We start from the raw sequence: 69,277 nt of genomic DNA, 5'->3' as shown, positions 1-69,277 counted from the left end.
CTGACTCGCAAAGACCTATAACAGTGATTGACGTTGGTCATGGTGTTCCTAGAAGTGACCTAAACAGGAAGCCTACTAAATTCTTACTTGATCCGTATAAGCAGAAAAGTTCTAGGTCAAGGGAACAAAATTCTAACCAGAATCATAAAAACAGAGTCCTAACCCCTCAGTCAATTCCCAGACTTGAGTCACTTTACATACCCAGAGCCCTTTGAATGAAGAAGAGATTGGGTCTTCTTGAGGAAGGACCCCAGTACACTGCCAGGACACTGTTAATCTTTATCCTAGCCTTCCCCAAAAGGTCTTTTACCAGGGTTACTGTGCATTGGGGAAAAGGAAATAATCAGACTTTTCAGGAACACTGTCTCTGAACTGACACTAATTCCAGGAGACCCAAAATGTCACTCTGGTCCACCAATCAGAGTAGGGGCTTCCGGAGATCATAAGATGATCAATCAGGTCTTTCTCACAGTGGGCTAGTGAGTCCCTGAACCCACCCGAGGGGTATTTTCCCAGTTCTGCAATGCATTATTGAAATATACTCTGCAGCTGCCAGAATACCGACATTAGTTCCCTGACTTGTGGAGTGAGGGCTATTATGGTGAGAAAGGCCAAGTGGAAGCCACTAGAACTGCCTCTACCTAGGAAGATAGTAAAGCAAAAGCAATGTCACATTCCTGAAGGGATTACACAGAGTACTACCATCCTTAAGTTCTTGAAAGATGCAGCAGTGGTGATTTCCACCACATCACAATTCAACTCACCTATCTGGCCTGTGCAGAGGACAGATGGATCTTGGAGGATGAGAGTGGATTATCGTAAGCTTAACCAGGTGGTGACTCCAATTGCCAGATGTGGTTTCATTGCTTGACCAAATTAACACACCCCTTGGTACCTGATATGCAGCGATTGATCTGGGAAGTGCCTTTTTCTCCATCCTTGCCAATAAGGACCACCAGAAGCAGTTTGCTTTTAGCTGGCAAAGCCAGCAATGCACCTTCACGGTTGTACCTCAGGGGTATATCACCTCTGCAGCCCTATGACATCATTTAGTTCACAGGGATCTCGATCACCTTTTGTTGAAAAAGCCAGTCTCATGCTCACAATATTTCATCCCCCACTCAGCAACATAAGAATGGACCTTGGGGTTGGAACACTTTCTTACCAAGAGGTAAAGTGCCTACACAGCCTGTGCCCATTGTGTGGGAATCTCTCTCTCTCTTTCATGCTCAATGTGTACTCCTTTGTTCTATGCAATGCATAGAACATTGCATAGAGCAAATGCATCAGTGGTCCTCAGGCATGCCCCCAGCTATTTCATATTCTATGGGGGAGGGGGAGGGATCCTTTTAGTTGGCACCAGAGGGGGTGCATGTAGGCCAATCGCCCAGCATCTGCTTCCAGGAGGGACCCACTGGCCTTCAGGGGCCAACACCCACTATTGAAGTTGATCTTGTTCTGTCTCTTCTCTATGTGAGTAAAGCACTCTTCCGTCCAGTGCTTGACTACATTGTTTTCCTTGGCAACTCTGATACCAAGCTGCAGTGGGCAGAAGCATTTAGACTTCTATTCCTGGTGGCCAGACAGCACTCTGATGACCTTAGCTCTTCCTCCATGTAGCTGGAGTCCTTCCTTGACACTGGTCATCAACATATGATGTTCTGCTTGACACCTTTCTGATCCACAAGATGTCAAACTTGCCCATTACATTGGTGACATTATGTAGATTGGACCTAGTGAGCAAGTAATAGCAACTACTGCAGACATTGGTTTTCATTGGTGAAACATATGTGTGTCAGAGGATGGGAAATAAATCTGGCTAAAGTTCGAGGCCTTCCCAGCTCAGGGAAATTTCAAGGGTCCAATGGTGTGGGGCACATCAAGATATCCCTTCTATAGTGAAGGATCAGTTGGGGCATCTGGCCCCTTCCACAACCAAAAGAGAGGCACAACACCTTATCGGGCCTCTTTGGATTTTGGAGGCAACATATTCCTCATTTGGGTGTGTTACTCTGGCCCATTCACCAAATGACCTGAAAAGCTGCCAACTTTGAGCGGGGCCAGAACAAAAGAAGGCTCTGCAACAGGTCAAGCTGCTGTGCAAGCTGCTCTGCTGCGGGGGCCACACAATCCAGTAGATCCAATGGTGCTTGAAGTGGCAGTGGCATACAGGGATGCTGTTTGGAGCCTTTGGGAACGCCAATAGGTGAATCGCTGCACAGGCCCTAAGGGCTTTGGAACAAAGTCCTGCAGTCCTCCACAGATAACTACTCCTCTTTTGAGAAACAGCTCTTGGCCTGCTACTGGGTCTTAGCAGAGACTGAATGCTCCGAATGGACCACCAAATTACTATGTGACCTGAGCTGCCCGTCAAGCCATAAAGTTGGGTGTGCAAAGCTGCACTCCATCATCAAATTAAAGTGGTATATAAGAGATCAGGCCTGACTAGTCCCTGAAGGCACAAGTAAGTTACATGAAGAAATGGTTCAAATTCTCATGGCCTCCCACAAACTTCTCTTCCAGCCTGCAGCCATGGCCTCAGGGGAAGTTCCCTATGATCAGGTAATGGAAGAAGAGAAGACTCAGGCCTGGTTTGCAGTTGGTTCTGCACAATACACAGGCACCACCCACAAGAGAACAGCTGCAATACTACTGACCCTTTTGGGGACATCCTGAAGGACACTGTGAAGGGGAATGGTCCCAGGGGGCAGAACATCGAGCAGTGCACCTGGTTGTTCACTTTGTTTGAAAGAAGAAATGACCAGACATGTGATTATATTGATATATTAGCTCCTGGGCTGTGGCCAATGGCTTGGCTGAATTGTCAGGGATTTGGAAGGAACATGATTGGAAAATTTGTGACACGGAAATTTGGGGAAGAGGTATATGATAAAACTCTCTGAATGGGCAAAAAATGTGAAGATATTTGTGTTCCGAGAAAAAACTCACAAAGAGTGACCTCAGCAGAGGAGGATCTTAATAATCAAGTGGATAGGATGACCTGTTATGTGAATACTGTCAATCTTTTTTCCCAGCCACCCTTGTCATTGCACAATGGGCCCATGAACAAAGCAGCCATTTTGGCCAGGACAGAGGTTATACATGGACTCAGCTACATGAGCGTTCACTCACCAAGGCCAACCTGGCTAAGGCAATCACTGAGGGCTCAATCTGGCAGCAGCAGAGACTGACACTGGGCCCCCTGCATGGTACCATCCCCCTGGGTGAACAAGTTGATTATACTGGACCACTTCCATCCTGGAAAGGGCAGTGTCTTGTTCTTAATGGAATAGATATTTACTCTGGATACACATTTGTCTTCTCTGAATGCAAGTCTTCTGCCCAAATTACCATCTGTGGATTTACGAATGCCTTATCCACTATCGTGGTATTCCACAGAGCATGGCTTCTGATCATGGAAATTAGTTCTCAGCAAATGAAGTGTGGCAATGGGCCCAGGCTCATGGAATTCACTGGTCTTACCATGTTTTCTGCCATCCTGAAGCAGCTGGTTTGATAGAATGGTGGAATGGCCTTTTGAAGACTTGGTTACAGTACCAGCAATAGTGGCAATCCAGGCAGGACTACTAATGGCCCAGACCTTTCAGGAATGAGAGTTTGGGTCACCCCACCAGGTAAAGAACCATGACCAGCTGAGGTGCTTGCTGAAGGCAAAAAGAATGCAGAATGAATAGTAGAAGAAGGTAGTTATAAATTTCCAGTACAGCAAGATGACCAGTTACAGAAATGTAATTTCTGTAATTACAGGACTGTAATAGTTATATTTCCTTCTTGTCTTGTTATGAATATGTTTGTGTGTGTATAAAAATAAAATATCTTTGTTTTTCCCCTCTTTATTCCTTATCATGTAACATAAAATGTATTGACTTTATTTTATAATATTTAAGTACTATGACCTGGTTATTGTCTTTATTTGGAGATTAGGTATGGTTTAAGAAGACGTGTATTGATGAGCGGTGGACTTGTGATGGTAAATTTTATGTGCCAGCTTGACTGAGCCACAGCATGTCCAGATATTTGGTCAAACGTTATTCTGGGTATGTCTGTGAGGGTATTTCTTGATGAGATTAGCATTTTAATCAGTAGACTGAGTAAAGCAGATTGCTCTCCCTTATGTGGGTGGGTCTTATCCAATCAGCTGAAGGCCTGAACAGAATAAAAGGGCTGAGTAAGATGGAACTCCTCCTGCCTGACTGCTTGAGTTGGGACATTGGTCGTTTCTGGCCTTTGGACTCAGACTGAAACATCAGATGGATGGAAATATATATATATATATATTTTTTTTTGGAAATATATATTTTTATGTTGTAACTATTTATATTTGATATTTATATTTTAAATATTATATATTTAAAATATTGGTTCTGTTTCTCTGGAGGACTCTGATACAGGCATTATATCTCACATTTAAAACAACTTTATTGGGGTTTCCCTGGTGGTGCAGTGGTTGAGAATCCGCCTGCCAATGCAGGACACACAGGTTTGAGCCCTGGTCTGGGAAGATCCCACATGCCAGGGAGCAGCTGGCCCCGTGAGCCACAATTACTGAGCCTGTGCGTCTGGAGCCTGTGCTCCGCAACAAGGGAGGCCGCGATAGTGAGAGGCCCACGCACCGCGATGAGGAGTGGCCCCCACTTGCCACAACTGGAGAAAGCCCTCGCACAGAAACGAAGACCCAACACAGCCATAAATAAATAAATAAAAAATAAAAAAAATAAAAAAATAAAACAACTTTATTGAGGCACATTTTGCATATCATAATTTGCCCTTTTCAAGTATATAATGCAATGATTTTTTCAACCCAAATTCATCAAGTTGTCCAAAATAAATCAGTTTCAGAACATTTTCATCAACCCAATATGATCTCTCATGTGCATTTAATGTTAATCTCCGTCCCCCCCTCCAAGCAATTTGTAGTTTACTTTGCATCTTTATAGCTTTGCCTTTTCTGGGTAGTTCACATAAATGGAAACTTACAATATGTGGCCTCTTGCATCCGCCTACTTTGAGCATGTTTCTGCGGTTTATCCACATTGTAGCATGCATGCATAGTCTGTTCCTTTTTTATTGTTGAATAGTATTCCACTGTGTGGAAAGAGCATATTTTGTCTACCACTCACTTGTTTTGGGACATTTCGGTTGTTTCCAATTGGGCTATTATGAATAATGCTGCTAAGAATATTCCTGTGCAAGTCTTTATGTGGATACACTCTCATTTCTCTTAGATTGATGTCTGAAAGTGAAATTGCTGGTTCACACTGTAAATTTATGTTTAACATTTTAAGAAACTGCCAAACTGTTTTCCAAAGTGGCTGTACCATTTTGCATCCCCACCACCAGTGTATGAGGGTTCCTGTTTCTCCATATATCTCCAAAATTTGTTATTACTTGTAATTTAAAATATGCATTATGTGAAAAATAATCCAAAAAAGAGTTTTAACTGGTCATTGAGGAAGCTAGGGATTTTGAGAAGTAAAAGACCCTCTCTCAAAAACTGACTGCGGTCCTCCAACGGGCAGAGGGCGCTCCGAGCCAAGACCTCTTCTCCTATCCGTTACAGCGCCATCTTAGCGAGATCCCCGTTGCTAGGAGACGGAGATGCGTCTTTTGGTTTGGGAGCCTTGCCTCACCACTATCCCAGGCTATCTCTTGCCTGAGGTCTGAGATCTAAGGTCCAACTACCCTCCAGGGGCAGTTCCAGAAGTCACCTTTCTGGGGACATTTTCCTCCTACCCCCTCTAGCGCTGGCCCTGGCAGGCGGAGGATCCTCGCCCAGATCCAGCTATGTCTAAGAAAGGGAAAAAGGCCAAGATGCCCCTGTCTGATGAGGAGCAGCTGCTTCTGTTTCAGCAGAAGTTGCTGGCAGAGGAGGAGATGGCCAAGAAGAAAGAGAGGCTCCTGAACCAGTTCTTGCAGGTGATGGATTTTTGCATTAACTCTCTGCCCAACCCCACACACCCCCTGCACTTGTCCTGTTGCCTTGACCCTGTCATTGTGGTAGCCTCATTTTCATGCTAGCCTCCGCTCCTCTGGAAATCTTAAGACCCAGATATACTTAGATTTCAAGCAATATTTTCTGGGGGAAGGGGCAGTTCTCTGTGAAGCATGGAGGGAGGAAGGTGGTGTAGAGCTTGACAATCACTCCTGAGCCCCAGAACTGGGACAGTAGGTGCTATCAGCTGTCTGAGCTGTCTGAAATTGTGATATTCTCCCTCGAGGTGGGTCATTACAAACAATATCCTGCTCTGATGCTTCCACCCAGAAGGAAATTCACCCTAGCCCTCCCTAAAATGCCATTGGGCTGCTCCTGTCTTACTTCAGACCCTCCCAAAACAAGCACAGGAACTCCTGAATGTTAGCCATCAGGAGCTTTGGTCCCTCAGAAAAGAAAAAGCGTGATCCTGTTTGTTGTACTGTATCAGGGCTTTTAACCCTGACCTCTGGGAGGGGGTGGTTATTTATTCCTTCCCACAGGACAAGCTGGCCAAGGAGGAGCACAACAGTGCTCTGAACCTTAATAAGATTAACACACAGTGGAGGACGGTCCTTCGGGAAGTCAAGACCAGAGAGCTTCATAAGGACATTGAGATCCTCAGCCAAACGTTTGAACGAGTGGTGGACTGCAAGGACAGTGTCATCAAGGCAAGCTCTCTTCCCAAAGAAACACTTGAATATGACTGTCTTGATCTCAATAGAATGGGCCTAGTGAAGTAATTAATCTTAAAGCCCTCCCAAGACACATGAAATGAAAACTAGAATATTGAGCCGTCATCCTTCTCCCTCTGTTAGAGGAGCAATCATTCTCCTTGGTCATCTACTGCCTCAAACCAGTACTATATTAGAGTTGTAAGGCACAGTAGACATCACCCAATGACTTGAACTTAGTCCTATACCTTCATTTCAATATAAGAAGACTCAGTTCCAGAGGCAGGAACCAGTTTGCTCAAGGTCACACAGCTAGTCAGTGAGAGAGCTGTGACTACACACGGATTTCTTGATCCCCACTCCAGTGCTTTATTCAACCAAATTCTGTTTGGCCTCTTTGATTCAACTTCAGTGGCCCTGGATGAGGTTGAGAAGATCTCCATTGGTAAGAGCAGTTCTGTGTCTCTAAGCAATTCAATCAGCCAACCTTATATTTTTGGGAAGTTCTTGAGTTGAGTATATACCATCTTTTCTTCTAAGGGATTTTTTCTCTTGAGTTCCAAATCCCTTATTCAGGATCCCTCGATATCTGTTCCTGGCTGTGTCACTGTCCTCAAAACTGAGCTCATGAGCTCCTCCTTCTCTAGCCAGACCCATTTCCCATCCTCCACCAGCTGATCTTCCTCATACTCTCTATTTGGGTGGCTGGTACCATTCACCAGATCACCCAACCCAGGAATCTGGGAATCATCCCAGCTTTTGCTTCCATTCCTAACTTCTGTTACTAAGTCTTGTATAAATCTTCTGCTTAAATATTTTTCAAAGTCACATCCTGCTCTTCTTCCCCACTGTCCTGCTGTAGGTGAGACGGGCATTATCTATTGCAATAGTCTTTTTATTTTTAAATTTAATTTTATTTATTTATTTGGGGCTGTGTTGGGTCTTCATTGCTGTGTGTGGGCTTTCTCTAGTTGTGGCGAGCGGGGGCTACTCTTTGTTGCGGTGCGCGGGCTTCTCACTGTGGTGGCTTCTCTTGTTGCGGAGCACGGACTCTGGGCACGAGGGCTTCGGTAGTTGTAGCGCGAGGGCTTCGGTAGTTGTAGCACACGGGCTCAGTAGTTGTGGCTCACAGGCTCTAGAGCGCAGGCTCAGTAGGTGTGGCGCACAGGCTTAGTTGCTCCGCGGCATGTGGGATCTTCCCAGACCAGGGCTCAAACCCGTGTCCCCTGCACTGGCAGGTGTATTCCTAACCACTGCGCCACCAGGGAAGTCCTCACCAGGATTATCTTTCTAAAGCAAATATCTGATCCTGTTACTCCACTGTGTAAATCTCCTTAGTGGCTCCCCTCTTCTACAGAAAAAATCGAAACTCCTTGGAAGGAACATCAAACATCAAAGCCCTTCATGATCTGGCCTCTACCTGTACCTTTCACATAGCCAGCCCTCTTTCCTGTGCCTTTGCACATGCCATTCCCTATCTCCCCAGTTTTCCTGGCAAACTCTCACTCCTCCTTCAAGAGTGATACAAATGACATCTCTGCTACGAAGCCCTCCTCAGTGCTCTTAGTCAGATGTAGGCACTAAGTCCTTTATATCCCATTGTCACTGGGAAATCATCAACCTCATAGCATTTTCCATGCTGTAATTTCTTTTCAGAATTTACGAAATCGGAATTTAATCTGAACTTTATACCTGGTTTTTTTTTGTTTTTTGTTTTTTCAGAATTTATTGTAATTTTCTACTTATATAACTTTTCCTACTGCAAGACTTCAAGCTCCTTTGGGGGCAGTGAGAATGTCTTTTCATCTCCGAATCTTCGGCATCCAGCACGGTGCTGGTACATAGCAGGTTTAGTAAACATTTCTTGAGTGACTGAATAGTCTTCCATTATCAGCACCTATTTCAGATCTTTTTCATGCCAAACATATAAGGTAAAAGCTAGCAATGTAGTAGTTTACAGTGAGTGGATCATGTGGGCATTTGGTAAATGCTTTTTTGCTTTATTCACTTAATTTGTTTTACTTTTTTGAATAGGTAGTTCACTCACAATATTCAAAATTCAAAAGATCAAAAAGTTATATAGAGAAAAGTTCCCTCCCACTGGTGCCTTTCAGCCACCCAATGCCCCTCCCAATGATTTTAGTTTCATGAGTAAACCTTTTTTTTTTTACACAAATGGTAGTATTACATAGTGTTCTGCCCCTTGCCTTTTTCACTTAATAATATATCCTGGGGATTATTCAACATTAGCCCATAAAGAGCTTCTCATTTTTCTTTAACAACTGCATAGTATACTGTATTGTAGTTTAACATGTTACTTTGTCCTCGGTATTTCCTGTGTCTTGGTAATTCGATCTAGAAGCTTGCAGGTGTTGTGTTCTTCTATTAGGAGGCACATTTGTGATGTTAGCCACTGTTGATTATCCATTAATTCATTGGGGGTTGCAAAATGCTGATTTTCTAATAGTATTCTTTTTTCATTTATTAGTTTGAATACTTCTATAAAGAGATACTATCATTTACCATTCAGTTACCCAGAGGTATACTTTATATAAGAAATGCTTATATACACTATAGTTTACATAAGAAATGCTCTTTCTCTTCCCTTTATAAACCAGTTAAAAAAAAAAAAGAATCGGTTGTCTGGCATCCTCTAATGGTAACTGATTTTTTTAAAGTATCCTGATAAACTCATAATCAAACATATTTGATATGTTTTGATCCATTGCAGTTCTTATCCATATTGATGCTCACACGGTCCCTTTTTTTTCTAGTGGACATGTTCTCGTTTTTTATTGCTACATCACAAACCACCCTAAATTAGCGACTACGACAACAATTTATTTCACTCTCTCTCGTGGTTCTGCAGGTTGACTTAGCTTACCAGGGAGGTAGGTTCTTGCCTGACATCTCTCGTACGGTTTTCAGTCAGATGTCATTTGGGGCTGCAGTCATCTGAAGGCTTGACCGAGCTGGATGTGTAAGAGGACTGGCAGTTGATTCTGACTATCCACTGGGAGCTCAGCTGGGCTGTCGACTGGAATGAATGCTTCCACATGGCCCCTTCACCAGCACTGGCTTCTCACATTCAAAAGTGGCAGAGCCAGAGCTCCCAGAGCCAAAGAAGTGGATTTAGGGACTAGGGGAAATAGGAACTAGCTAGCCGAATACATTTTTATTTTCTCACATAGATGCCACTCAGCCAAAATGGTAACTCTGTGTTTCCTACCCAGTCGTTAGTGAAGGACCTGTCAGAAGCTGAGGAGCAGTACGCCCACGCGCTGCGCAGCCACTTGCACAACATCGACCGGCTCTTGGCCCTGCAGAGATGCCGGCTCAGCCTCCTAGAGGAAAGTTACAACGTGGAGCTGGAGGCCCTAACCAAGGAGTTTGAGACAGAAAGGTATGGGGACCTAAGAGGAGATATGGGGGGGGCTGAGCCTAGGGGACTATCCAGAGCCTATGTCAAGATGCTGGCTGTAAGCAGCCACCCACTTTCAACTATCAAAATCCTACCCATCTACCTCTCTGGGAGACAGGGATGGGAAGGAGACTTTTCACTGCAACCTTTTGTACTTTTTGATTTTTGTATCATATGAATATATTACCTATTCACAAATCAAAATAATTTTATTCATTCTTTCTGACCCTGAAAAGAATAGAACCCGCCTTCCCTCTGTTCTTCTTCAGTACCTAAGAGTTTGTACCATTCATATAGTTTTATTATATACTGCTTTGCATTGTCATTATTGATCCCTATGCTTTATGCCGCAGAGCAGAGACAGTATCTTATCTCCTATAGGAAGACAATTATTGACCAACATGAAAAAGAGATTCACTACCTACAAGATGTCTTCATGGCCATGGAGCAGAACTGCATAGATTCTGAGTACGAAAGCAAGCTGGAGTTCCAGAGCATGTGGGACGATCTCAAAAACAAGGTACAGAGGGAGAGCAGAAGGGCAGGAACTGGGAGAAAGTGAGAGAAAATCGCTCAAGGCTAGTAGAGCTAGAAGAGATCCCTTTAACCAACATAGCCAATAAAATGCCTGTTGCCGCTGTAGGTACCCCTACTGCTTTTTGTAATTTTGTGAAAATTGGTGGGGAGGGAGAACCATTCTGAAATGTCAAGGAAGTGCATTTTAGAGCTAACGCACACCAAGGAGATCGTCTGGCTTCACCCCTGTGATTTGTAGATGAAGAAATTAAGGCCCAAAGAAGTGAAATGACCTGCCAAAGTCATGCTGCTGGTCTGTGGTAGAGCCAGGGGGAGAGTCTAGTTCTCCTGTCCCTTGGCCCCAAGAGCTTCCACCACCCTGGAGGCTGCAGACTTAGCCAACCTGCAGACCTGGATTTGGGGGGTGGGGCCCTTTGCTTCTTTTTGGCTGCGTTGGGTCTTCATTGCTGTGCGCAGGCTTTCTCTAGTTGCGGTGAGCAGGGGCTACTCTTCCTTGTGGTGCGTGGGCTTCTCATCACGTTGGCTTCTCTGGTTGCGGAGCATGGGCTCTAGGCATGCGGGCTTCAGTAGTTGTGGCATGCGGGCTCAGTAGTTGTGGCTTGTGGGCTCTAGAGCGCAGGCTCAGTAGTTGTGGCGCACGGGCGTAGTTGCTCCGCGGCATGTGGGATCCTCCCGGACCAGGGCTCGAACCCGTGTCCCCTGCATTGGCAGGTGGAGTCTTAACCACTGCACCACCAGGGAAGCCCCCGCTTTGTTTTTATTTTGCTTCATTAAAAATTTTTATAAGCTTTCTACATTTAAAAATTGGAAGATTTCACATAAAAATCAAAATTTTCAGCTTCCCTTGAAAAATGTAAAGATCTGGTAACACTGGGCCACATTCCAAATGGAGACATTCATGTGAAGCTGAGCAGCTGTGCTCCAACCCCCCCAAACACACATCAATGGAGCATTTCCTCTCTGGTTTGCCACAGGCCCCATCTAGCCCACAGCGCTTATTTATATCATCTGCCTGGTTTGTAGGCATTTTCACTGGCAACCTCTGCACCATGCTGTGCTACAAACAGTTCAAGAGGAGGAGGTTGCTGGTGGAAGTGAAAGGGTGCTAATAGGGTAATTCCAAGCACTGGCTATTTTGGGGCCACTTCCCAGAATTTAGAAGAGAAGCACTTTCTAAGACTGCAACATGAGCATATAGTAGAAGATCTGTGGAGAAGGTTCCAGGATGCACTCAAGAATTATACTGATGCCACAGAGGATCGAAAGATCGCCTTCGAGACTCTAAAGGTAAAGGACGAGAAGAGCTCCAAAGAGATTGAAGCACAGATGAAAAAAATACGGAGACTACAGGTTAGTGAAGCCCAACTGAAAGACTCACTGCTTTAACTGTTCCATTATCCCCTGTTCTTCTTTCCCCAGTTTCTACTGGGCCTCATCACTGGCTGGGGAAAGATGGTATGCTCTGGTATCAGTCCCCAGACAGTCCTTTTACCTGCTCACTGAAGACCCTCACCTAGTCAAGTGTTTCCTCTGACTTACCCTGTTCCTCTAGGATTCCATAATTATTTTAAAAGGCAAGATCATGGTGCACGGCCGCGAGAGTGAAGAACAGAACCAGGACATTCGTGATGACAAGGAGTTGGTCCTTGTACAACTGCGAAAACTTAAGGCCCAAAGGACTCAGGCCCGGGGGATATCACAGGAGAACTTAGTCAAACTCACCCTGGAAAGTAATGCCACCCTCAAGGCCCTGAGGAAGATTGTCGACAAGGTAACAAAGGGGAGAGGGCAGCCAGAACAAAACCAAGGAACACGGCTCCCTGCGAGGGGCTGGGGAGACATAGAGGGCTTCCCCCTGCTTCCTGCCTGAGTGCACACTTGGAATGCCTATTGTATTCCATGTTCCCTCTCCTCTCACATTTTAAGTGAAATTAGTTCATGATGAATGAATTTTAGAAGAGTATAAAATCCTTGGAATAGTGCTTGGCACATAGCTCTCTCTGTTGGATGTATTTATTACTTTTGTCTCCCATTTGGATGAGTAGCTCCCCTGGATTGAAGCGGGGGAACCAAATCCACTATTTCCCCTCCCCACCCCCTTTCCTAATGAAAGGTCTCTTCTTGCTTCCAATAGGGTGAAAAGGTCCTTAAACTTGCTGAAATATGTAGGAAATTTGAAACAGAGGAAGAAAAAGTGCTGCCTTTTTATTCGTCGGTATTGACTCCTGAGGAGCAGGAGGACATAGAGAAGATTGACCCAGAGGGGTTTAATGAGGAGCTTGGAAAGGTAAGCTTCCTACTGCCTGGAGGCCACCGCCCAAGGCTGGGGCTGCACTTGCTAACGGGTGCTACCACACCCCTTCTCCCTTTAATTCAATTCCCAGGTGATAGTGGACTACATAGGGATGGAGAATTTCTGGAAAAGGTACAACAAAGTGAAACTGGAGCAACTGAGCCTTCAACACAGACGTGCCCAGTTGTTAGAAATCAATGAGAAGCTGCGGGAGATGCTCAAGCAGTACTTGGATGGCATCTCAGTGAGTGATGAAGTGCTGAGCCAGCTCAGCCCACGCGTCATCGTCAATCATCGCAGCAACTTACCCCAGCCCCCATCCACGCCTACAGCCCAGCCAGGTGACCAAAAACCTCCAGCCACTTACAACATCATTGAAGCAGCCCATGTGATCTCCCACATCCTGTGATACAAGGAGAAAATCTCTTTTCAACCCCCAGAGAATGTTTTGAGAGACCTGAGAACTTTGCTATTAAAAATCTCCATGGAGTTTATGAGCTCCTTGTATCTTTGCCATGTTGGATAGAACAGTCTACTTGGAGGACACTAGGAATACAGCGGCCCTAGGGGGTAAAGAGAATAGCTAGGCAACTACCCAGAGGCTTACTTCTCAGTGATGGATTGCTCCTCAGTCAGGACACCATAGGAGCCAAAACACATAACTTCGGGACCCAGAGATCCTATGGTCCTTGGGGTAAGTTAGGACAGGAAGAGGAGGGCCAGGAGAAGAGATCCAAAGCCTCCAACCACTCCCATGCCAGGCAAGACCCAACTAAGAATGCCCTTTCTCCCCAGCCCTTTACCTTTTTCCCACTTACAAAGGTAGCAGCAGAAAGTATCGGGTGAAAAATGCAAAGGTTTTTAAAAATTATTGTTTATTTCTTTTTGTTCTTGTTTCGTTTCTCTTCCTTGAGCTTCTTTTTGGAGACTTTAGGTCTGCTGGCCTTTTTGTATAGGTGATACCCAATGAGGCCCAGGAGGGTTGGCACCATGGCCATGCCTACCAGAGGCAAAATGCCCTTCACCAGCTTTTGCCAGTAGTTGGCTCGGATCAGTGCAATGAGCTCCACGTCAAAATGCAGCTCTGCATCCGCTGGAGGCAGAGAGGAGGTGAAGGTTAGAATCCCTGTGCATGTTACCCAGGACTCAAATCTGAATGAAAGGGGGGAGGGCAGACCACAACCACAGCACCAACTGTAAAGCTGGCAAGATTTAAATGTGGGGCTGAGTTCTCTTACAAAGGCAGAAGCAGAGGAGGGTTATGAGCTATCTAGTTATAGTCACGTTTACCTCAAATATACAAGTGTGGCTTGTATTCACTGACAGGTCTTTGCCAGGATAGGAAAACTTTCTGTGAAAAGTACTTGTAAAGTCCATTTGTAAGTTAGAGACCTCTGTACTAACTGTATTCCATTTCTAAACAGCCATATATCTTTGCAGGGCTGAAATTAATTGGATTTAAACTAGACTTTTTAAAATTTCACCAACCAATAAGCACACCTCAATGTGATTGTTAAAAAAAAAAAATAGGTGTTTCAACGTAAGGGCTAGAGAGGAAGAAGGATGTGGTTTAAGAAGTAAGGAGTGGGGCTTCCCTGGTGGCGCAGTGGTTGAGAGTCCACCTGCCGATGCAGGGGACACGGGTTCGTGCCCCGGTCTGGGAAGATCCCACATGCTGCGGAGCGGCTGGGCCCGTGAGCCATGGCCGCTGAGCCTGCATGTCCAGCGCCTGTGCTCCGCAACGGGAGAGGCCACAACAGTGAGAGGCCCGCGTACCGCAAAAAAAAAAAGAAGTAAGGAGTGGAGGAATGGACAGGAATGAGTTGGGGGAGAAATGCAAACAAGCAGCACTGGAAATGAGGAGGTAACAGAACTTTGGGTAAAAGAATTTCTCTTTAGTCCCCTGACCCTCTCTATGGGTCTCTGTCTAAGCTGGAACTCAGATAAGAACTTTTATCCCAATACTCTGAAGTACAAGTCATTTTCGCTAATAGAACATTTCTTATAACCAAAAGCAAGAGATATGCATCTTGGGAAATCTGTCCAGTCTCAGGCCTTCAAAAATAGGTATCAGCAGTGACCTGTGAGGGCTTTTAAAGTTAGGGGGTAGGCTTGGCTTTTTTTTTTTTAACTTATTTATTTTTAATTTTTATTTATTTAATTTATCTTGGTTGCACCAGGTCTTAGTTGCAGCATGCATGTGGGATCTAGTTCCCTGACCAGGGATCAAACCCGAGTCCCCTGCATTGGAGGGAGGATTCTTAACCACTGCACCACCAGGGAAGTCCCAGGCTTGGGTTTTAAAAGTTGTTTTTTGTTTTATTTTGTTTTGAATTACTTGACTGTGATCATTTTTACTATCTCTTTCCTGGTGGAGGCTGAAAAGAACGGTGGAGATGTGGTGAGAAGCCATGCCAACTGCACAACCAACAGTTTGGAGTTGTAGGAAAAGGGCAGGAAAGAAGTCCAGAGTTCTCGGAGAGGTGGCACAGGCAGCAGACTCATGTGGCTCAAGCAGGTGTCTCCTCCCTAAAAAGTTGCTGTCTGCCAGAGGACAAGCCAGTGGCTTTAACAGGTTATATGTTCCTAGTCCCTGCTGGTGATCTGAGGAGGAAGAAGGTGGCCCTGCAGAAGGAAGCCTCAGCCACTCCGGTACCTTTCAGCAAACTGGGTTTAGACTTTCTCAATCTCCAGACAAAGTGCATAGCTCCTTGTATGTAGCTCTTAAAGACTGGGTTTTTTTTTTTGTTTTTGCTGCACAGTGCAGCATGTGGGATCTTAGTTCCCAAATCATGGATCCAACCTGCGCCCCCTGCATTGGAAGCATAGAGTCTTAACCACTGGACTGCCAGGGAAGTCCCCGGGCCTGGGTATTTTGATAGCCACAGAGAGAGGCCTAGTCAGATTACCTGGGATAGATGGTGGAAATCCCCGTTTTCCATAGGCCAAGTGAGAAGGAATGATTACCCTTCGCTTCTCTCTGAGGGAAGGAATGTTAGTCATAGCCAGAGGTGGGAAGAGGTGGACCAGCCACCTCAGTCCATCTGAAGCCCCACCAACAAAACCCTCTGGATATTCACACTCAAAACGTGAACTTTCCCATCTGAGCACCAAACAGGTTGACCAGCCAAGGCGTCCATCCCCCCTCATGTCTCAACTCCACCAACAAAATCCACAGCCAGAAAGCCTGAGACTTCATCCAAAGCCTCAGTGCCCAGTGACCTTGACCTGCCCAGTGTGAAGCCAAGGCCCATTCTCCTGCCTCCTCTAGGAGCAGGGATAGCAGAGCCATGCAGAGGGGGTACCCAAGCCCACCTGCCCAGATACTCACCCCACACACATGTCTAGAAGGCTCTGCTCCAGACCTTGAGGAAGAAGACACAACTGAATAGGAAACTACCTACATTCCCCAAATCCCAGGAGAGGAGGCTCAAAGGCTCCCCATGGACCCTCAGTTGAGCTCCCCACTGCTGGAATCTCTGGCTTCCAATGTGGTATGGGGCAAGAGGAGTTCTAGAAGCGGGGCTTGAACCTCAGGAGGTGGCTGGTACAGCCCTGGGGTCTTATTCCAGGGGACATTTCCACTGTAGCTTAGGAGTTGAAGAAGCTAAGCAAGGGCTTAGGTTGGGAAGAAGTGGAATGGGAGGTACGGCTCACATACCTGGTATCACCTGCTTTTGGCCAAGTTCTATAACCAGAGGATCTCTGGTCAGAGAAGTGTCAAAGATGCGTCCATCTACCAAGCTGCCCTGGGGGGGGGGGGAGGGTGTGGAAAGAGCTTCTAGAGCACACACCTAGTACCTCTGCCTCCCAGCAGGGCGCGCACACACCTGGGCCTCGGTCGGCAACCCCCTTGCGACTGCTGCCTAGCATTCCCCTCGGGGCAGAAAGGGCTGGCGCTTCTCGGAGATCCCTCCACCCTTCACTTCTCAGGGCCCGGGAGGAACTGGCGGAAAAGCAGGGAGGTAAAAAGGGTAGGGAAGAGGAGCGCCCCTCCCCCGGCCACGTGCTGGAGGACCCCCAGAGCCGGAGTGACTCGCGAACCGCTTGCCACGTGTCCGAGCTAAAGCTGACGTGTTGCTGCAGGGCGCCGCCCACCCAGGCCCCGCCCCGGCCCCCCAGGCCCCTCACCGAGTAGTGTATGTGAAGCGTGTCTCCAAAGGCAGCAGGCTCAGCACACGGTTCCGGGGGCTCCACCTATGATCGCGCTACAGGAGTCACGGAGGCTCCTCCGAAGATCCCGTTCTTGCCCTTAGACTCAGCACCCCCAATTCAGTCCCCGCACTGCCTCTCCTCCCCGCTCCCAGGTTCCTTGAGACCCCGGCATTCTCCTCACGAGGCCCGACCTCCACAGAGCCCGCCCGGGACTATCTCCTCCTCACCAGGGTCTCTACTTGGAGGGTCCGGACGGGACTTTCGGTTTCGAGCCCAGCCTCAGCCCGGCACACCGCCCCACTGAGCAGCAGCAGCAGCAGCAGACGGAGAGGGAAAAGTGAGGGGCGCAGGGTCATGACTGGATGGGGGCAGGGCACGGGACACCCAGGACAGGCTGTTGGGCGGCAGCGGCTAGGACCGCAGTTCCTTCGGCGCCCAGGCCAGACTGGACGGGACGGGGCGGGTCGCGACGCGCGCCAGCTCCTCCTCCCGCAGCCCTTCCTCCACCTTGTCCCCACCTCCTGGAGGGAGGAGGCCGCGGGAGCTCTCCCTGCCCTTTGAGATTCTGACCTGTCCGTTAGCCGTTCGGTCTCATAGCGAGGGGCTGGGCACATAATGGCACCCATTTACGATTACCTACTGTGTTCCAGACACTTGTCTGTAATCCTCAAAACCACCTTGAAAGGTAGGCATAATTGTTTCCATTTTAGATGAGGAACTGGGTGTTCAGGTTAAGTAAATTGCTCAAGGTCATCTAGCTAGGTGGTGACAGAGACAGGATTCAAACCCAGAACTACCCGAGTCCAGCCAGTTTGCGCTCTGGTCTTTCCTCTTAAAGATACACGTGTCCGGGCTTCCCTGGTGGCGCAGTGGTTGAGAGTCCGCCTGCCGATGCAGGGGACACGGGTTCGTGCCCCAGTCCGGGAAGATCCCACATGCCGCAGAGCGGCTGGGCCCGTGAGCCATGGCCGCTGAGCCTGCGCATCCGGAGACTGTGCTCAGCAACAGGAGAGGCCCGCGTACCACAAAAAAAAAAAAAAAAAAAAAAAAAAAAAGATATATGTGTCTCCACACCTATCCTGGCAGTGTCTGGCTGGCCCACCGCAACCCAGCAGCTGCCAAAGGTCGTATCCCTCTCTCATACCCAGCCCTTCAGCTTGATTTTCTGGAGGTCATATACCCAAAAGGAGGAAGGGTGTTGTCCCATCACCCTGTCCTTAAGGTAACTGAAAAGAGCACAGGCTATTTCACTGTAAGGATGGGGTGAATCCCTGATCTTTTCCTGACATTACCATTTCCTTTCTCCTTTCATCAACAAACTTGTCAAAAGGTCAGCTACATACACCCATTTTATGTTTGTGCAAGGACTTCCGTTTGTTTGTTTTTAGAAATTCTTTCTTTCTTTCTTTCTTTTGGCTGCATTGGGTCTTCGTTGCTGCGCGCGGACTTTCTCTAGTTGCGCCCAGCAGGGGCTGCTCTTCATTGCGGTGGCTTCTCTTGTGGGCTTCAGTAGTTGTGGCACATGGGCTCAGTAGCTGTGGCTTGCAGGCTCTAGAGCGCAGGCTCAGTAGTTGTGGTGCGTGGGCTTAGTTGCTCCGCAGCATGCGGGATCTTCCCGGGCCAGGGCTCGAACCCGTGTCCCCTGCATTGACAGGTGGATTCTTAACCACTGTGCCACCAAGGAAGTCCCAGGACTTCAGTTTTTAAAAGACTTTTTAAGTTATTTCAGGTGACCCTACCAATCCCCTTCTGCATGATTTAAGCCCTCACTGCCCACTCAGGCCTTGGGTATCTCTGGATTTTCCTCCCTCAAAAGTCATCAGTGAGCTCACAGTCACCATATTTTGGATCACTTCTTAGGCCTTGTCCTCTTAAGCATCTCTCTGGTCCATGATGCCATTGAGCTCTGACTGCCCTCCCAAGCTCTAGACACCACTGTGTACTGGGGATCTCCACCTGGATGTTTGACCAGCACCTCAAATCAACACACACAATACCATACTCATTCCTCTTTCTCCTTCCATCCCACCTGCAACAATCTAGACTTCACTCCCAGCCTCCTGTTTCTGTTCCTGGTTCTGCTATCAGCACTCTCTTTGATTCTCCTCTCACCCCCACATTCAACCAGTCTGCTTTGGATTTTCCCTCCACAGCTTCTCCGGCTCTTTCTTTCTATTCCCACAGCTACCACCCTAATTAAACCTTCATTATTTCTCTTTTGGGTTTTCTTTTTTTTTTTAAAAAAGCCCCCTCAGCAGGAGGAAATTTCTGGGGGTGATGGAATGCTCTATATCTTGATAGGGATGTGGGTTACATGGGTGTATGCCTGTCAGAACTTATCAAACTGTATAAGATCTGTGCATGGCACTTTATGCAAATTATTCCTCAAATTTTTTTAAAAGGAAAAAAATCAAACACAAACAGAACTGTATTTCCACGTCTCCCTTAACGTTGGATAAGGTCACGTGACTAAGTTCTGGCCTGTAAGACATAAACCAAAGTGTTTGAAATATTGTCCTGGACTTCCAGGGAGGCTGCTTAAAGGAAGTTAATTTAACTAAGCAGTGTGTCGCAGTGCTCCACCTCCTCCCCCGCAGTCTCCTTCCCTTCCTTCTTTCTGCTGCCTGGAATATAGATGAGATGAATTACACTCTAGCAGCCATATTAGACCATGAGGCGACCATGAAGATGTAAGTAGGAGAGTGAACAAAAAGAAGTCATCAGAGACTGATAACTGTAGAGCCACCATACCAGTCCTGATTGCCTACCACCAGACACCTTTTAACTGAGGTAGAAATGAACTTCTAGGGACTTCCCTGGCAGTCTAGTGGTTAAGACTCCGTGCTTCCACTGCAGGGGGCATGGGTTCGACCCCTGGTTGGGGAACTAAGATTCCACAGGCTGCACGGTGTGGCCAGAAAATTAAAAAGAAATGAACTTCTATCTTGTTAAAACAAGAAACAACAAAAGAGTAATAAGCCCCCCAGCCTCAGCCTCTCCCTACTCTAGCCCATTCTGTTCACTGTTGCTATCTGTTCAGCTTCAGTCATGTTACCTACCTACCCACTAAAAAGCCTGCATGGCTCCACATTGCCCAGTGAATTAAATTCAGACTACCTGATATGCCAATTGAAAGCTTGCATCATCTGGTCTTAACCTGCCTTTCCAAACCTGGCTTTGATTCCGTGAAAATGAAAGCCATTTAAAGACAGGAACCTCACATTTCTCATTTCTATACTCTCATTGCCTAGTATGATGTCTGACACATTCGATGCTTGATAAATGTTTATAAATTGAATCAAATCCCCTTCATGCTCAGGGCATCAGATGAACCTGCGTTGTGTGTTTCCACCTCTGTGTGCAGTTCATGCTCTTCCTTCACCTGTCAAGCTCCTTCCAGGCCAAGTTTGAAGATCACCTCCGCTGTTAAGTCCTGATCCCCTTAGCTAGAAATGACTTCTCTTATTTCTGAACTTCAGGCACACTTGGGGACTTTAATGTGTTTTCCCTCGTGTTGTGGTTATTTGTGTATTCCCACTCCTCCCTCCCCCTCTCCTCTAAAGAGCGAGCTCACTGATGGCAAGGACAAGGTATCTGGAGTCCCTTAGGTGCTAGCTGCACAACACCCTCCATATAACAGATTCCAGACAAATATGTTTCATTTTGAGTAAATATTATATACTATGCAGTACTGAGAAACCATTAAAAAGGAAAACCTAACTACACTAATATAGAAAACCTCTAAGACAAACATATATACCTTTAAGTTTAAAAAAAAAAAGGTAGAATAATAGATGTGATGAGCCCCTTTATATTTTAACCCCTCCCCAAATGTGTGTAGATACATATATTTAGAAAAGGAACTAGAGGATGCACACCAAATAGTTGAGGCTGGTAACCTTTGAGGACAGAGTGAGCAGAGGGGAACAAGTCCTACATGCTGCTCTGAACACTTCTGTATTGTTTGGATCTTTTGCACTAAAAATTATTTTGGTTACAAAGATAAATTCTGAAATTAAGACATTGCATGAAGGAACACGATACACAGCAACCCAAGGCAATGTGTGGGAGGTGTTGAGGGAGTTGTGCTAGCGGGGCTAAAGGAGCCAGGCCAGGAGAAAAACGTCCTTGTGCCTAGAGAGGCCATGGCAGCTCTGCATACCTTAAAGGAAAGTAGTGTTTCTAAACAAGGGAGAAAGGCTATAACGGCAGAGGGCCAGATATTTGGGGAAAATGAACCGACCAGTTTGGCTAAAGTAAGGGATTTAGCCAGAAGACCAGACAGAGGTAATTGGAGGGAGAAGAGAGAGCTGGTTGTGGAGAGCCTTGAATGGCAGTGGGAACCCACTGAAAGTTTCTGAGCAAAGGGGTGACCACACACACTGCACTGAGGCATCGGCTGACTGGAATGGTGCCACTGAGGTGGACGGCTACTGTCTTGTCCAGCTCTGAGGCTTTGTTTGGTAGGTAATCTGAATGGGAAGGGGTGAGAGAGGATGGTAGCAGAAAAGGGCAAAACTAAGACAACGTCACCCACAGAGGGCAGCAAAGCCCTCTTGGACCCGGAAGGGACCATGGAGGAAGGAGCTTTCTCCTTGGATCAAGTTAGGAGGAAGGAACCTGAAGGACAGAGAAAAGTGAGATGGTCCTGGGAAAGGCAGGGGAGCGGGCCCAACCCTGACTCAAGGCACAAGTTAATCAAAGGGCCATTCCTGGAGAGGTTTCCACCTTCAAAGGTATCTGTCAGCAAGTAGGAGAAACTACCACAGACCCCTGGCTTCCAAGACTCATGGGGCACCCATCATGTCCAGCTTGGTCAAGGGCAATGACGTTTATTCATTCATCAAGGTTGAGTGACTATCATGTGCCAGATAGTAAGCAAGGCACTACTTTTTAAATGGTTTTAATATGTTTGACAGATTGTTAATAAATAAAAAGCTTGTGAGTCAGCATATACAAATCTGGGTTCAAAATCGAACGGCATATTTTCAGGAGCATGCACATACCCTGGCTGACTAGAGCTTTTCTTTTTAGGTATGGTTATGCACTCATAACCAGGAGTGAAGCATTACCTCCCTCGCCCACCCTGCCCTTTGGCTGTTCTAGCCAGGGATGTCTCATCCCATCAATGCAAGATCTGGCATAGGCAAGAACAGATTCTCCATCTCCTGTTTATTACCTAAAGGCAGTATTCCTATATTCAGAACTCAGAAAAAAAGCTAGCATCCAAATCCCTGTGATTCACTGCCCCAAGCTAAGCCCTCCAACCCTTAAAAGGCCTTGTACTCGAGTCTGTCTTAGGACAGCTCTCAACAAGGCGTGGGCGGGAGTGCCAGGTGGCCAAGTTCATTCTCAAACCTCCTGCCTGGCCCAGACTCACTGTCCAGACCTCCTCAGAGACAGCTCTCAATGCACCTGGTTTGGAGGAAGGGTCGGGGCAGGAAGGGCGCATGGGCAGAACTGGTCAGCTCTGGGAACAGAGAGCCAGAGTTCTGGCTTGCGAGGCACCCTCTCTACTCCACCACATTCAGCTCAGAAGCCAGCTTTGCTCCTAAGCTAGAGAGAGCCCAGATACTCTCTTCTGCAGCTCATGGCCATAGTGACACAAACAAGGAGACACTTACCTTCAAGGCTTGATGGTGAACAGTCCTGGCCCAGGTTCCTCACTTCCAGACCTCCAACCACTGCCTTCAGCAGCATTGCGCCCTTTACCACAGTCAAGGCTCAGATTTCCTCAGGCCTAACCCTCTCTTCCCTTTGCTCAGGAACTCAGGGTCATCCTTACCCATCCCAGTAATCAGTAATCAGGGCCAGGAAACCTAATTTGAATGAAAAACCTGCAGAGGAAAAAAGGCACCTGGATCCTATGACTCCCCAGTGACCAGCCTGATACTCTAACCTCCAGTTACCAGGCTAGAAGGTAGAAAACTGGACTTTGACCCTTGTACCTCCACACCCTCCTGAACTGGGAAAGAGACTATTCTCGGTAGTATAACTGCCTGCACAAAGACACCACTCCCTGCTGCAAGCAGCAAGGGGATATCCCCCCTACACACTTACTCCCCGACTCTCACTACCCATGTGGTACTCTACGCTTATCCCAAGGATTCCAGAGTATCTCAGAAATAGATTCCCTGGTCTCTCCCTCAGTACTGTGGTTTGACTCCATCCTTAGCACATGTCTGGAAACACAGAAGGTACAAAATAAATACCTGTCAGTTTTCTGCTTTGACCAGTCTAGGTACTTGAAACTGGAAATGATGCGGTGACTCCCCAAAACCTTCAGACCTTGTACCTCTAGTCTGAAAAAGTCATACATACTCACACTCATTCTCCCTGTCACTGCCTCCATCCCACCTGGACCAATCCAAGTACTTCCAATGGCTTTCTCCAGGCTCATTTTAGAAGCCCCCTTGCCCAGAGTATCCTGAAGTGGATCCTAGGCCCAGATCCTCTGCCAAGCCATGAATGAAGAGCTATTCGTTTTCTGGGAAGACAAGGTCGCTGTTTGTCCTAAGAGCTGGATGCTAAACATTTACCTTCCAGGTTAAGTCTCCCTTTCATCTCCCCATGTCCCCCCCAACCCCAAAAGATGGAAGGTTTAAGCAAAAGCCACAAGAGAGCTCCCTCCACCTCCTTCCTGGCATCCTAGACCGCCTACTGAGGGACAAGGGACTAGGTCATCCTCTTCCCCAAGTTGTCAGGGGTCAAAAGACCCCCACTGGCCTGCCATCCAGCTAAAGTCATCTCCATTATCATTATCTTACGCGAGGTTGTAGCTCTAGAAGTTATCTATTTATTAGTATACAAATAACATGCTTGGGAAAGTGCTCCTAACTTATCAGTCACCTCAGTCACCAAGCAGGACTTTTGAGGAGCCTAGAAGCAGGAAAGCATCATCTGATTTTGAGCGGTAAGTGGGTAGTGTTCAAAGCTTAAGAGGTTAATAAAGTGATGTCTGGTTGGAGCAGTTGAAGGGTTTCATGAGGGAAGAAGCACTGGTCCTTGAGGGTGATGACTTATTTTAGTAGCAAGAGAGGGGCTGAACAGGAGAACTACCAGGGGAGGCAGCAGGGAGGTAACGGAATACAAATGATGTGCTTCACACTGGTGCTTGGGGCTCTCAGACCTATTATATGCCTAACTCCTGTTCCTTTCCCGTATCATCAGGTTGGGAAGACCCCTGTCCTCAAAGCTTAAGAAAGTGGTAAGAGTCGGGAAGGCCTGCCGGGCTCATCCAGACCTCAACCCCCCACCCCAAGAAAGGGTAGCACCACCCCTTTCTTTGCCTGAGTAATAGCAGGAGAGGAACACAGTAGTGGTGGGAGTGGGATGGGAGGATAGAGGCTTGTCTTTTGCCTAAAAACATTATCTCTGGATGAGGCTTGGCTTCCTGACAATGGGGAACCACACACCTAAAGCAGAGGTGACACAGGGCCATCGGCTGTAAGGAGGATCAAGTTCATTACACTACCCAGACCTCTACCCTTCACGCTTACTCACTGCCAAAATCCAGAACTAGACGGGTGAGCAGACTCCAATCTACGGATGAGGGGACCCTGTTCCAACTAGAAGCACCTGATGTGCAGGCCTGAGGAGATCTGAGAGTGGAGGCAGTGTGAGGCACTCCGAATTCAGGGCCCTCTAGCTAATGAAGTCCCTAATGTCTACTAAAAGGTGATAAATATGGCTAAGTTCAGGGTTAAACCCTTTACAACTAGAAAGGCAAAGTCACGAAGCCCTCACACTCTGGGGCCCAATTCATTTAAGCTCCCTTTTGGGGTATGATGGGAAATAGTAAGCAGTGTGGAGATGAACCTAAGTTCCTCTATAACCTCACTCTCCCCAGTCAAGGGTACACTTTATCCCGCTGCTGAGAGAAAGAGCAGTCTGGAGAGCGGGACCAGAAGCAGAACTACCCTCACCATTAAACACTGTCCCATGGCTGCTGCACATCAAGGATGAAGGTCTGCTCCAGAGCTGCATAAAACAAGTTTAATTTCCAACCAGGGTCACAGTCATCGCGTATCCCACATTTTGAGCAAGGAGAGAGAAGGTGAGTTATTAAACATATACAGTCTACATTCCAGAGGAGGAAAAAAGAAGAGAAAAACCAGTTCAGAACTGCAGTTACCACTGTAACACCACAAACTTTTAGGGCAGAAATTTAGGGGAAATCCCCAGGGAGAAGAAAGGCTGGAACAAAGGAAAGCAAAAAATTAAACCTACTGGAGGAGAGTGGGGGAGGGAGTGGGCAGAAATGGAATGAAACACCCAATCCCAAGAGGGCTTTTAGGTGAATGGGAATGTAGAAAGGGCCACCCCTGCCAAAGAAAGGCCTAGCAGCCTGGGATACTACCAAGATCACTTACTGCCCCCTGCTGGACAGATCCTCAAGCAGCACTTACGTAACCTCTAACGCTGCTTCCTAACACCCTCAGCCCCACTAGTCCCTGAAGCACCCCAAACCAAGGTGGGGGTGGGTCTAAAATGAGAAAAACCCATTTGGGACTGGCATCTACCTAGGCAGGGTCAGAGAGGGCGTGAGGCAGGAGAAGAGGCAAAGTCCTCACCAACCACAAAGGGACAGAGTGAAGAATCCAGAGTAGGAAAGAACCAAGGAAAGGGGAGACAAATAGGCAACAGCAGTGACTAAGTTGAGAAGGCAAAGGAAAGGGTTCAGGGAGGGAGAGGCAACAGGAGCAGGAGCAAAAAAATCTGACAAAATAGAGACAGAGGCAAAGAAAAAGTGTGGAGGGAAGCATCTGTGGGGTCAGGGGAATGAGCGCATGTTAAAAGGAGACAGAAGCTCCAGCACCCCCCTCCCCCCACCAAACACACATACACTCGCATACACACAAAGGCCTAGAGAGCAAGAGACCTGCATACACCCGCTGCACCTTGGGTAAGTAACACATCGCGAAGGAGCTGGCACTGAGGAAGACACCCCTGGAACCTCTCTTTCACAGTTCAGTCTGGGGTGGGGTGGGGGGTATTGATCCTCCTGCTGTAGACAAAGGTGACAGGAAGCCTAGTCCCATGGGGTGGGGCTTGGGACAGCCCTTCTGGGAAGGGGTCCCCCAGCCACGCTGTGGAGGCCCTGGGCCCTGATGTTAGCAGAAAGGTTACGGGCGGCTGTCTTGGAGCTCAGGGCGCAGCCAGCACACACAGGAGCCCACAGAAAAGCCACGGCTTCACAGAAACCGCAGAAGTCAGGACCCAGGCCAGGATCTCAGGGACAAGCGCCTCCTGTAGACAGAGACATAGTAGCAGCAGCTTCTGAACAACTACATAATAATGAAGGGAGGACTCTGAAGACCGCCGCATCCCACCAGCACCAACAACCACTTCAGAGTCCTATTCCCTCCATTCCAATGCCCAGACCCATTTATGGGAAGTGGGTGAAGAGGGCAGGGAAAAGCTGTTGGGATGGAGAGGGGGGACCGCAGGATGGTCTGAGGGTCTGGAAACAAAATTTTCACCCTTCAGCACATCCTGGGCTAGAGAGAACTGGAGAACAGGGGGATTGATACTGAGGTCTGCTATGTCACCCCCACTCCCCACTCCTCATTAAACCAGCCAGCCAGCTCTGGTCAGACCAGCAGAACTACCAGGGTGAGGAAGCTTCTGACAAAGGACAGGTGAACCACCCAGCCCCAAGATCAGAAGATGGGGGGATAGGAAGGCAGGAATAGGATTGATCTGTGTATCACCTTCTCCTAATAACAAAAGAGGATGAAGATGGAAAACCTGAGCCCCTCTCCCCAGTGCCCTGGGTCCCAAATACACCCCATGGTCTTGCTACCTATCCCCACCTCCCACCTAAAGCTCCTGAGGAACGGATTTAAGGATGAGGGGGAGTATCAGTTGAACACTCTGAGCTGGTAAGAGTGAGTGGGTTCCTCTCTCCTTCCCACTAAAAGGCAGGGCAGAATGGCATCTCCTTGGGAACAGTCATCTAGAGATAAATGCCACCCTCCTGCCCTAAGTGGGGTGGAGAGAGGGATAAAGGAAGATGGTGGCAGAAAGTCCATCATCTGTCCTATCAACCAGGAAAACACCTACCTGCAGAGGAGAGGAACCAGTGCAGGACTGGGGCAGCCTTCCCTCCCCCTCCTTCCCTTTATCTCACCAACATGGGAGGGGAAGATGATAGGTGAGAGTGGGCAGTGTCCTGGCTCCAAGCCCTGAGCTGCACTCCACCCTCCACCCGCTCCTTGGCCCCCATATATATCTCTCTATACAGGTATATACACGCGCACACATGCACGCACACGAAGAGAGGCCCGTGCAATTTCCATGTAGAACAGGGGGAGAGCGGCAAAGGAAAGGAAGACGGGGAGCAGGAGAGGGGCCTATGCGGAGAGAGATGCCAAGAGCACACCAACCGGAGCCAAACGAAGCAAACTGGAGAGAATACCCCATCTCACCTCCCAACCCCAGAGCTTGCGGGGGGGGGGGGGCACCCCATGAAACCATAACAACCTTGTTTTTGTTTTAAATCCGGTAAATTGGAATGATTCATCATTAGGACAGCAACTGGGGACTGGTCATGGATGGGGGAGGGAAGGGGAGGCAAGGCTCTTGTTGGGCATGCGGACATGATACCCAGGGCCCTGGCCACACTGGCAACAGGAAGGAAAGGGCAGGGCTGGGGCAGGCAGACAGTGGGGGTAGGTGGGGTGGTCGGATAGGGCTGTCTGGCTCTCACTTCTTGTTTTTGAGCTGATTGGCCAGCCAGTCCAGGCCTTCGTACAGCCCGTCCCCGCTGGTGGCACAGGTGGCCTGAATGTACCAGTTGCGGTGACGCAGGGAATGCAGGCCCAACTTGTCTGTGATCTCAGCAGCGTTCATAGCATTAGGCAAATCCTGGAGCACAAGGGAGACACACAAAAAGGAGCTTCAGGATCTTTCGAAGGCTTCTAGAGCAACCATCTACCAAAGACTTGTAGACTAGCACCCTCTCCTCCTCCTTCAGTGTAGGAACCCAGAGCAAGATCCTAAAGAACTACTTTGGATTTAATCATCCTAGAACTCCGGATCCAAGGCACTAAAGGTCATTCCACTGAGGAGTTGGAAACCAAATATGAGTAGGCAGGGAAGTGGAGAAGTGATTCAGAGTGGGTGTACAATCAGGTCTGTCTGACCATAAGAGTGAGGGCAGTTCCACTAAAGTAGACAATAGGTAAGATAAAAGAGGGACAGGAGGTAAAGGATCTACCACACCAGTCCCTCTGGACAGAAATGTTGCTAATTAAAGCTGGGATGGGGTGGGGACAAGAAGAGCATAAAGAAGCCAACTAATCATATTTCCCACACTTCCAAACTTGAGAGCATAGTCATGGGGCTTCCCACACAATGGGCCCCAAGACCCCATGATTTCCACGGCCAGGCTGCCCTCTCTCAAACCCAGGGGTAGGGAGATGTCACACCTGTTTGTTTGCAAAGACAAGGAGCACAGCATCCCGGAGCTCATCCTCTGCCAGCATCCTCATCAGCTCCTCCCGGGCCTCATTTACTCGCTCCCGATCATTGCTGTCGACCACAAATATCAACCCTGGGGAGGCAGAACATGGGCTGCACAGAGACGACAGATCAACTCCCCTCCCCCACCACCAAAAGAAAACACCCTCCTTATACCCTCCAAATATCTGCTCCCTTTTCTCCTTGTCTCCCACCCCTAGGAACTGAAGCAGGGCAAAAGTTGGTTACCGATAACCAAGAACAATAGCTATACTCTCTGCTCACACCTAACCAACCCATGCCAGTCCACGGGCAATTCACATGCCTTACCTTGGGTGTTCTGGAAGTAGTGTCTCCAGAGAGGCCGAATCTTGTCCTGGCCACCCACATCCCAAACTGTGAAGCTGATGTTCTTGTACTCCACTGTCTCCACGTTGAACCCTTTGGCAAAAACAGACAATGGTCACTTGGCCTCAAACACCAGGCCTGCAAACGATGCCCCAGTGGGTTGTTTGTTTCCCCCAGCCATGGCCATGTCCTAGCAAGGGAAAGAAAGCTAAGGCTTCCTCAGACCTGGTGTTCCTTGACTTAGTAGTGTAAAGGCCAAAAAGGAAACCTAAGAGAAGTGGAAGAGGACGAAGAGGGCCAGTCAGGAAGTTCACAATCACCTGGGTGAGACAACCTTCCCCATTCTTTCTCTCAGTTTTTGACTCTCCCTCCTGCAAAAGAAATGACTCAGCCCCACTCCTGTACCTTGGCCACCAGAGTCTGCCTCAGCTAAGAAGTGGGGCCTGTGAGGCAGAGTGAAGAACAAGAAGTGAGCTATAGTCCTGGAGCCCCAAATACAGAACCAGCTGCTGAGGATGATCTGGAGCCACCTTTACAAGGCAAATGTTCTCTCTCCCGCAGACAGGTCTTAACCGGGATCAGGGCCACCAAGGATCTAAACTGAAGCAATTCCAGGCCTCTGGCAGGAACATCAAAGCCCTTCACCTGCTTTTCAAACAACAGAGAACAAACCAGCTCAGTGCCTGAGGGCCACTGTCGGGTGCCAGGCTGAAGTTCCCGCATTAGAGAGGGTCAGGGTAGATAGGCAAACAGCAGCCCCAGCACCTGCTAGTAAGCTAAATAACCATTCTTCCCTGAACCCCACAAACTGCAAGGACTTGCCTGGTGGCCAGATGGGGGATCTAGGAATAGGCCCCCTGTCTGGCTCAGCGGTTGGCATGAAAGCCTACATCCAAGCTGTGCCCTTACCAATGGTGGGGATGGTGGTGACGATCTCGCCCAGTTTTAGCTTGTACAGGATGGTGGTCTTTCCTGCGGCATCCAGGCCCACCATCAGGATGCGCATCTCCTTCTTCCCAATCAGGCTCTTGAGAAGGTTTCCAAAGATATTACCCATGATCACAGCAGCCGCTTTCTGAGGACAGCAGGGCGCAGTGAGGGCAGTGGCAGTCTGGTTTTGGCTTGGTCCCTGGTATGGAGGACTTGATCCTAGGCAAAGAAATGCAAACTTATTACCACCATCTGCTTGTCAGGATTTCACATTAATGGCACTGGCTAAAGTCATGGCTGGAGTTCTTTCATGACAAACTGAGAGCCTGAGGATACTAAGAAGATCAAGGCCCACTCAGACACATCCTGAGCCTTTGGGAGCAGAGATAAAGCAGTGAACATTCAGGACCCCTGTTTCTGCCAGTAATCTACCCATGTGACTTTGGATGAGTTATTTCACCTGTCCTTATCTGCACCTGTAAACGGAGGGGGTTGAACTAGATGATTTCTAAAGTCTCTTCAGTCCTGACATTCTACTCTATACCCCAAGGCATTGGGAGACCATTAATGCCTCTCCCTCCCCCAACCTTACCCTGAGACTTCTGGAAAGGGTGGGAGAGGACGGAGTGGAATGAGGAGTGGCTCTTCGTGACTCCTAACAAGGTTCAGGCTTGCCAGGTTCCCAAGGTTTATGTTCTCAGCTCTGATCAAGACACTGCTTCTTCCCTTCCTATATTTCTGCACCTTCCTTCTACACACCAAAATTAATGAGGAAGAAATAAGAAAGCAGCACTCCTAAAAGAGGCTGATCTTTTCCACTCTGTGAAATGCCAGCTGCTAACGCCATACCCTGTTCATACAACAGTGCGCTGAGAGCTGGGAGATGGGGTAGCGAGAGGCTGCCCCTCATTCCTCAGCCACGTAGGTCCTAGGCTCGCCGTGGCCCGTCCCAGGACAGCTGCTCCACGTGGCCACCTGCAATGAGGCAGTCAGCTCATCCTCTGCTTCTGCTCTAACCCCCTTCAGTCTATTCTCCACAGAGCAGCCAGACTGATTTTAAAGCCAAAACCAGGTCATGTTGCTCCTCTATTCAAAACGCTCTCTGGGCTTCATAGCTCCTTTTCAGTAAAACCCAAAGCCATACCATGGCCTATAAAGTCCGGCACAATCTGCATTCCCGTTTCTCTCATCAGATCTCCTACTCTCCCCTGTGCATACTCCACGTCAGTTCCCCAATACTTTCCTGCCTCAAAGCTTTTGTCCTTGCCATTCACTCTGCCTGGAATGCTCCTCTCCCAGACAACCGTCAGGGAGCACTCCCTCACTTCCTTCAGGCATCTGTTCGACCGTCACTTTACCAAAGAGGCCTTCCATAACCACCTATAACACACACACACCACTCTCTACACCATTTATTCCACTTTATTTTTCTTCATAGCATTTATCACCATCTGACACGTTACATATTGGTTTCCTGCTGTACTGTTTTTCTCCTCCTACTGTAATGTCAGCTCCTTATCTATTTTGTTCCCTGCTGTGTTCCCTACCTTCACTAGTACCTGGCACACAGTAGTTGAATAACTGAACTAACTCCCAGGTCTCTCCTGACCTGACTAGCAGTTCACTCAGGTTAGACATTTCTGCCTGCTACGTAATAGGGAAAAATGAAGGGAACAGTTAGAACACTACAAAACTACAAAATGCCTATCTGCCCACCCCATCCACTGCCCCCGACAGACAGAATCAGAGTCATTCATTCCCTCTCTTCTTCCCTCCCTTCTCTATGGCTCAGGACAGCCACAGAAATGAATCTTTGAAACAACAATGAAACGGGGGTTCAGAATCACCCGTGCCAGCCAGTTCTCTGAGCCTGCGGGAGACATGCATCAGCGGGCAGCTTATTCAGCATTCACCATATGCCAGCTGCTGGCATTCTCTACAGAGTCTAGGAACCAGAGATAAACACACGCACACCCCGAACCCAGCAGGCGAAAGAACAGGTCAAGACAGAGTGCACCCAAACCCAAGAATGTGAAGGGTGGATGGGGAGGAATCCTATTTACAAGCTAAAGCATGGCGGGGTTTGGTGGGAGTTCAGTTGTTTTTTCAGAAATGATTTCAGGTTTTTTTGTTAGTTTCCTACTCTCCTCAGTTTGCAGTGAACTCCAGACTAGTACAAAGGAGCCAGATCAACAGCTCCTGGAGACCAAAGTACTAGTTTGTCCAAAAAACAGAAACAATGAGTGCTTATGGAGTGTTTCGTCTTCAAAGACCTCCCCAGACAGCCACTAATGAGCCAGGCGTGGTGCTCCGGGTAGGTTCCGCAGATGAGCCCTGCCCCTGACCCAGAGCGCTCGCACCCCAGGGGGAGGGCCTGGCTCAACTTTGGCCTCAACTTCAGTCAAGTCACCCAATAGCCATCCTCCCTGCTCATCCTGTCTCAACCACCCAGGCAGACAGATTCTTGAGGATTCCTGAGGCAGGAGGGGACACCTGCCCAGCTAATAAGATCAGATCCCACTAACCCTGGTAATTTGTGGCAGACAGACTTCTGGTTCTTCTGCCATCACTTCCAGAAATTTAGACCTTCCCCAAGTCTTCCTAGTTCTTATCTTGTCTCCAGTTCAGGTGTCATTTCCTTCAGCTCCAGATGATACTTTGCTTTAAAGCTTAAGTAACAGGCTTTGGCCCAGATTCTGAATTGAATTTATACCATACATTTATCTTGCTTTCCTTCATGACTGGAACTGTTGCTGGCTAAATGATTTACCAACTGTGGGTCGAGCAGTGGCTGAAAGATATCCCTTGCCCCAGAACATGCATACACTGTCCTTTGGTTTGCTCCTTTGCTAAGCTATCATGCTAAAGTCTTGGTTCAAAATCTGATCCCAGTGTTACACTTATTTCTATTTTCTGGCATGCTACATAAAGCACCCTGAATTATCTGAACCGCTCAAGTGGCACTATGTTATGGAGATTTTTCTTCTTTTATAAGTCTGTATATTTACCATCTCCCCAGGTTAACTGTGTACTACTCACCATGGGCAAGGACTATGCCTTTTATTTATTTTGGATCTTTCCTTGCTCCCAGTGCCAAGCCCACTGTAGGAGTTCAATCAAGCACACTGGCTAATTTTAGCCTCATCTGAGGATGTCCTTATATCATTTCTTCTGTCCTAGCAGTTATCTCTGTGTAATGCACAGATGGTTGCTTAGCTTTCCTGTCAATTCTTGGCCACTTTCCACATATACTGACCCCAAGACTGGTTTGGGAAAGTCATGAAAAGATTAGAAGACTAAAATTGGTAAAATTTTCTCTTGCCGTTTAATATTCAGTGGGGCTGATAGATAACTAATGAAATATTCAAATAGTTACCATGTGTCCCCCATGGCAGCCCAAAGCCTTGAAATTAATGGACATTACAACTCTTCTTTAATATAATCAGGAGCTTGACTCAGATGAACATTCCAAAGGGGGTGTTGGCTTTCTTGTCTTGGCTTTCCCTGTCCCTGCCTGTTTCCAGATAGCATACTGCCCCTACCATCAGGATGGTGGCAACTTTCAGCTTTGTGCCACGAATACAAATCTATGGCTATATAGCCAATTCTCACTTTCACCATAATGCATTCCTAGAGAAAGCTCTGGGAAGCAGATGGCAAACAAACAAACAAACCCTGGACTGTATCCCTATGTGCTGTACTGCCTATACTCATTCTCTTTTGCCACAGATGGCACTCCTGTGTCAACAGGGCAAAATACCAGGGTTCTATGGGCTGGTAGAAACAGGAAGCAGTTAAAACTAAAGGTGAGTGGCTCAAGATGAAAAATGGAATATAGTAATATCTCTATTAGCAAAGAGTATGTCTCAACATTCTACTTTACAGTTACAAACTTTATCTCCTCCGTGTGCGACACTGCAGGAGTTCAACCAAGCACATTGGCTGATTTAAGCCTCACCTGAGGACGTCCTCACTGACAAATCACTTACTGCCCCCAATCCCTCTCTCCCACCCTCCAGGAGGGGCAGGCCATTGCTGTCACTCACTGTTCAGTTATCTGGACTTGAGGCATGCCTGCCTCACCCTCCAGGGGATTCTGAGAGTCACAGCTCAGTCTGCCACACACACTGCCCACTCCTGATGCAGGCATGTGTCCTGAGACACCCCGAGGGGACTCCTGATCCAGCACCTCCTCTTCAGGCTGCACGGGCCCAGAGAAAGGACGACCAGAGCCTCCCAAATCCTGTGCTGCCCAGGCAGGGTGCACTAAACTGCAGGGTGCAGCTTTATTCCCAAACAATCTTCAAATTGAGATATCACTAATAGAATCTCTATTAGATGCTATTTTTAGCACAGCCAATGGAGCAGACCAAAAAATTTAAGAAAACCAAAGCAGGGTCTGCCTGTATTTAGTTTCCTTAGTGCAGGTGGCTTGTGACCTCTGTAAACTTTCCAAATTTTTGCCTCAAGAGCACTGTAATCAGCACACAAGAACTCCTAGATTAGTATCTCAATGAATTCTATTAGACTCAAAGATTTCCCAAAGCCAAGAAACAGCTTCTGATGCCAGCTTCCATCCATTCATTAAACATTTATTGAGTATAATGAACCAGGGATACAGAGGAAGACAGTTTCTGCCTTCATGAAACTCAGTCAATGGGAGAGAAAGACTAGGAAACAGAGAATTACTGTGTGAAGATAAGAGTGGGATAAGCACATAGTTTTATGGGGACAGAAAGCTGGAGCAGTTAATCAAGACTGGAGGATAGGGGCTTCCCTAGTGGCGCAGTGGTTGCAGCATGGTGAGTAAAAGGAAGGGATGAGGCTGGAGAGAGAAGCAGGAGCTAATCATGAAGGGCCTTAAAGGTCATACTGAGTAACATGATCAGATACGTGCTTTAGAGACCATCCTGGGCTTCCCTGGTGGTGCAGTGGTTAAGAATCTGCCTGCCAATGCGGGGGGCACGGGTTCAAGCCATGGCCCGGGAAGATCCCACATGCTGCGGAGCAACTAAGCCCATGCGCCACAACTACTGAGCCTGTGCTCTAGAGCCCGCAAGCCACAACTACTGAAGCCTGTGCACCTAGAGCCCGTGCTCCGCAACAAGAGAAGCCGCTGCAATGAGAAGCCCACACACCACAATGAAGAGTAGCCTCCACTCGCCACAACCAGAGAAAGCCCACGCACAGCAACAAAGACCCAACGCAGCCAAAATTTTTAAATAATAAATAAATAAATAAATAAATAAATAAAGATCATTCTGGGGCTTCCCTGGTGGCGCAGTGGTTAAGAATCCGCCTGCCAATGCAGGGGACACGAGTCCTGGTCCGGGAAGATCCCACATGCCATGGAGCAACTAAGCCCATGCGCCACAACTACTGAGCCTGAGTTCTACAGCCTGTGAGCCACAACTACTGAAGCCCATATGCCTAGAGCCCGTGCTCCGCAACAAGAGAAGCCACTGTAATGAGAAGCCGGCACACTATAATGAAGAGTTGCCCCCGCTCGCCGCAACTAGAGAAAGCCTGCGCACAGCAACAAAGACCCAACTCAGCCATAAATAAATAAATAAATAAATAAATAAATAAATAAATAAATAAATAAAAAGAAAGAAAGAAAGACCATTCTGACGGCAGTTTAGGGAATAATTTAAAAGGGGGAGGGCTTCCCTGGTGGCGCAGTGGTTGAGAGTCCGCCTGCCGATGCAGGGGACACGGGTTCGTGCCCCGGTCCAGGAAGATCCCACATGCCGCGGAGCGGCTGGGCCCGTGAGCCATGGCCGCTGAGCCTGCGCATCCGGAGCCTGTGCTCCGCAACGGGAGAGGCCACAACAGTGAGAGGCCCGCGTACCGCAAAAAAAATAAAAATAAATAAATAAATAAAAGGGGGAAAGACTGGAAGCACAGAGACCACTTGGGAGGTACAGTAATACAAATAAGAAAAGTTCTGAAACAGAGGTGGCAATAGAGGACAGGACAGATTTGAAACAACAAAATAGTAAAATCCACAGGATTTAATGACTAATTAAACGTAGGAAGGAAGAGGAGAAGAGTCAAAGATGATTCCCAGGTTTCTGGCCTGTGTGATTCAGTGGCAATTCTTTAGGCAGAAAACATAAGAGGAACAGATCTGAGAGTGAAGATGTTTGTTTTTAGATTAACGTGAATTTTGAGGTGCTAAGGTACGAAGCTCAGGAGAAAAGTCTGGCCTGGATATATGAAATCATCTGCATAGATAGTAACTGAAGCCCCTAGAGGAACCAAGATGATCCAGTATGGCAGCAGTCACTGGCTGCCTACCAACAGCCACCTTCCCCTTCTTTCTTCTAACAGAACCCCTACTTTGTTCAGATGTTGGCAGGGAGTGGGGATGAACTACCCCTCGCCAGCCCTAGGGTATGAAAACTGATCAGCTGAAGGGATGTGGGCATTCCATTTCTCTTGCCGGTGACTGAGTCACGAATGGTTAGGCACTAATTCTGGGCAATAAAGATGTAAGGAAAGTCTGCTGGGAGTATCTGGGAAAGCTTTCCTCAATCTTAAAAAAGAACATGTGTCAATGCTCTCTTGTCCAGCCTTTGGATGTTAATGTAGAAGGGTGAGATGCTGGAGTATCTTGGGTACATGAAGGGATAGACATAAGGACACTAGGATATCAGAGCAGAAAAACTGAGAAAACTTGGGTCCTTAATAACACTGTCAAGTTGCTGGATTAAAAAAATAAATAAAAAGTTATGTGGCAGCCTGGAAGGGAGGGGAGTTTGGAGGAGAATGGATACATATATATGTATGGCTGAGTCACTTTGTTGTGCACCTGAAACACAGCAACGATTAACACTGAAGTTAACGATTAACCTGAAATGATTAACACTGTTAATCAGCTACACTCCAATATAAAATAAAAAGTTAAAAAAAAAAAAGCGTTCTACCCCTGGACTACTTCTGTGTGTGGTAGAATATACATAACATAAAATTTAGCATTTTAGGGCTTCCCTGGTGGTGCAGTGGTTGAGAGTCCGCCTGCCGATGCAGGGGACACGGGTTCGTGCCCCGGTCCGGGAAGATCCCACATGCCGTGGAGCGGCTGGGCCCGTGAGCCATGGCCGCTGAGCCTGCACGTACGGAGCCTGTGCTCCGCAATGGGAGAGGCCACAACAGTGAGAGGTCCGCGTACCACAAACAAACAAACAAAAAATTTACCATTTTAACCTTTTTTTTTTTTTTTTTTGCGGTACGCGGGCCTCTCACTGTTGTGGCCTCTCCCGTTGTGGAGCACAGGCTCCGGACGCGCAGGCTCAGCGGCCATGGCTCACGGGCCCAGCCGCTCCGCGGCATGTGGGATCCTCCCGGACCGGGGCACGAACCCGTGTCCCCTGCATCGGCAGGCGGACTCTCAACCACTGCGCCACCAGGGAAGCCCTTAACCATTTTTAAGTGTACAGTTCAGTGGCATTAAGTACACTCACACTATTGTGCGACCATCACCACCGTGCATCTCCAGAACTTTTTCATCTTCCCAAACTGAAACTCTGCACCTATTAGACAATAATCCCCTCTCCCCAGCCCCTGGAAACAACTACTCTACTTTCTGTTTCTGAATTGACTATTCTAGGTATCTCATAAATGTGGAATCAAACAATATTTGTCCTTTTGTGTCTGGCTTATGTCACCTAGACTTCTTGCTATATGTTTAATAAATCCTTTGATTGTTTGAGCCACAGGTGTGTTTCCTATCTTTTGTAACTGATACATCTTAATTGATATATCTAGGGAGAGCATGTACAGTGAGACAGGAGAAAAGGCCAAAGGCAGAAACCTAGGGCACATCAACATTTAAAGCAGTGGGTAAAAAAGAAGCCCAGAAAAGAGAGTAGGAAGCAACCAAAAGGGTAGAAAGGAAATCAAAAGAGTGAGACATCAGAGACACCAATGAGGAAAGAACATTAAAAAAAAAAAAAAAAAAAGAGAGAGTCAAAGGCTGTAGAAAGGTCATATTAAGATAAGGCCTAAAAAACACCTACTGAACTTAACTACTAGGCAATCAGTGATGACCTTGTTATAAATTAGAACATATCTAACTAAAATTAGCCTCCATTTAACTCAACTAGCAGCATTTAGGCTCAAGCCAGAATCCTATGCCAGTTTCCCTTCTAGTCTGAGAGGAAGACTCCAGTACAGGATGACCTGAAGGAGGCCACAACACCAAGTGAAGTAGGATTCTAAATTGCCCTGATAAAGACCCAAACACCAAGAAAGGGTATGGCTTTTCCTACGGACAACCCTCAGCAAGTGAGTCAGAACAGAGCATTAAGTCTGTTTCAGAATACGTGACTTTGCTAGATAGAACAGTGACCAGATAAAAACTAGACTCATTTGTTTCCTTGGAACATTCTGTGGCACCACCCTCTCACCAAAGCTTTCAGCTTGCCTTATTCTTAGAATCTGACCAGTTTACAACTGCACCATCTCCTGATATTCGATGGCTGCTCCAATGCCCACATCAATAGCCTTGGATATCCGGAACACTGTACTTTCCTAATTACAAAATCACTTAAATTCCATGAGTAATCAGCCTAAAGCCCTAGTAAATCTTTGTCCCAATCTGATCCCACTATGCAGGTCAAGATGGAATTGCCAATCTTAAAATTTGTATGGAGGCACAAAAGACCCTGAATAGCCAAAGCAGTCTTGAGGGAAAAAAATGGAGCTGGAGGAATCAGACTCCCTGACTTCAGACTATACTACAAAGCTACAGTAATCAAGACAATATGATACTGGCACAAAAACAGAAATATAGATCAATAGAACAAGATAGAAAGCCCAGAGATAAACCCACGCACCTATGGTCAGCTAATCTATGACAAAGGAGGCAAGGATATACAAAGGAGAAAAGACAGTCTCTTCAATAAGTGGTGCTGGGAAAACTGGACAGCTACATGTAAAAGAATAAAATTAGAACACTCCTTAACACCATACACAAAAATAAACTCAAAATGGATTAGAGACCTAAATGTAAGACCAGACACTATAAAACTCTTAGAGAGAAAGATAGGAAGAACATTCTTTGACATAAATCACAGCAAGATCTTTTTTGATCCACCTCCTAGAGTAATGGAAATAAAAAACAAAAATAAATAAATGGGACCTAATGAAACTTCAAAGCTTTTGCACAGCAAAGGAAACCATAAACAAGATGAAAAGACAACCCTCAGAATGGGAGAAAATATTTGCGAACCAATCAACAGACAAAGGATTAATCTCCCAAATATATAAACAGCTCATGCAGCTCAATATTAAAAAAACAAATAACCCAATCCAAAAATGGGCAGAAGGGCTTCCCTGGTGGCGCAGTGGTCGGGAGTCCGCCTGCAGATGCAGGGGACACGGGTTCGTGCCCCGGTCCAGGAAGATCCCACATGCTGCGGAGCGGCTAGGCCCGTGAGCCATGGCCACTGAGCCTGTGCGTCCGGAGCCTGTGCTCCACAACGGGAGAGGCCACAAAAGTGAGAGGCCCGCATACCAAAAAAAAAAAAAAAATGGGCAGAAGACCTAAATAGACATTTCTCCAAAGAAGACATACAGATGACCAAGAAGCATATGAAAAGCTACTCAACATCACTAATTATTAGAGAAATGCAAATCAAAACTACAATGAGGTATCACCTCACACCAGTTAGAATGGGCGTCATCAGAAAATCTACGAACAACAAATGCTGGAGTGGGTGTGGAGAAAAGGGAACCCTCTTGCACTGTTGGTGGGAATGTAAATTGATACAGCCACTATGAAGAACAGTATGGAGGTTCCTTAAAAAACTAAAACTGGAAAACAACAACAACAAAAAAAACTAAAACTGGAATTACCATATGACCCAGCAAGCCCACTACTGGGCATATACCCACAGAAAACCATAATTTAAAAAGATACATGCACCCCGATGTTCACTGCAGCACTATTTACAATAGCCAGGTCATGGAAGCAACCTAAATGCCCATCGACAGACGAATGGATAAAGAAGATGTGGTACATATATACAATGCAATATTACTCAGCCATAAAAAGGACTGAAATTGGGTCATTTGTTGAGACGTGGATGGATCTAGAGACTGTCATACAGAGTGAAGTAAGTCAGAAAGAGAAAAACAAATATCGTATGTTAACACATATATGTGGAACCTAGAAAAATGGTACCGATAAACTACTTTGCAGGGCAGAAACTGAGACACAGATGTAGAGAACAAATGTATGGACACCAAGGGGGAAAGTGGCGGGGCGGGGGGGGGGCAGGGGTGGTGGTGATGTGATGAATTGGAAGATTGGGATTGACATGTATACACTGATGGGTATAAAATGGATGACTAATAAGAACCTGCTGTATAAAAAAATTAATTTAATTAAATTAAAAAATAAAAAAAAGATGGAATTGCCAGTGAACAGATGAAACAGAAGGTCATGATTTGGACAAAGCCACCCATCATAGAGCAGCCTAAGGATACAGAAGACAGAGAATCACCTGCCTTGAGCGATAAGAGCCATCTGTGACCCCCTAGCACCTCAAACACACTTCTACTCTAGGACTTACCACAGAATGTTTTATTCACCTTTGTGTGTTTTGCTTCCCAGAGCTGGAACTTCCCAAATAATGTGCCTTTAATGCAATACAGGTCAGCTGGAGATACTGGTCCCATCAATACTGGACAGCTAGGCAGGGCTTAGGGTGGCTAGAGCCCATGAGCCAGTCATCTCAGGTTGCAAGCAGCTATGCCTGTTTCACTATTACCCTTTTCTCTGTATGCCATGGTGGGAAAAAGTTTGGGAAGTATTTCACTAGACTCTCAGTCCCTTGCCAGCAGGGACCATGCCTTATTCATGTTTCATGTTCCCAGCACCCAGCTCCATGACTGATCTGTAGCTAGTGACTGATATGCTTGTTGCTGAACACGGTTCTGCTGATGATGGCAAACATCTGTGAGGTTGAGGAAGACTATTCTTTAGTTGATCTCCAATCCTTTTCCTGTATCTGACAAACTGGAGAAGTGGCTTCCACGTTCTCAGAGCCCTAGGGTTCCCTGGATGGGATTCAGAGCCTGCCTGGGGGAAAGGGAGAACTCTATGAGAGGCTCTAATTATGTTCCGCCACTCTCCACCACTACCACAGCAGCAGCACTGTTGTGCATTTTACGTATCAGACTTCAAATAAGATTTTATAGAAGGTAAAGTTCAATTGTTTTTTTTTTTAAGTGGAGGATAGGGGACAAAACCACTCCAAAAGAGAGCAAATATTCTTCTGCATCCTAAATCATGTTGAAATTTAAACATTTATGCTTGACACTCTTGTGTTTAAGCTCATAAAGGACAGGTTATGGGAATTCCCTGGAGGTCCAGTGGTTAGGACTCTGCGCTTTCACTGCCGAGGGCCTGGGTTCAATCCCTGGTTGTCAGGGAACTAAGATCTGCCACACCCAGGCATTTCACCTTTCTTCAGGAATATAGTGCTAATGGTGGATCCCTGAAATCTTGAGCCATTTCCCTTCTGGTCCATATGGTGCAGCAGATCCCTTGCAGAAGTCCATGACAAATCTCTAACACCTTCATAGACTCCCTACCTCAGTCACTTCTTTCCTAGACTACAATACAAAGCCTTCAAACATTTGTAGAACTTTCTCCAAATGCTCCCCATGTCCTTTCATTATCAAACAGTTTTATTAGCATTCTACCTATATTTGCAATAGATGTTGGAAAAGGTACAGTACACAGAATTACAGATATCGCAACTCTGGATCTTAATACAGTACATTCTGAAACGAAGGCAGACATTTAAAGGAGATATGACTAAGTGAAAAGAGTGGCCCAGGAAATGGAGGATGCTGAAATACTAACTGAAATCTAAAATGATGGGAGACAGGCTTCCCTGGTGGCGCAGTGGTTGAGAGTCCGCCTGCCAATGCAGGGGACACGGGTTCGTGCCCCGGTCTGGGAAGATCCCACATGCCGCGGAGCAGCTGGGCCCGTGAGCCATGGCTGTTGACCCTGTGCGTCCGGAGCCTGTGCTCCGCAACGGGAGAGGCCACAACAGTGAGAGGCCCATGTAACGCAAAAAAAAATAAATAAATAAAAATAAAAATAAAATAATGGGAGACAGCAAACTAAATGCCCAACCTAGGACAATCAGGGTGCTCTTTTATGGAAGAGTCAACCATTACCTCAGAGTCACACTGAACACTATTTGTGAGCCCCCATATCCTCACCCTACATCCAAGTTGATAGCTCAGGGCCCCTGCCTTGCTCCAGCTTCACCTCCCACTCAGGCAACAGGAGCTGCCTCTGTGAGGCTGATGCTGAAAAAAAGATTTCACTGCTCGTAAGCCTACGACCAGCACAAAAAGTCATGGTAACAATCATCCCTCTACACAGGCGCTTCAGGCGGCAAGTTGTTCTTTTGTAAACCTCCTCTTTAAGGCAGCCCTGAGTGCTCATGTTATTATTTCTATGATGATGGTGATTATTAACAGCAGCTAACATTTACCTGAGGCTTACTATGTGTACTTTGTATAATACTAAGTGCTTTACATGTATTATCTCATTTAATTCTCATGCCAACACTATGAATAGGTATATCATTATCATACTCTTTACAGATGAGGAAAATGAAGCTAAAAGAGGACAAATAATTTCACCAAAATCACACAACTAGTAATTAGCAGAGGCAGGATTTGAACTCAATTTTGTCTGATTCCAAGGTCCACACTCTTAATTACCATACCATTTTGCCTCTAAATTCACTTGCAACAAAAATGGTGAAGGGGGGCTTCCCTGGTGGTGCGGTGGTTGAGAGTCTGCCTGCCGATGCAGGGGACATGGGTTCGTGCCCCGGTCCGGGAGGATCCCACATGCGGCGGAGCGGCTAGGCCCGTGAGCCATGGCCGCTGAGCCTGCGCGTCCGGAGCTTGTGTTCCGCAACGGGAGAGGCCACAACAGTGAGAGGCCCGCGTACCGCAAAAAAAAAAAAAAAAAAAAAATGGTGAAGGGAACTATGCGTACACCTGAAACTAAAACAATACTGTAAATCAACCATACCTCAATTAAAAAAAAAATGGTGAGGAGAGCCAAATACAGTGACATGTTTTGAGTCTCAAGCCTCTTGACATCCATTTCTTTTTCTTTTTTTTTTTTTTTGCAGTACGCGGGCCTCCCACCGCCGTGGCCTCTCCCGTTGCGGAGCACCAGCTCCGGACGCGCAGGCTCAGCGGCCATGGCTCACGGGCCCAGCCACTCTGCGGCATGTGGGATCTTCCCGGACCGGGGCACGAACCCGTGTCCCCTGCATCGGCAGGCGGACTCTCAACCACTGCGCCACCAGGGAAGCCCTTGACATCCATTTCTAAAGGTATATGAGGAAGCAGATTCCACAATTTCCCTCAGTTATTGATTCAACTTTAACAAACCTGGTTTTAAAGAACTTCCTCCTTCTGACCAACAAATCCCACCCACTGTCCTCTGAGTCCATTTTCTCTATTATGACTCCAGTGGAAGAGACCAGCAGAGGTAAACACACTTTATGACCCTCTGTGCACTTAAGACTTCACTTCCACTCTTTCTAGCCTGCTGTCTGCTCTCCTTTACACTTGCATTCAGTTTAATCATAGCAGCTACCATTCACTGGCACCAATTCTATGCCAGGCACCACATACATACACTGGCTCCCTTCTCCGTAATTACCAGGATCCCAATCTGCAGACAACACTCTGAAGGACTTAGGTCTAATGGAGAGACCCCTTTGCCCACAATGGGGAAGCAGGAGATCTGGGATTTCTGATAAATAATGACTCTGTGTTCTAATATTTTTCTTTTGGGGTCTTACTTTCATTATCCATGACTGTTTTTTGCCTCTTAGGAAGGTGGAGAGACCAAGACTTCTTAATTACAAAGGCTAAGGACCTTTACACCCTCACTCAGCTATCTTCAGGCACTCTCCCTGACAGCCAAGCCCTCTCCTCCTCTTTCCTTAAACTGTGGTCAGAAAACCTGAGTTCTGTTCATTCACATCCTGTATTCATCATGAGTGCCTACTGTGTGCACAGATAGTGTGGGAGATACAAGATGAGATCCAATTCCTGAACTCAAAAAGCTTCTTCTCTTTGGAAAAGCAAGACATACACATAAAAAAATTTGACTACGCAAGGTAATAACTCTATGCTGGGAGGCAGGAGGCATGTGTATATGGGATACAGGAGGACCCTTCCCAGCTGAATCCACGATCAATGATCCATTCTGTGAAAAGATGGATCAGCTTCTTTCTTAGAATGAGCTTTTCTAGACGTGTTATTCAAATTCGGGTCTAAGGTACAATGACCAATTCACTGACCCATTCCAGTAACAGCAAGTGGAGACCCCCCAACAACAAGCTCAAGACAAAATGGCAGCAAAGACTGTCAACACCTGATTAGGGACACGGAAGGAAGTATGCAGAGACTAGATTCTGCCCTGTTGCACTGACCCAAGCAATCAGACTCCTGCAGCAGATCTCCTACCAAATAAAACTTTCATGCCATAGACCAGGGGTGACCCAATCCAACCGCGGCAGAGACAGGTTTTAAGTTACATTTCTCCCTCACCCAATGACCTCACTATTTCTTCTCACTCCTGACCACATACCACACTCCTCCTGGCCTGGCCAGAGAGAGACCAGCAGTAATACAACCCAGAAAGAAGGCAACTCCCCCATAAGAGGAGCTACCACTTTGCTAATCAAGTGGCCCGTTTTCAACAGGGAATTCCACACACCCCCGCCCCCTTCCCGCAGACGTTGGTAAAAGCAATGGCTCCATTTTCTGTTCCGGGAATCCTGGTACTTCCTAAAGAAAGAAAGCGGATTGGAAGACAGAAACTCAGAGCCAGTGACAAGATGCTCCCTCCTCCTGTGAGACCGCCCCCGCTTCGCCTGGGGGAGGAAGGCACCACCTCTCTTCTCCAAGCAAGATCAGATCCCCCTCCCCCTCCTGCCTCCTCTCCTCTTGCTCCCCACCTGCTGCCCTCTTCCCGACGTGCGGTCCCCAAGACCCGAAAGCTCAGCCTCCACCAGAATAGTGCCCCTGGGGTGCCCCACTAGCCTGTGTTCCCGGTTAATCCCTAAACCCCCTAAGCACCCCTGCGCCACGATGTGGGGAGGGGGTGTCACTATAGCAAGGCTTCTCTCTGGTCTATTACTAAGGTGGAGGGGGATGAGGGGTAGGAAAAAGCGACATTCCCTAGCCCTTTAATAGGAAAAGGATACAAAACAGCCATCACCGCCCCCGCGTCACCTCACCTTAGACTGCTTTCCTCCCCCTCAACCCCAACCCTTCAAAAGCCCACCTCCTGCAGGCGAGGGGAACCTAACTGCAGCCCGGGTCGCCCCCTTGTGCGAGGCGGAGGACAAATCCATGTGCGCCCTCCACCCCCACCCCAGCTCCGTGTCCTTCAAATGCGGGGGCAGGCGTGTGGCTGGCCCGGCGCCCCCTCTCCGAGCTCTCCGGTGGGAAGGACCACACTGGCTCATGCCAAGTAGTGCCGGGCGGGCGAGCGAGCGAGCTGGGGTGGGGGTGGGGGTCTATCTTCTCAGCTCCCACCCGAGTCTCTCCTCTACCGGGACCCGCCTTCCCTCCTCCCCAGCCCCTCACCTGTTCCTGCTCCCAGCTCCGCCGCTGCGGCCGCCGCCTCCGCCCCCGCAGGTTCCGCTCGGCTCTCGCTCCACTCTCTCCGACTCCCTCCGCCGATTTCAGCGCGGCTGCTCCCCTGGCCCCGCTCCCGGCTCCCTCCTTCCTTCCCTCCACCTAACACCGGAAACCGCGACGGCTACAGGAGCTGTGCGGCGTACCCTCACCCCCAGACCAGGATACTTCCCACCTCCCCGATCGCGCGAGAACTGCGTGGCGGCGAGCGGCAGTTCTCGCGAGATCCATCACCATGGCAGCTGCTGCAGCAGAAGCAGCGGGCGCCTGAGTGGACGACCTGGCGGGGGCCGAAGTGGGGGCTGGAAACTGCGGGCGGCGGAGGCGGGAGCTAGGAAATGGGGGTGAGACAGTGGGGACAGAGGTGAGAATCCCAAGCCTCAGAGCCATGTCTGTTATTTAAGGACTGGGCCGCATAGGGGGCACACTGGAGACTGGGACTCCTTGGGCAAAGTCAGGAAGGAGCAGAGTATGAGTGAACAGCCCTTGCTTTGGACCTTACCCCTTAGCTCTCATCTTCATTTTTTTTAACCTTTTTTTCCTATATACATTTATTTATTTATTTTTGGCTGCGTTGGGTCTTCGTTGCTGTGCGCGGGCTTTCTCTAGTTGCGGCAAACGGGAGCTACTGTTCGTCGTTGCGGTGCACAGTCTTCTCATTGCGGTGGCTTCTCTTGTTGTGGAGCACGGGCTCTAGGCGCGCGGGCTTCAGTAGTTGTGGCTCGCGGGCTCTAGAGCGCAGGTTCAGTAGTTGTAGCGCACGGGCTTAGTTGCTCCGCGGCATGTGGGATCTTCCCGCGCCAGGGCTTGAACCCGTGTCCCCTGCATTGGCAGGCGGATTCTTAACCATTGCACCACCAGGGAAATCCTCAGCTTCATTTCTTAATCAGGGCTACGTGCACCCCCCTGAGAGCCCTCACTGCACCAGTGTTTCTACTCACTACTAAGACTAGGTTGCTCGGGGGTGAGAATCAAGAGATCGTTTCCATAGGGAAGAGGGAGAGTGATGCATTTAAGAGACTGAAGGAAACAGCTGGACACTGGGCCAGTTAGGAAGTTGAAACTTGAAAGACAAACGGTTGAAGACCAGTATTCAGAGGTATGGTTTGAGGAAGTATACCTAGATGAGTATGAATTTTAGGATTACAAAGAAAGTGAGGGATTTTGCACCCGTGTTTCTCTATTCCTGCCAACCTCCACTTTCCTCACACTCATTTCTGCAGCTGGTCTAGACATGCAAAGCTGCCTTGGAACAGTCACAGCTGTGATACAAGAAGAGCGCTAGTAATGCTAAGAATGGAAAAAGGTTCTTGAAGTGCCCTTTCTCCTCATTTACAGCAGTACAGATCCTCCTCAGCTTACAGTGGGGGTTACATCCCAATAAACCCATCGTAAGTTAAAACATCTTAAGTCAAAAATGCGTTTGCACCTAACCTACCGAACATAATAGCTTAGCCTAGCCTGCCTTAAACATGTTCAGAACACTTACATTAGCCTACAGTTGGGCAAAATAATCTAACCCAAAGCCTATTTTATAATAAAGTGTTGAATATCTTATGTAATCTACTGAATACTATACTATACTTAAAGTGGAAAACAGAATGCTTGTATGGGCACAGAATGGTTGTAAGTGTATCAGTTGTTTACCCTTGTGATGGCATGGCTGACTGGGAGCTGCAACTCACTGCCACTGCCTAGCATCACAACAGAACATCATACCAAATAGCCTGGGAAAAGATCAATATTCAAAATTAATTTACAGTTTCTACTCGAGGCATATCACTTTTGCACCATCATAAAGTAAAAAAATCGTAAGTCAAACCATTGTAAGTTGGGACCATCTGTACAAGGGAACACATGGCTCTTCCCTAAAGCTTGAGCCAAAACTGTTGCTTTTTAAATTTGTTTTTGTTTTTGTTTTTACCTTGTTTCTTGTCTCCTTCCAAGAAGAGCTAGACTGGTAGATAGCTACACTCTGTCTACCCCTTATCCCCATCAATCGCTGGTGTATGAATTCACCAGTCCCTTCCTCTTATTCCGGTTTGGGTTTTTGTTTTTTTTTTTTAAAGTCTTTATTGACTTTGTTACAATATTGCTTTATTGACTTTGTTACAATATTGTCTTGTATTGACTCTGTTACAATATTGCTTTGTTACAACATTGTTTTATGTTTTGGTTTTTTGGCTGGAGGCATGTGGGATCTTAGCTCCCCAACCAGGGATGGAACCCACACGAAGACAAAGTCTTAACCACTGGACTGCCAGGGAAGTCCCCCCAGTTTGTTTTCTCTCTTATTTTAACCTGAAGAATAACACAACCCTGGAATGTGAAGTCAAGAGGCCCTTAATTTAAGATGGTGAAGGATGAGTGATAACCTACATGAGAAAAGAATCCAAAAAAGAATGCATATATGTATATGTATAAATGAATCACTTTGCTGTACACCTGAAACTGATACAACATTGTAAATCAACTATACTCCAATAAAATTAAGATATTATTTAAAAACAGAAAAAGGATGGTGAAGGGTGATTGAAAACAAACTTATGGTTACCAAAGGGGAAATGTCTGGGGCGGGGGGGAAGGAGGGATAAATCAGGAGCTTGGGATTAACATACAGACACTGCTATATATTTTTTTAAATAAATTTATTTATTTTTGGCTGCGTTGGGTCTTCGTTGCTGCAAGCGGGCTGTCTCTAGTTGTGGCGAGCGGCGGCTACTCTTCGTTGCGGTGAGCGTGCTTCTCATTGTGGTGGCTTCTCTTGTTGCAGAGCACAAGCTCTAGGTGCACGGGCTTCAGTAGTTGTGGTACATGGGCTCCCTAGTTGTGGCTCGCAGGCTCTCGAGCACAGGCTCAGTAGTTGCGGCACACAGGCTTAGCTGCTCCGCGGCATGTGGGATCTTCCTGGACCAGGGATCGAACCTGTGTCCCCTGCCTTGGCAGGCGGATTCTTAACAACTGCACCACCAGGGAAGTCCCCACACTACTATATGTAAGATAGGTAACCAACAAGGACCTAATGTATAGCACAGGGAACTCTACTCAATATTCTGTGATATGAGAAAAGAATATGAAAAAGAATGAATATATGTATACATATAACTGAATCACTTTGCTGTACACTTGAAACTAACACAACAGTGTAAGTCAACTATACTCCAAGAAAAGAAAAGAAAAGATGGTGAAGGGTGAGATGGATAACAAGGATCATGTTTATAACAAAGAGAGTTGTATCCATCCTGGGCTATTGCCATTAAGGGCCTTTGCCCTCCTAAGCTCTCTGTTTTAAATGGCAGAAGACTCCTCTAGTGTTATTACAGACTCCTAGAGTGGGCCCTGTGATACCTCCACATGATTACTCTTTTCATTTCTTTTCCTAGAATTTTCTAGGCACACCCCACCAGGTTATGCCCACACACTGATCACCAAAATTATGCTTTGCAACTGCCCTTGCTAGTGCCTCAGCCATACCAACATGCCTTGTGGGACTCTGACAGGAGGTGACACCTGTCAATGTTCCTGCTGAAGTCTTCAGATCCTCTCAAGGTTGGGTCCAGGTGTGACAGAAGGATGGAAATGGTGACAGTCTAGTATGGTTAGCAGCAAGTACCATGATATTTGAGTCAGAACTGTTGAATGGAACTGGAGAATCTCCCAGCCCTTCTATCCTTCACCATCTGGAGTCTGGAGAGGAAAGTGTCTGTTGCAGCATTACTGGGCACTTCCCATGGGGCGAAGAGGAACACAGACAGGAGGGGTGCTGCTCAGCTGGCAATAAGCCAGCCAGTGCCACTCCCCAGCTCCCCAGCCACTTGAAAAGCTAAGGGAAGAAGAACTCTGTCCAGAGCTGAAGGAGGCCAAGAGGCCTGACTTACAGTTCATCAGTCTTTCTCCCTCCCTCTGGCTGCCATTGGCGCTAACTAAAGCTGAAATTTTAGCCACCCGCTCTGTGGGTTGCACACTCCCACTCCCGTCACTGACCCCAGGCCTGGGCCTGAGCCCAGAGCGTGTGCCGGGAGCAGGGGTGGGGAGGGGGGTGTTGGCCTTGCTGACAAAATCCATTTGGAATTTCTCAAGGTTGTGGTTTGGGGCTTAAGTTTGCCACAGAGTGTGTCTGACGAAAGAAGAGAGAACGCTAGAAGGAGAAAGGGAGCCAAAGAGAGCATAGAGGAAGGAAATAGGGGAAAAACTGAAATATTCCTGCTGTGATTTCATTGGACATTCTCCTCCCTCTTCCTGAGTGTGAGAAATTCCCATTCTGGATTTTCCTTATCATTATTCTCTCTCATATCCTGTGTGTATTCTAGCTGCATCCCTCTCTCCCCAACTATCCCATATATACGTTAGGCTCAGTCAGTGCCTAAAGCCTACCTCTATCAAATTTCCAAATCAAGAATTCTCAGTGCACAAGCAGAAATTCAGGACATAAAGTTTTGCCATAAACTACTGCCCTAAACCAACACCCCTTGCGGTTCTTGCTACCCTGATGCTACCGTCATTTCACCTGATTTTGAGGATAATTTGGGTAGCAGATATAGCTATTGCCTAGAGGAGTGAAAAGGACTATTTCTACATCCCCTAGCCAAGGAGATGACCTGATAGAGTCAGCATCCTGCAACTCCATAAATATTCAGTTATTTGTAAAGTTCTAAATTTGTGATGCAGATTCCTTTTCTGAATTGAAAATAATTGTTTCTTTTCTTTTTTTTAATAAATTTATTTATTGTATTTTTTTTAAATTTTTGGCTGCGTTGGGTCTTCATTGCTGCGCACGCGCTTTCTCTAGTTGCGGTGAGCGGGGGTTCCTCTTCGTTGTGGTGTGCGGGCTTCTCATTGTGGTGGCTTCTCTTGTTGCGGAGCGGAGCACAGGCTCTAGGTGTGCAGGCTTCAGTAGTTGTGGCACGCAGGCTCAGTAGTTGTGGCTCGCGGGCTCTACAGCACAGACTCAGTAGCTGTGGCGCACGGGCTTAGTTACTCCGCAGCATGTGGGATCTTCCCAGGCCAGGGATCGAACCCGTGTCCCCCGCATTGGCAGGCGGATTGTCAACCACTGCGCCACCAGGGAAGCCCTAATTGTTTATTTTCAATGATACTGGGCTAGGAATAGAAAGAAATCGGAAATGAAATAAAAGAAACTCTGTTTTCTCTAGTTATGGTTATCTCCTAAAAGATAAAGGCATTGTTTTATTAAGATTAAATGCAGAAGAGCTCTGAATAAGGAAAGACAAACTACTTAGGCAAATAATTCAGTGGGAGAGCATGCTGGTTTTTCTGGTTTCCAAAGTAAAAAACTCCAATTTTGAGCGTAGGAATCCTTTATATATGTTTCCCATTAGTCTTGCATCTATCTCCAAGTTCTCTGATTTGGAGCCAGAGAGAAAAGAACCTGCCCTTTTGGGTCCAGGTTCAATGCTGGGACATCTGCAGGACTTAAAAACCCCAGAAAGGAGGTGACCTCATGGTGTGTAGGGTAGGGGTCAAAACAAACCACAGCCAGAGGACCAAATCTGGTCCCGCAGTCCATTTCTGTGAATTAAGTTTTATTGGACCTAGTCATGCCCATTTGTTTATGTATGCTCTATGGCTGCTTTTGAGTAATTATGGCAGAGTTGAGTAGTTTCGACAAAGTTCGAAAGCCTAATGTATCTACCATCAAGCCCTTTACAGGGGGGAAAAGAAAAGCCAACCCCTGTTTTAGGGCAGTGACCAAGGCAAAATTTGGAGTTGAGGCACAGAGAATGTAAATAGGGCTTATGTTTACATCTCTAGTCCCTCACACCACACTAAAAGTCACCAGGTCACCTGAAGACCATCTGAAATCCTTTGTGGAACCAGGCATGATATACAAAAAGTCATTGAGTGTGGGAGGGTAGGAGAAATCACCCGGCAAAGAATCCAGGACTGGGATCCCAAGTGTGGGTAGAAATATCACCATCTGTATTCACCGGTCCAGTAACTTAATTTATTTTTGTTACAAACAAGAACCAAGAACAAGTCTCGGTACAATAAATTATCCATTCCCACCCCCACCCCCCCGCTGAAGAAAGAAAAAGAGGCTCAGAGAATCTTAGGTAAAATTCTTCCTTTGGAGGGTTCCCTTTAACATCTGAATTGGGGGGACAGCTTCCCTAAGGGCCTAGACAGACAACTTTCAGGGTTTTTGAGTGCCCTGTGCTCCGTCCCTTCCCTAAGAAAAACCTCTCTACAACCATCTCCCATTACTCGCTAAGAGGGGGCCCAGGCTGCAGTAAAGGAGTTTGGGAACAGCAAATAGGAGTGAGTGGTCTCCTTCTGGATACAGGTCTTATGGCTCCACACAATACCTAGGGCTGTCCCTCAAAAGAAAAGAGTGGTCAAACTATAGGGACTCCCCAGCCAAAAGGAGTGTGAATGAGAGTAAAAGGGACCCCAGGTTGGGTAGAGGGGGGCCATACAGTTCATTTCATCTTAGTCCATTCAGATGTTCAAGGAGCAGAAGAGGGTGACAGCCCCCCCCCGCAAGGCCCTCCTACTGTGGGGGAGAAGGCCACACATCACAGACTCCACCTGACCCCTACCATCCCCAAAGCTGTTTCTAGGTAGATACTTTGAGCTTCCAGGGGCCAAGATTGACCCTGGACAGAAATCAGAGCAAAAGGCTGCAAAGGTGCCCCTCCCCTTCCCCAGGCCCTCAGTGAGGCTGACCCTCACTTACATACGTTGACCCATTCTGTGACCTTGCACTCATCACATAGCACGTAGCAGCACCAGTGGAAACGGCAATGACAGCGCTCAACTCGTGTCTGCCGGAGCATGTTGTGGCCGCGGCCACAGCACAGGCTGCCACAGCCATCCAGCAGGCGGCTGGTCTTGTTGCAGGCCCGGCCCCGCGTGCCTGGGGAGCCCATGGTGGGGTCTCGCTCACAGAAGTCAGGAGACTTCTCAAAGTAGACCAGTTCTCCTGAGAGGCGACGGGGACGAAGGCGGGGTTGGAAGGCTCCAGAGTTGCGGTTGTGAGTATCAATGAAGATGGCCCGGCCCAGCCGCTCCCTCAAGGCCGCCCCTACCACCCGGAACTCTGGGGCTGACCTCCAGCACGTCTTGAACTGGCAGCTACCTGATGTGCCATGGCACTTGCATTTCCGCTTCAGGTTTTCAATTACCACCTAGAGCATCAGCAGGGAAGAGGTGAAAGGGGAGGGCAGCAAATGGACAGAGCACAGAGGCACAGGAGAGGGGAGGGAACAGAGGGCACAGAGGGACAAATAGAGGCAAGAATGACAAGGAAATATCAGAAGAGAAAGGGCACTTCGAGGCTGGCTAATAGCCCAACTCCCTCATTTTATGGTTGCAGAACTGAAGCCGAAGCAGAGTGTAATTTGCCCATCTTCAATAACTAGCTGGCAACAGGACTCAGCGCCAGTTGTCCTGACTCCCAGTCCAATGCTCTTTCCAGAGTGAGCACTGCTAAACCAGGGAGTCTAGCACCCCTAAATTCTGTAGGGAAGACAGCTACAATAATAGCTACCATGTAATGAGCACCTGCCAAGGACTAGGCACTATTCTGGGTGCTCTATTTGCTAGCTCACCCTTAATGACACTGTAAGGTAGGTATCATTAGACTCTTTTTACAGATGCAAAACTGAGGTTAAGTGACTTGCTCTGCTCCAGGCCACCCAGCTGGTGAGTGACAATCAGCCACCACATCCTCTTACTATGCTGTGCCTCCCAAGATCTAGCCAGGCCTCGAAAGCTAGGGAGACGGAGGGCAAGTTGCACACACATACCTGACGCCCCACCCTGTTGTTGTGGATTCGCATTCGTGCCTGGATGTCCCGGGGAGCTTCCCTGGAATCCAAGAAATCCCGAGAGAACTTCTCTCCAAAGTCCATGTCATGGTTACAGCCACCCCATTCCCATGTGTCCTGGGGGCCAGGGCTGGGGCCTGAGCCAGGGCCCGGGCTGGGCAGGGAGTGGGGAAAACTCTTGCCCCGGGACAGTGCCTGCAGCTGCAGCAGTTTGGCCCTCAGCCGATCCTGCTCGCCACTGCCCTTCCAGCCGCAGCTGCAGCTCACCAGCTTGCCCAGGCTGCAGGCTGTGGCTACCGCATGCATGACCCCAGCAGCCAGCATGGAGAAGGAAAAAGCGCTCTCTCGGAAACCTGGGGATGAAAAGGTTATGATGGTAGGGGTAAGTCTGACAGGCAGCTGAGAGTAAGGAGGCCAAAGGAAATAAACAGCCACACTCCAATTCCAGAAACTCCTGACTCCTCATCCTGCCATTTATCAGCTGAGTAATTTGGGAGCAAGTCACACGGGAAGTAAGGGAACCGAAAGCACAGAGCCTCAGTTTCCTCATCTTTAATGGGAGAGGATGGTTTGAGATCATCCCTGAGGCCCATTCTTGCTCTGTAAGTCTGGGATTTTCAGGTATGGATGAAAGAGCTAGCCTAAAGGGAAAGAGCCCTGGGGTTGAGAGATGACTAAGAGAGAGTCCCTGAGGTCTTTGAAGATGTGTTCACTTAGTTCTACATCTGAAAGCCTTAGAAATTCCCCAGCCCTGCAGGTGGGGTGGAAGCAGAGTCCTTTGGTTGTGTGTGTGTGTGTGTGTGTGTGTGTGTGTGTGTGTAATTCAAGGTTATTTTAATCAGTCTTTTAACCAACCTACCCTCCACCACTCCAACATCCCCAAAGTACGGGAGCTGTGGAGCTGTCCTTCCTCTTTCCAGCTTCTAGTTTAATATTTGCCCATTAAGACTGGTCTTTATGTTTATCCTAACCTGCTATTACTCTATAAAACACTGGGAGAGGGAGAGAGGTGTGGGTGATTCTCCCTAAGGCCCTCTTAAAATGTTGGCTTCTTTGTTATGTTTTGGGGGTCACAGAGGCTCAGAATGACAAGCCTTTCCCAGGCTTAGATAGACATGCTTCTCATTTAGGCATCAAAGCCTTCGCCTACACCAGGCCCTGTGGAAATGGAGGGGGTCCCTCACTTCCTTCTAGGCAGGGGCTCTCGGGAGCCCTGAGCGGATGAGAGACAGCACCTCTCTAGGGGCCAGGTCTCTCCCACCCCAGGACGCAGGGCTCCTGGCCCAGCCTCCTGATCCTCCAACCCCAGCCCTCCAGGGGAGAAGCTGTTTGCACAAGTCTTGGGAATTCCCCTGAAGATGGCAGCTGCCTATTAACCCTGTGGTCCCCAAAGTACTGCCCCCACCCTTGGGCTGAGCCTGAGATGGATGTTTATTCCTCTAGGGAGTAAACTCGGGCATGGCCTGGCAAGAGACAGGGCTGCCTCTCAGACCAGGGCCCCCAGACCAGGCCCCGCAGTGACCTGTTCTCCGCCCCTCCAGCCGCTCCTCACCTGCTCAGGTGAGAGCCACCTGGGGCCCTCACAGCACAGAGAAGGGGGATGCTCCCCGGCTTCAAAGCCATCAAGGTCTTTGTTCCCACCTTCTGCTCCTGGGAACCCCAGTAATTAGGGGAGTAGGTTTAACCCTTAAACGGTTGGGGGCGTCACCCCACCCCCGCTGAGGCTCTGGGGACACCAGCTTGGGCTTGTCCCATGGAGAGGGAGGGACAGAAAACTGGGGGAGGGGAAGAAGGGGGGCATTTGAAGTTTCCAGGGCTGGGGGCATCTCCTGCTCACAGGTGCAGCCCACATCAGCTGGGCGGAGGTAGGAAAGGGGGGGCGCCCAGGGTAGGGGAGCAGGGACCCAGCTGCCTTGCCGGCAGTGCGCAGGTGGAAGTCAGAAGCACGGGGCCCCAGATGGGTGGCCAGACCCTACTCCGCGCGCGGCTCCGGGGGGAATTCCCGGAGAGGCCCCTCCCGGAGTCGTGAACTCGTCCCTTCCCGCCTCCGCTCGCCTCGGCCTGCCCCCCGCCCCCCAGCCCCGGCGGCGGCGCAGACCCGCCCCGCCAGGCTCACCGCGCTTGAGGATGGCGCTGTGGTGCGGCAGGCGGCCGCCGCCCTCGAGCGCCGAGCAGTTCCAGCGCTGGTCACGCAGCTGGTGCTGACACTCGTGGACCGCGATGTGCAGGCCCTGAAGCGCGGACGCCGTCACGTCGGGGCTGCGCAGGCACAGGCCTAACTGCCGCTTGCTCAGGCCCGACAGCGTCAAGCATACGGTGTTGGCGGTCAGCGGCGGCTCGCCGGGCAGCTTCAGACCCAGAATCTCATTGCTTAGGGCCCTGGGAACCGAGAAGGCATTTGAGGGTCTGTGGTCCAGGCCTCGCGCCCCCTCTGACTCCTCCCGCCCCGCCTCTAGCCCAGGGCTTCCTCTCGTGGGCTGGGTGACAGGGGAACTGCTCACCGACTGCACAAAGCCAGGAACAGGAGACCCGCGAGGCCCGAGGGCGGAGGCCGCGGCCACGGCTCCTCCCGCATGTCGAATCCCGGGCCCGAAGGCCCCGGTTGGCAGATCGATCAGGGCCTGCGGGACAGGGAGACTTAAGGATGGCTCCGGAATAGGGTGGCTCGCCTAGGCAACCAAAGGATGCCCAACTTCGGGCTCCTAACTCACCAGTGCCACCCCACCGACCGTTCTCACCCCCCTCAAGCAAAACAATAAAGATCACGCCTTGATTCACAGAGTACCTGGGCCCTGGAGGAAGAGTCCCCGCCTAGAAGCTGGGACTTATGCTAGTGCTCTGGAGCCGATCTAGCCAGACACAATGCCTGGCACACAGACACACTCACGTGCAAACAGATGTATAGACTCACAAACAGCTCTCCACTACCTTGCCCACCACTCCCTTTTCAAGGGCCCCAAGACTGGCTTCCCCTGCCCAACACAGCTTCGCCCTCTCCCTGGGCTGCTGGGCAGGATTGGGAGGGGGTTCCCCACCACCCCCAGCTGGCAGGGCGGGGGTGGGGGAGTGTCGCCTCCAGGTGCCGTCTAAGGCCAGCAGCTTCTCTGAAAAGGGTGGAGAAATGGGCTCCCCATCCCACTCTGCCCCCTTCAGCCCCAGTAGGGAGCGGGGGGAAGCTCCAGGTGCGGCAAAGTCAGGGAGGGGACCTTGGTTCCCTCCTGAAAGGGACCGTGGCGCAAGCTGAGACCTCTTCCTCATCTGCCACCTTTCCTAACTACATGTTCCCCTCCTCCTAGCACCGCCCCTCTGGTCCCCGCCAGGTCCCCAGTCTCAGTCCCCACCCCTTTGCTCTCGTTCATTGCCCTCCAAATCTGGGGCCACTCTTTTATTTGCTGTGTCTTTATCTCTGGCGAAATCCCGGGCTCTCTCCGCATCTCTGTGCCCCCGTGGGCGGATGCGTGTCTGTCTGTCTGACTGCCACTGTGTCCCTCTCGTCCCCGTGTGCGAGTCCCTGCCCTCCCTGCTCTCCCGGTCCCGATTACCTCCAGCTGCTCTGGTGCGGAGTCCGCCACCGGCGCGGCTGGGTAGCCTGGGCTCGGGCTGTTCAAACCGTGGGGAGACTGCGTCGGGTTCTGCCCCCTCGGCAGAGCCGCATTCTTCCAGGGCAGGGCCACTCCTCTTCGCCGCTTCCCCAGCGCCGCCGCGGCCGCCGGGAGGAAGGGAGGGAGGAAGGGAGGGAGTGATCGAGAAAGCTAGCAAGCGGGCGAGCAAAGAACTGGGGGCCCTGGCTCTACTCGCGCCGAGCTCACCGGCAGCTCTGCCGCGGCTGACAGAGCTGCGGTCCCTCCCCGAGCCCGGGGCATCCCCACCCCACTCCTCGCACCCCCCGCCATGACCCGGGGAGCCCAGCCGCTCCCCCTCCTCCTCCCAGCGCACACACACACCCTCTCCCCCGACGCCTGGGTTCAGGCTTGGCCCCGCTGAAGGGGGAGGTGGCCAGAGTTCCGCTCACCTGCTCTGGGACCGCCCAGGCTGCAAGAAGGGTGCAGTGACCCAGTCTAGGGAGCCAGGACCCTGGTCCCAAGTGGTCATTTCTCTTTGCCTCAGTTTCCCACTGATAGCTGGATGGCTGCAAGGTGCCCTTGAGAAGATGAAGATGGAGCTGAGATCGAGCTTTTGTCGCTGGACAGTCTTGGGTACAGCCCTCAGAGAGAGCACACTGCAGGGCAATCGGAGCCGGCAGGAGCAGCTCCCTTCTGGGTGGCTTGGCTTCCACCCACCTCCGAGCCCTACGCCTGCCCCTTGGGAGGGGTCAGCTCTGGCCTCAGAGTTTGGCTTTAGCAGCGGCTCGGGTAGCTCCAGAGATCTTCAGCCTGCCCCAATACTTCCCTTGGCTTACAGTCATCCTTGCCAGCAGAGGTCTCCTGCCCTTCCTAGGATCCCGGGTCTGCACTGCACTCCGCGTGGCCCATATTCCTGCTCCAGACTCTCAGACTTGCTTCACGTGGAATGAGGAGGGCCTCGGGATCCCAAGCTGAGCCCCGCCCAAGGACAGCCAGGGAAAGAGCCTGACCCTGGGTTGCACATACGGAGGCAAACCACCTTAGGGAGCCCCAGTGGCAGCGAAGGGGTTAGGCGCCACTGCGCTCCTGCCTGACTCACCCTCCCAGCTCTAACCACTGTGGGCTATTTTTGCCAGAGAGGGGCCCCAGGCTTCCCAGCCGCCCCCCGCCCCTGCCAGACCGCAGCCCAAGGCACCGCTGGCCCCGCGCGCCCAAGGCTGGCACGTTGACTCAGAGACAGGCCCCCCGGGGAAGCAGAGCCACGGGGCTGAAACCCACAGCCCCAGTCATCGCCTCCTTGGTAGTGGCCATGCAGCTCTGCTGGGCAGCCAGACTGCAGTCTGTGTGGCTGCAGGTCCTGCCCCGTGCTGCAGAGGGCATTGATGTCTAGGGGGCGAAGCTGTCTGAGGGAGATTAATGACTTTCATCTGTTGGGATGTGTATTAATCACCTTTATGTGCCAGGCCTCAAGCAGGCTAGGGAGGTGAAAGCGCCGTGGTCCTGACACTGGACAGCTGTGACCACAGAGGGTTGCTTGCTTTTCTCTGCTTCCCTACCTCTGGGGGAGAGGGGAGTATAGGAGAAGGAGCCCTAGAGCTCTTGCCCCTCTTTCCTGTTTAGGGGCCAAGAACCAAACCGTGTGTGGCTTTTGAGGCCACCAGAATCTGCACCCTGTCTCAGTAGCTTTTGTACTTACACCTGGATTCAGTGATCCTCACCAGTGTCCTTGTCCTTCTCCCTGGATGTCAGCCTGGAAGTTTACCTAGGTCCCTGGAGGGGGGACGAGTTTTCCTATGCCCCTCTTCTCCCACAGGGGGACCTCTTGGACACTCGTATTTCTCCATGTGTCTCCAGGTCTCCCTCAGGTTTCAGACTGTTCCTTCTTATTCTACCCTTGTTGGGCTGCAGTATAGTCAGTCAGGTGCCAAGGAAGGGCCAGGGTCAGAACTACTACCACAGATTCCAACTTCTTAGTGACCCCAGGGCTCCCCAAGCTGGCCTACCCCAAGTCCAAGGACCCACACTCCTGTTCCCTCTCCCCGCAGAAGCCCAGCTCTGGGACATGAGGCCACAGGCAGGCAGACTGGGTGGCCTGAGCTGGCCCCCAGTGCCCTTGGCCCGACCGGCTGGCCTGAGCACTGACCCGCAGGCGGCTGGAGGGTGGTGTGGCAGGCGGGGCCTGGAGAGGGCTGCGGGTACACACCCATTGCCTAATACCCCAAGCACGCGGCCAGCTCCAGGAAAGGAGAGGGGCGGGAACCAGAGAGACCTTGACAAGGGCTGGGGCCATGACAGCAGGGGGAAAGTGAGGGACTGTCATTGCTTCAGGGAGGGAAATGGGAGCAAGCTGGTCCCCCTTCCCCTCAATGGGAAGGGTAGGGGGCTGCCTTCCCATCATGGGGATGGGCACGTCGAGAGCAATCTGAGAAGAACACTGGGGCCCTATAGGGCGGGGGTCAAAGAAAAGAGAGATTGGGGGATCGAGCAACTGAGGCGTCGGCTAAAGTTGAGTACAGTCTCGAAAGCCTCCTCCTCTTCCTCCCCCTCCTCCCCCCACCCCGTGTTTGCCTTGGCCCAGGGTCCCGGGTGACTCATCTATTGCTGAGCCGCTGATAGGGGCGGCCAGGCCTGGGGAACCCAAATTATAGGCCCTGGAGGGATGGATGCGCCCGCGGCGGCGGTGAGCTCAGCTGCGCTGCCCACCCTCCGCCTCTCACGCCTTCTGCTGCAGCACCGTAGGCCACCACCCGGAGGCACCAGAGGTTCCGCAGCCCGACTACGCTGGACTCCCGAGAAACCGCCCCCACATTCAGCAGTTGGCCCCAACATATCTGTGAGATTACCCTCGACAGAACTTTGCCCCCTTCTCTACCAGAGACTGATGCCTTCCCAGCCCAAGGAGATAGTGCCACCTGCTGGTGCTTCAAAGGAAGGTAGGCTCCTCTGCCCATAACTCTCAGCCCTGGTCCCCTGCTTCCTCCCCAGACCCCATCAAGGTAAAGCCTCTCTCCCCTCTGACATATCTCTCTCATTTCTATTTCAAGGGGGGCGGTGGCTTGCTACTAATTTTCTACTTTAAGCCTTTAAAATTATCCATGGTCAAAAGTGATACAAAGAAAAATAAAGCAGGGTACATGAGATAGGTAGTGGAATTACATTTTATACAGGGGGAGGAAAAGGGAAGGAACAAATTCATGGAGATAGCTGAGGAAGGGCATTCCAGAAGACAGAAAAGCAGGTGCAAAGATCTTGGGACAGACAGTTACTTGGTACGTTCAAGGAATTAGCAAGGAGGCCGGTGTGGCTGGAGGGAGGAACCCACAGGGGAGACAGTGGTAGGCAATGAAGTTAGAGGACAAGGAAGGAGCAGGGTCAGATTATATAGGGCCTTGTAGGCAAAATAAAGATTTTGCCTTTTCCTTTGAGTGAGATAGGGAATCACTGGAAAATTCTGAGCAGAGAATGAAACGATCTTACTTTGTTTTGGAAGGAATGGCTCTGGCTGCTGTGTGGAAAATAGACAATGGGGCCCAAGGACTGGGGCAGGGAGAGTTGTTAGGAGGCTATTGCAATAGTACACGAGAGACATATGATGGTGGCTCTGACCAGTGTTGTAGAAGTGGAATGGTAAGAATGGATCAGATTCTACATATATTTTGAAGACAGAAGGGCAGGACTTTTTTCTTTTCTTTTTTTACTGATTTGACACAGATTATAAGAAAACAGATGAGTCAAGGATGGCTCTAAGATTCTTGTCCTGAGCAACTGAAAGGATGGAGTTGCCATTTACTGGGATGGGGATGACTGAAAAAAGAGCAGGTGCAAGGGAAGAAGTGGGAGTTCAGTTTTGGACATTGTACATTTTGAGGTGTTTATTCAAGTGTTAGATATGCAAGTCCAGAGTTCAGGGCCAGAGATAAAAGTAGGGAGCATGAGACTGGATAGTTCACCAAAGGAGTGAGTGTAGACTGAGAAGAAGCTCCAGATTGAACTGGGGTGCAGTCCAATGAGTTACGTAGAAATTGCGTACAAAGGTGGAACCAGATAAAGAGACTGAGAAGGTGAGCAGCCAGCGAGATAGGAACGGTGTTCCAGAAATCAAGAGAGAATATTTTAAGGAGGAAGTGTTCAACTTTGTCTGCTATTCCTAAGAAGTTTGTTAGGATGAGAACTGAGATTTGATTGTAGAGCAAAATGAAGGTCATGGATGATTTTGATAAGGAAATGTAGTGGGTTAGAAGGTGTGATTAGGGTGGTGGAAAGAGAGAATAAAGAAAAGAAACCGGCACTGGTGATTAAAGCAACACTTCTGAGTTCTGCAGTAAAAAGACAGCAGAGAGGGGCTTCCCTGGTGGCGCAGTGGTTAAGAATCCGCCTGCCAGTGCAGGGGGCACGGGTTCAAGCCCTGGTCCGGGAAGATCCCACATGCCGCAGAGCAACTAAGCCCGTGCGCCACAGCTACTGAGCGGGCGCTCTAGAGCCCACGAGCCATTACTACTGAGCCCACGTGCCACAACTACTGAAGCCCGTGCCCCACAGCAAGAGAAGCCACCGCAATGAGAAGCCCGCACACCTCAACGAGGAGTAGTCCCCGCTCGCCACAACTAGAGAAAGACCTTGCATGGCAATGAAGACACAATGCAGCCAAAAATAAGTTTATATATATAAAAAAAAAGACAGCAGAGAAATGGGGCAACATTGGGTGGTAATGTGAAGTCAAACAAAGTTTTGGAGTTTTTTAGATGGGAGACATTACAACATATTTGTATGCTGATGGGTATGATCCAGTAGAGAGGTAAACTGATGATGCAGGAAAGAAGGAGAGGACAGTTGATAGACCGACGATTTGATCTAAATAGAAATTTGGGCCAGGTCATACAGAGTGTTACCAGACCTAGAGCCCTCCCACCCTTCCCCACTATTCCTGGTGGGTGGAATGGTGGAACAAAGGATACTGAATCCTTCTTTCCTCTCTTCCCACCTCTGCTTGTCACCAGTGGCCACAGACAGGACTGCCCTGTCTTTGAGCCCAGCTCCCTCCTCCATGGGGCTTTATCAACCCACCAAGCCAAAAGATGTGACCCAGGCCTCAGTGGGAAGAAACTCCTAAGGGACAAAGGACAAGCTGCCCATGGTACACTGTCTATTTACTTGAGCCATCTGTGCTGGGTGGCCTCTGCAGAGGCCACTGGCTTTTAGACCTGTGGAAGATGCTGGGCCAGTACACCTTGTCCCTCGGGGTCAAATCCTTGGAGGGGACAAGCATGCTGGACTGGGCAAAGGGCCTGGAAAATACATTCCCCTCAAAAATAACCTCCATCAGGCTTCATTTGTGTTAATATGCATCTCTTTTAAAATGCAAGTGCCCAGGCTTCCCTGGTGGCACAGTGGTTGAGAGTCCGCCTGCCGATGCAGGGGACACGGGTTCATGCCCCAGTCCGGGAAGATTCCACATGCCACGGAGCGGCTGGGCCCATGAGCCATGGCCGCTGAGCCTGCGCGTCCGGAGCCCGTGCTCCACAATGGGAGAGGCCACAACAGTGAGAGGCCCGCGTACAGAAAAAAAAAAAAAAAATGCAAGTGCCTCAGGAAGGTTAATTAAACTTAGCAGGCATTTATTTCTTAGAGTGATTTCCCTGCATTGGAGGGGAGGCCTGACCATTTCTGGGACTTGGAACCCTCTAGGATGAGGCCTGGGTACATTGCTCAGTCAAAAATCATCCTAAAGGCAGAGGAGATGAAAAAGAGAGGATCAAAAAGGGAGGCAATCAGCTCGGTGCTTTGTGACCACCTAGAGGGGTGGGATAGGGAGGATGGGAGGGAGACGCAAGAGGGAGGAGATATGGGGACATAGGTATATGTATAGCTGATTCACTTTGTTATAAAGCAGAAACTAACACAACACGGTAAAGCAATTATACTCCAATAAAGATGTTTTTAAAAAAAAAAGAGAGAGGCAGGGGACTTCCCCGGTGGTCCAGTGGTTAAGACGCCACGCTCCACATGCAGGGGCCCAGGTTTGACCCCTAGTCAGGGAACTAGATCCCACATGCCGCAACTAAGACCTGGTGCAGCCAAAGAAATAAATAATTTTTTTAAAAAAAAGGAGAGGCAGGAAGATCCTAAAGACCATTTTTCTTTATCTGCCAATTTCAGGAAGAGCTCCCCGCCTGCTATTGCTGCACAGTCACAAGCAGCCAGTAAGGTGAAAGAGCATGGGCTTTGAGTCAAAACAGTCTGGGTTTTAACCTGGCTCTACCATTTATTCCCTCGTTAGCTGCGTGGCCCTTGGATAACTGCCCAATGTAGTTTTTCCTCCGTAAAATGCAGAGAGAGGAGAGACGTAAAGGAGGAGATCCTCCGTCTTCCAGGGGCCATCTGTGTGTGGTGGTGGGGCATGATAACCAGGCTGGCAGTGCCCCCTATGCCCCATATAGGGAACAGCTGCCACTTCTTCGATAGGAGGCAGAGGTGGCCTTGAGGCTGAGATGGAGTCCTAGGAGGAGGGACTCCCAGGACTCGTAGAGATGGTCGCAGGTGCTCTAGGTATCCTGGCATGGTGAGAGTGAAGAGAGCCAGAGTTTTGGGGGAGAAGACAGAAACCTGGCAGAAAAAATCAGAAAGAAGCAGAAACTTGGAGACACAAGTTCCCTCTTCTGGGTTCAGTTTAGCCAGCAGCCCCTCCATGTACACCCCTGACATCTGCTCCACTGCCCTTCCTTTCTGAGTCTAGTCCTCAGAGACGCTGCCACTCCAGGCCTCATCCATCTTGACACCACCTTGGTTACAGGCTTAGTCGCCCCTCCCCCAGTGACATGCACAGGCTGACACATGCCACAGGGTGACACACTATAGGATGACACGAGGTACACCGGGTGAGAGTGACACACCTATGCATATTTAATCTCCCACTCATCCGCCCACCTCAGCACACAGTTCCAGACACTCTTTATTCATCGGCCAACCTTCTGGGTATCTCCTGACGTAGCTGCCACCTCCTTCCTGACACCTAGGAGATGATGCACTGCCCCAGGTGGTGACAAGACGACTAGATGACCCTTTCTGACCTGAGCTAAGTTCCAAGATTCCTGAGAAAGGCTCCTAACATCCCTCTTCAGAACACGGATTTTCTGTGCACGAGGCCACCGTGAGTGTGCGCTCTCAGAACACACTCACGCATATTCTCACCCGGAGTCTCATTTGCACTATCCCACTTAGCACGCACACACGTAGCCACTTGTGCACTCCTTCCAGCCCACCCCACAAGCACAGACTGCCACTGCCTCAGGCCCCTCTCCATGGTGGGGCTCTGTGTGGTCAGCGCATCTCCCAACCCACCCCTGGGATTTCCCTGACCACAGCCCCAGCCCCACCCCAGTCTCCCCCTTTTCCTTCCCTGTCCAGCCGTCGGGGGTTCCTGGGAGGGGAGGTATCTCCCCAGAGTCGCTGTCCAGAACCACAGCTTTCCTTCTTCCACTCAGGATGGGGGAGAGAGGAGACGCCGGCGGGGACAGGGGTGACGTCGAGGGGACAGCCCCACAGCAGGCAGCGAAGCGGTTGAGCTCCTGGCAGTTTGTCCCCGCAGCACACTAGTCGCCGCGCCCCCTGGCGGACGCTGGCCCCCGACGGGCTCCGGACGCGGAGAGGAGTGAGGCGGGCGCGCGTGGGAGGGCGTCCCAAGGGGAGGGGTCGGCGGCCAGTGCAGGTCCGGAGGCGGGAGCCACCGGGTAGGGGGCGGGGGTGAGCCCCGACGGCCAGCCCGTCAGCTCTCGGCTCAGACGGGCGGGAGCCACGGCCCCGCTCGCTGCCCATTGTCTGCGCCCCTGACCGGTGTGCCCTGGTGCCACAGTGCGGCCCGGCGGGGCAGCCTCCTATCGTCACTTCAGCCAGCGCCGCAACTATAAGAGGCGGTGCCGCCCGCCGTGGCTGCCTCAGCCCACCAGCTGGGACCGCGAGCCATGCAGCCCGTCGCCCGCCCCCGGGGCTGTTAGAGCCAGACTGCGGACTCTCGCCACAGCCGCCACCGCCGCGTCCCGTCCCACCGCCGCGGGCAGCAGCCAAAGCCGCCCCAACTGCAGCACAGAGCGGGCAAGGCCGGGCAGGCCATGGGGCGCTGGGCGCTGCTGCCTGGCTGGGTTTCCGCTACGCTGTTGCTGGCGCTGGCCGCTCTGCCTGCAGCCCTGGCCGCCAACAGCAGTGGCCGATGGTGGTAAGTGAGCTGGTGCGGGGTCGCCACTTGTCTCGGGGCACAGAGCCAGGGGCCAGCCCCATCCAGCTCCCACGCTCTGGGATCCGTCCGCAGACAGGCTCCCTCCAGCGCTCTGACTTCCCTTTGAGACACCGAGGGGCGCTCTGGGGCGGAGCTGCTCCAGAGGATCCAGCTCTGCTTAAGTGGGGTGAATGGTCTGCCCGGTGGCCCACGATACTCCAGCCAGGGAGCCCACTCCCATCTAGCACCGCCCTTATTCCAAGAGCCCCAGACCGAGCCTCACGGCGGTAGTCACACCACAGGTTTCCCAGCCTCGGGAGAGAAAGGGCAGGCGTGCACTCAGAAAGAAGCCAAGTAGAGGGCGGAACTCCCAAGCATTTCACGCCTTGGGTGGGCATGGATGGCAGGCCAGGATTTGCTCGCCAGGCTGCCCGGAAGCAGGCTCTGAGAACCAAGGTGAATATCTAGTCTCCGGTTCTCCGTGCCTCTGCTGTCCAGCTCCGGGTGCAGGGCCCCGAGCAGCCTTAAGATCCCTGGGAACACAAAACTCTGGACGCCAAGTCCTTTCAAACTAGTGAGCCTGGGAGCGCGGAACTGTTACCTTGCTATTGATCTCCCGCCGCTCTCACCAGCAAATAGCTCCAGGAAAAGGACAGAGTGGGCATGACCTTTCTTGTTAGGGTGCAGGTCCCCTTCCAGAGCTTGAGCTCCTATCATGCGTCTCACCAGGGGCATCGTGAACGTAGCCTCCTCCACGAACCTGCTGACCGACTCCAAGAGTCTGCAACTGGTACTCGAGCCCAGTCTGCAGCTGCTGAGCCGCAAACAGAGGCGGCTGATCCGCCAGAACCCGGGGATCCTGCACAGTGTGAGCGGGGGGCTGCAGAGCGCTGTGCGAGAGTGCAAGTGGCAGTTCCGGAACCGCCGCTGGAACTGTCCCACAGCTTCAGGGCCCCACCTCTTCGGCAAGATCGTCAACCGAGGTAGGTACCCAGGAAGGTGACGCTTCCTGGACCAGGGGAACGCACGGTCACCCCCAGGGCAGGGGCGGGCAAGTGCAGGGAAGATGTCCGGGGCACCTAAATGGTCACACGATCCACCCGCCAAGAGCTTCATGCCAGCACTAGCTCTGGGCCAGACTCGTTTTACCAGGGGCTTTCAAGCCGTGCACCTCGGGCACGAAGCTAACTTTTCTGAGCCACTGCCCCAGAGAAAGGGAGTTCCGAGTCGTGGACGCTGGCTGGCCACTGCTGTCCCTCAGCCCCTCTCAAAGCTGGTCTCTGCGGGCGTCTCTTACCTCCAGCCCAGCAAGTCTTGCATCGCTGACGAGGGCCGGGCCGAAAGTTTGGGCTGCGGAGAGGTCTTGGCGGTGCAGAATTCTTCCACTCCCCTCTTTCCGGCTTTTCTCTCTGGGGCTGCCCCACTTCCACCGAGAAGCCAGAATGCTCCCTGAGTCTCAGTAACGTGTGATTACAAGCGTGGACGTGGTTGCGTGCCCACGCACTTGCTTTCTCCGTGAGACCAGCTTCCCAACACAGCCGGTCGCCGGGCTTTCAGGAATCTAAGGAAGGATTTGAGGCGTGGGACTCAAGGGTCCCAAGCCCTCTACTGAAGGTGCCTGCTGCACCCCCACGTGCCCCCTAGCTGATCCCCGCTCCCTTCCCCAACAGGCTGTCGGGAAACAGCATTTATCTTCGCCATCACCTCGGCCGGGGTCACCCATTCGGTGGCGCGCTCCTGCTCGGAGGGCTCCATCGAGTCCTGCACGTGCGACTACCGGCGGCGCGGTCCTGGGGGCCCCGATTGGCACTGGGGGGGCTGCAGCGACAACATCGACTTCGGCCGCCTCTTTGGCCGGGAGTTTGTGGACTCCGGGGAGAAGGGGCGGGACCTGCGCTTCCTCATGAACCTTCACAACAACGAGGCGGGCCGCACGGTGAGCGGGCTTGAGGGTCACCGCACCCGAAACGGAATGGCAGGGTTCTCGGAGTCCCTCGCAGAGGCTAACCTCGAACTTGGGAAGTAACGGTCGGTGATAAGGTCAGGGGTTAGGGTAAGGAGCCAGGCGAGGGCGTCCGGAGGACGCGGAGGCTTGCTTGGAAGGAAGCCAGAGAATGAAAGAGATAATGCCTGACAACGGAGAGGTTAGAAGTCATGTAACCCATAGACTGTATTGCCTACAGCCCCTCCACTGTACAGGTTCAAAAAACCAGGTTGAGAGGCAGAGACAGATTCGCCGGGTGGAGCAGAGTTGGGCTCAGTGTCCAGATCTCTGCGGGACATTTCGCGCCTCCCTTCCTCTGTGCGCGGCTAGGCCTGGGCCTTTGCTGAGGTTCCGGCGACGTCCGGGAGGGGGCGGTATCTGGGAAGGTGGCCCTGACTCTGACAGTGCCCTGGAACACCCTTTCTTCTCCGTTTCCCCCAGACCGTGTTCTCCGAGATGCGCCAGGAGTGCAAGTGCCACGGGATGTCTGGCTCGTGCACGGTGCGCACGTGCTGGATGCGGCTGCCCACGCTGCGCGCCGTGGGCGACGTGCTGCGGGACCGCTTCGACGGCGCCTCGCGCGTCCTGTACGGCAATCGCGGCAACAACCGTGCCTCGCGGGCCGAACTGCTGCGCCTCGAGCCCGAGGACCCCGCTCACAAGCCTCCCTCCCCCCACGATCTCGTCTACTTCGAGAAATCGCCCAACTTCTGCACATACAGCGGACGCCTGGGTACAGCGGGCACGGCAGGGCGCGCCTGCAACAGCTCGTCGCCCGCGCTGGACGGCTGCGAGCTGCTCTGCTGTGGCCGGGGCCACCGCACGCGCACGCAGCGCGTCACCGAGCGCTGCAACTGCACCTTCCACTGGTGCTGCCACGTCAGCTGCCGCAACTGCACGCACACTCGCGTACTGCACGAGTGCCTGTGAGGCGCTGCGCGGACTCACCCCTAGGAGCGTTCTCGTCAAGCCCACCCCCAAACAGATTCGCTGGCACCTAAGACCCCGCCCGATCCTCGCCCACCCAGCCCCTTCAGCCACACTCCGCGACTCCTACGTATCCGATCATTTCTCCCACCTCCTCCTACCTGGGGACTCCTGAAACCACTTGCCTGGGGCGGCATGAACCCTCTTGCCATCCTGACTGACCTGCCCCGGACCTACCTCCCTCCATCTCCGCGGGAGACCCCTTGTTGCACTGCCCCCTGCTTGGCCAGGAGGTGGGAGAAGGATTCGTCCCCTCCTCCATCAGCGTCAGCTCCTGACGTGTAGCTCTGTCTCCTCCACCGCGCCAGCAACCTGCCTGCCTCTCTCCCTCTCCTTTATCCTCCGTTTTTTCCAGGTCCCCACATGCCCTTCCCATTCTCCTGCCAAGGGTGCAGACCCTGAACACACACCTGAGCATCAGGGCCTTTGTCCTCCCCACCTACAGCTGAAGCGGGAGGTTCCAGGGTGAAAGGCCAGCTGTGGTGACGTGGAACATGAGGTTGGGGGACCCCGCAGAAATATCCCCATTCTTCCAGCCTCTGTCGTGGAGCCATTGAACAGCTGCCAGCCATGCCTCCCTCAGCCACCTCCTACCCCCTTCCTGTCCTGCCTCCTCATCAGTGTGTAAATAATTTGCACTGAAACGTGGATAAAAAGCCACAAGTTTGGTTGTTGTAAATAAAACTATTTATTGTGCTGGGTTCCAGCCTGGTTTGCAGAGACCACCTCCACCCAACCCAATCCTCTCCATTCTTCTCTCGTTTTGCCCTCCAGCCTTTTCTGACCCCTCTTTTCCTCTCCCCAATTTCTCAAAGATGCCTTTGCATACCGGAATCAGTATTTCCTTCCACTGTAGCTATTAGTGGCTCCTCGCCCCCACCCATGTAGTATCTTCCTCTGCAGAATAAAATCTCTATTTTTATCAATGACTTGGTGGCTTTTCCTTGAATCCAGAACACACTATTGCTTACCTCCTTTAAACAAATAAGATACATTGTTGGGGAACTGGTTTCCTGACCCTGGAAGAGGACTCTGAGATTCTGTCCCTTGGATGACCCTAATGAGGCCACTGGGGATCCAGATCTCCAGAAGAACCCGGTCAGCAGTCAAAAGATGCGGCAGGGTCCTTCTTCCTCTTTGAACACCAACTGGCTCTGTGATATTAAGCAAGTCCATAACTCCCTCAGTTTCTTCCCTTGCTGAGAGGGGATGAAACAAACAAA

General features: G+C 49.9%; 5 protein-coding genes across 7 annotated transcripts; 2 read left to right on the top strand and 3 right to left on the bottom strand.

Annotated features, from left to right (window-relative positions):
* The first annotated feature begins 5,641 nt into the window (after positions 1-5,641).
* DRC2 (dynein regulatory complex subunit 2) lies at positions 5,642-13,774 on the top strand. The gene is made up of 8 exons (XM_081249701.1): positions 5,642-5,937; positions 6,496-6,663; positions 9,900-10,069; positions 10,469-10,607; positions 11,777-11,974; positions 12,177-12,395; positions 12,759-12,911; positions 13,009-13,774. Exons 1-8 carry the CDS (start codon positions 5,806-5,808, stop codon positions 13,324-13,326), a joined length of 1,497 nt encoding a protein of 498 aa, XP_081105827.1. The 5' UTR covers positions 5,642-5,805; the 3' UTR covers positions 13,327-13,774.
* On the bottom strand, positions 13,772-17,534 carry FKBP11 (FKBP prolyl isomerase 11). 2 transcript variants are annotated; one of them, XM_081249720.1, is made up of 6 exons: positions 17,300-17,534; positions 17,049-17,114; positions 16,579-16,666; positions 16,249-16,282; positions 15,827-15,897; positions 13,772-14,010 (listed from the first exon to the last, which is right to left on the bottom strand). In XM_081249720.1, the coding sequence occupies exons 1-6, from the start codon at positions 17,426-17,428 to the stop codon at positions 13,793-13,795; spliced, it is 606 nt and encodes a 201-aa protein (XP_081105846.1). In that variant the 5' UTR covers positions 17,429-17,534; the 3' UTR covers positions 13,772-13,792. The 2 variants fall into 2 exon arrangements, with proteins under 2 accessions (XP_081105846.1, XP_081105847.1); XM_081249721.1 differs by lacking the exons at positions 16,579-16,666; positions 17,300-17,534.
* Positions 17,535-25,047: 7,513 nt separating this feature from the next.
* On the bottom strand, positions 25,048-45,688 carry ARF3 (ARF GTPase 3). The gene is made up of 5 exons (XM_081249722.1): positions 45,471-45,688; positions 29,793-30,032; positions 28,866-28,976; positions 28,505-28,629; positions 25,048-27,941 (listed from the first exon to the last, which is right to left on the bottom strand). The coding sequence occupies exons 2-5, from the start codon at positions 29,938-29,940 to the stop codon at positions 27,780-27,782; spliced, it is 546 nt and encodes a 181-aa protein (XP_081105848.1). The 5' UTR covers positions 29,941-30,032; positions 45,471-45,688; the 3' UTR covers positions 25,048-27,779.
* Positions 45,689-50,497: 4,809 nt separating this feature from the next.
* Positions 50,498-55,928, bottom strand: WNT10B (Wnt family member 10B; the record flags this gene model as incomplete). 2 transcript variants are annotated; one of them, XM_081249705.1, is made up of 5 exons in its annotated part: positions 55,813-55,928; positions 55,428-55,690; positions 53,291-53,664; positions 52,219-52,669; positions 50,498-50,621 (listed from the first exon to the last, which is right to left on the bottom strand). In XM_081249705.1, the coding sequence occupies exons 1-5, from the start codon at positions 55,884-55,886 to the stop codon at positions 50,608-50,610; spliced, it is 1,176 nt and encodes a 391-aa protein (XP_081105831.1). In that variant the 5' UTR covers positions 55,887-55,928. The 2 variants fall into 2 exon arrangements, with proteins under 2 accessions (XP_081105831.1, XP_081105832.1); XM_081249706.1 differs by lacking the exon at positions 50,498-50,621 and having other exon boundaries at positions 52,211-52,669.
* A 9,051-nt stretch (positions 55,929-64,979) lies between these two features.
* WNT1 (Wnt family member 1) lies at positions 64,980-67,997 on the top strand (the record flags this gene model as incomplete). The annotated part of the gene is made up of 4 exons (XM_081249707.1): positions 64,980-65,083; positions 65,813-66,066; positions 66,754-67,019; positions 67,509-67,997. The coding sequence occupies 4 exons, from the start codon at positions 64,980-64,982 to the stop codon at positions 67,995-67,997; spliced, it is 1,113 nt and encodes a 370-aa protein (XP_081105833.1).
* Positions 67,998-69,277: the final 1,280 nt, after the last annotated feature.

Source organism: Mesoplodon bidens (assembly GCF_964165515.1).
Source record: "Mesoplodon bidens genome assembly, chromosome: 11".
In the NCBI taxonomy this organism is placed as follows: Eukaryota; Metazoa; Chordata; class Mammalia; order Artiodactyla; family Ziphiidae; genus Mesoplodon; species Mesoplodon bidens.
This window is presented reverse-complemented; position numbering and strand designations above follow the sequence as displayed.

Excerpts from the sequence above, each read along its gene's own strand:
- DRC2 (XM_081249701.1), top strand. The coding sequence starts at position 5,806 with ATGTCTAAGAAAGGGAAAAAGGCCAAGATGCCCCTGTCTGATGAGGAG. Across the intron at positions 11,975-12,176 it reads AAAAAATACGGAGACTACAG|GATTCCATAATTATTTTAAA; the intron begins GTTAGTGAAGCC and ends CTGTTCCTCTAG. Across the intron at positions 12,912-13,008 it reads TTAATGAGGAGCTTGGAAAG|GTGATAGTGGACTACATAGG; the intron begins GTAAGCTTCCTA and ends TTCAATTCCCAG.
- FKBP11 (XM_081249720.1), bottom strand. The coding sequence starts at position 17,428 with ATGACCCTGCGCCCCTCACTTTTCCCTCTCCGTCTGCTGCTGCTGCTG. Across the intron at positions 16,283-16,578 it reads CCAAAAGCAGGTGATACCAG|GTCTGGAGCAGAGCCTTCTA; the intron begins GTATGTGAGCCG and ends TTCTTCCTCAAG. Across the intron at positions 15,898-16,248 it reads CTTCTAGACATGTGTGTGGG|AGAGAAGCGAAGGGTAATCA; the intron begins GTGAGTATCTGG and ends TCCTTCCCTCAG.
- ARF3 (XM_081249722.1), bottom strand. The coding sequence starts at position 29,940 with ATGGGTAATATCTTTGGAAACCTTCTCAAGAGCCTGATTGGGAAGAAG. Across the intron at positions 28,630-28,865 it reads CTACTTCCAGAACACCCAAG|GGTTGATATTTGTGGTCGAC; the intron begins GTAAGGCATGTG and ends CTGCCTCCCCAG. Across the intron at positions 27,942-28,504 it reads TTGTCTTTGCAAACAAACAG|GATTTGCCTAATGCTATGAA; the intron begins GTGTGACATCTC and ends CTTGTGCTCCAG.